Source organism: Callithrix jacchus, chromosome 6, assembly GCF_049354715.1.
Source record: "Callithrix jacchus isolate 240 chromosome 6, calJac240_pri, whole genome shotgun sequence".
Lineage (NCBI taxonomy): Eukaryota > Metazoa > Chordata > Mammalia > Primates > Cebidae > Callithrix > Callithrix jacchus.
Window position 1 is genome coordinate 103557077 of NC_133507.1, and position 71776 is coordinate 103628852.

General features: G+C 45.5%; 1 protein-coding gene across 1 annotated transcript; it reads left to right on the plus strand.

Annotated features, from left to right (window-relative positions):
* Positions 1-15178: 15178 nt before the first annotated feature.
* MARCO (macrophage receptor with collagenous structure) lies at positions 15179-54965 on the plus strand. The gene is made up of 17 exons (XM_078329125.1): positions 15179-15382; positions 28831-28932; positions 29783-30007; positions 31115-31150; positions 34878-34985; positions 35065-35109; positions 38044-38088; positions 38393-38500; positions 41862-41960; positions 42068-42103; positions 42537-42635; positions 42728-42790; positions 51017-51061; positions 52131-52229; positions 52778-52822; positions 53465-53641; positions 54701-54965. Exons 1-17 carry the CDS (start codon positions 15286-15288, stop codon positions 54832-54834), a joined length of 1563 nt encoding a protein of 520 aa, XP_078185251.1. The 5' UTR covers positions 15179-15285; the 3' UTR covers positions 54835-54965.
* Positions 54966-71776: the final 16811 nt, after the last annotated feature.

The following is a 71776-nucleotide window of genomic DNA, read 5'->3' on the forward strand; positions in this document are numbered from 1 at the left end:
TTTATTATGGCACTGTTTACGACAGCAAAGACTCGGAACCAACTCAAATGCCTATCCATGATAGACTAGTTAAAGAAAATGTGGCACATATATACATGGAATACTATGCAGCCATAAAAAGGATGAGTTCATGTCCTTTGCAAGGACATGGATGAAGCTGGAAACCATCATCCTCAGCAAACTGACACAAGAACAGAAGACCAAAAACCACATGTTCTCACTCATAGGTGGGTGTTGAACAATTAGAACATATGGACACAGGGAGGGGAACATCACACACTGATATGGGTGGGAGAGCTAGGGGAGGGATAGCAGGGGGTGTGGGGATTGGGGAGGGATAACATTGGGAGAAATACCTAATGTAGATGATGGGCGAATGGATGCAGTAAACCACCATAGTATGTGTATACCTGTGCAACAATCCTGCACCATCTGCACATGTACCCCAGAACTTAAAGTATGATAAAATAAAAATAACAATAAGGCTAATAATTACAGTAAAATTGAATAAATAAATAAAATGTGGATGGGGTGGAGTTTACCTTTGAATGGCTAGAAATGCCCTTAGGTGTACACAGTTTCCCAGGAGGGGCAGAGAAGTGAGGCAGTACAGCCTCCACCAAAGCCCTTAGCCCTCAGTGTCTCTTCTCTGCTACAATTTTATCAATTGATAGTCTAAGTTTCATATTAAAATATGCAGTTCTTGGGAAGATGAATACCTGGGGTCAGTAGCAGCTGTTGACAACTAAGGACTGGGGTTAAGAACCTTGAAGAATGAATCTCAGCTGCACCTGGCCATAAACTACCTTGGAGCATTCATGGCATAACTTTTTGTGCTGGACAAAAACAAATCACAGGCTCCATACAGCCTTTCTGGATTGCTATTGAGGTTCCATCTTACAGAGTCAACAAGAGAATAAAGGGCCTTTAGCCTGCCCTTTCCTCCCCTTTCCTACCACTTATTTCTAGGGGACATACACAAACCCTGGTGCAGCTGGAATGTTGCATGGGAGTTGCTCCTTGGCACCTGGCTATTTTCCAGTCATCTTTTGACTTTAGTCTGGCTTGAAATGGAGTTGAGAAGATGGTAAGGTGTAGTTCCTGCTCTTGGGGAGCTCACAGTATAGGAAGAAGACTAATAAACACAAGCACTGCAGAGTTACTGCACTATGGATGAATCTCCTTGCAGAATATACCTTGAAAAGGCAGGTAGGGAGTGTGGGGGTCAGCTCCACCTGGCAGTAGGCTTTATGGATAAGGATACCTTTAGATTGAGTGACAGACATTCACCAGGTGAGATGCAGGAATGGGAAAGTGCCTTCAAGCTGAAGTAGCAGCCTTGGTAACCTGTAGTAATTCAGGATGACAGGAAAAATATGGTTGGGTTGAGCAGAGAGTGGTGCTGACAAGCACAGAGGTCCTTATTTGCCAAGCTAAGTAATTTGGACCCTTTTATTCTCCAAAACTCTAAACACCTGCGCCTCCTGAGGGTCTGAATTGCTGATCACATTTTTTTGTTCTCTGTGTTAGTCTGCAGTATGCTCTAAGCAACATAAATGGGTAACTGGCTGATTTAAGCTGAGAAGGAAATTCCGGGAAAACCGTTAGGATCTCACGGAATTACTGGTAAGACTACCAAATGAGGTCCTGGACAAGGTCAGGGAAAAAGGTAACAGGCCGCACTAAAATCATGCCATAGAACCCATCCAGTGAGGACCCATCTGCTGTTGTGGCTGCTTCTGCTGCCTATGCAGGAGGAGTGGGTAGGATCCGAGGCATCATCCAGGTGCTGCCCCTTCAGGAGTGTGCAGCAATCCCTCTTCTCCTTTAAAGGCATCTGGTGGCATGTCTGGTTGGCCACATGCCCATGCCTGTCTGTAAGTGAGGCTAGTAACTCAAGCAATTCAACCCTTTGGCCTCTTTAGTACAATACGGTTTCTGCCCCTCATTAACTCTCCAAAGGTAGGGTACACCCCAAATGTTGAAACGATGCTCAAATGCAGGTTAGTCATAATGAAACAAGCAGAAAAATGCCTTATCCAGGGCCTTTAGCACATTCTTGACTTGACACCAAGTCATGAGCTGCCTCTGAGTCCTTTCTTCAGGGATCATTGAGAGGGAGACCCTCTATTCATAACCATGAGTGGCGCTACTCACCACTCTCCTCCCTCTCAAAGCCCTCTCAGTGCTCTCTGGATCACCACAAGATCGTAGATGGATCATTCTTCATCATACATCTCCAGTTCACGTGACTATTTAACCCTCTCCATGTCAGAGCCTCACTGCTAGCAGTGTTCAGAAATGAAAGTCAGAAAGAGAAGAGAAACCTCAGCAATTCTTCCTCACCCAGGTCCTCTTTCACAAGCACCTACTTCCATTTTTTAGGTTCAGATTATTCCATTCATCTTTGAGTCTCACAGGGGGTTATATGACACTGAACAGCTAGTGAATGAACCCTGATTCTTTGAATCAAATTGTCCTTTTGAACCCAGACTTCGTGGAGACAGTGAGCAGGAACAAGCTTGAGGGTGGAGAAAAGGTGAAATATACACTCATCCTCCAGATTTACTGGGTGTAAAGTTCTGCTATTTATCAAGGAATGGTACTAGGCCATTTTGGCCCATCTAACTTACATTTTTTTGTGTGTGGTAAAATGTGCGTAATATAGTATTTATCATTCTAACCATTTAGAATTGTACATATGTTTTAGCTCTCTCTTGCTCCTGCTCTGGCCTGGTGATGTGCCTCCTCCCGCTTTGTCTTCTACCATGAGTAAAATCTCCCTGAGGCCTCCCCAGAAACTGAACACATTTTGGCATCATGCTTGTACAGTCTGCTGAACCTGGAAAATTTGAAATTGGCCAGGAATGACACATCTGATGGTTCCTGTGCAAAGAATATGTTCTGGACCTGAAGAGAAAGAGTGTTCCTGGGTTAATAATAATTAGGATTAGATGGAGATACAAGACCAATGTGGAATACAACAGTGGACAGCAAAGAGTTTCAGCACGGAGGGATTTTATATTAATGGGAGAAGAGATATATAAAGAAATAAATGGCAAATTTAGATACAGAGACAGACATGCACAGAGGTAAGAGAGTGCAAAGACATGCAGGGAGAAGATGACCATGTGACTGGAGTGATGCCTCTGTAAGCCAAGGACTGCCGGACTGCCAGTAAATCACCAGAAGCTGGAAGAGTCAAGGAAAGATTCTCTTTCAGAGCCTTCAAAGGGAACATGACCCTGCCAATACCGTGATTTTTGATTTCTAGCCTCCAGAGCTGTGAAAGAATACATTTGTGTTGTTTTAAGCAACAACAACCAAAAAAAAAAAGTTTTGGCATGCTGTGTTTTCATTTTCATTCATCTTTAAATATTTTCCAATTTCCCTTGTGATGTTTTTCTTTGACCCACTGGTTAAGAGTGTGCTGTTTATTTTCACATGTTAGTGAATTTTCCAATTTTCCAATTTTTCTTCTGTTATTGATTTTTGACTTCATCTTGTTATGGTTAGAGAAGATACTTTGTATGTTACCAATCTTTTAAAATCTATTGAGACTTGTTTTGTGGCCTAATGGGTGTATCCTGGAGAAGATTACTTGTGCCCTTGAGAGAATGTGTATTCTATTGTTAAATGGAGTTTCTGTATGTGTCTGTTGGGTCTAGTTGGGTTACTGTATCTTTCAAGTCCCCGGTTTCCTTACTTATCTTCTGTCTGACTAATCTATTAATTATTGAAAATACGGTGTCAAAGTATCAATTTTTCTTCAATTCTATCGGTTTTGGCTTCATATATTTTGAGAGTCTTTTATTAGGTTGATTTCAGTTGCTATAACAAAATACCTGAGAATGGTGATTTATAAACAATAGAAATTAATTTTTTTTTACAGTTCTGGAGCCTGAGAAGCCCAAGATCAAGGTGCCAGCAAGTTCGGTTTTATGGCAAGGGCTGGTCTCTGTTTCTAAGACGGCACTTTGTTGCTGCATTCTCTTGAGGGGAGGATTGCTGTGTCCTCACATGGTAGATGGTGGAAGGGCAAGCAAGTAGAACACTGCATGAAGAGAACACTTTTTCATGTGAACCTTAATCACATTTGCAAGGGGAAGAGCCCTCATTACCTAATCACATTATCCATTAAGTTTCAACACCTGAATTTTGAAGGGGACGCATTCAAACCATAGCAGTCTGTAAATCTTTATAATTGTTATATCTTCTTTCTGGATTGAGTCTTTTATTAACATATAATGTTCTTTTCTGTTCCTTGTGATCTTTTAGGGTTAAAGTCTATTTTTTTCTGATATTAGTAGAGCCACATCACCTCTCTTTTTAGTTACCATATGCATGGAATATTTTTTTCCATCCTTTCACTTTCAACCTACTTGTATCTTTGAACATAAAGTGAATCTCATGTAGATAGCATATAGTTGGATCATGGTGGGTTTTTTAAAAAAATGTTCATTTTTCTATCTTTTGATTGGATAATTTAATTCATTTATATTTAAAGTAATTACTTATAAAAAGGTCTTACTTCTGCCATTTTGCTATTTGTTTTCCATATGCCTGTAGTTTTACATTCCTCATTTTCTCCATTACTGCCTTTGTTGTGTTTAGTTGATGTTTTTTGTAGTGAAAATTTTGATTCCTGTGATGATTAGTTTTGAATGTCAACTTGACTGAATTAAGGAATATCTAGAGAACTGGTAAATTATTATAAAGCCATTTCCAGAGGATATTGGTGTGCAAGTTGGTGGAATGAGGGAAAAAGATTCTCCTCAATGTGGGCAGGCATGATTCAAATGGCTTGGGGCCTGGATGGAACAAAAAGGCAGAAAAAGGGAGAATTCTAGCTCTCTGTCCTCTGGGCTATAATACTGCTCTTTTCCTGCCTTTGGACATCATACTTCTAGGCTTTCTGGCCTTAGGACTCTAGGACTTACACCAGCAGCCCTTTGAGTTCTCAGAGCTTTGCCCTAAGACCAAGAGTTACACCATCAGCTTTCCTGGTTCTAAGGCTTTCAGATTTGGACTGGGCCACTCTACTGGCATAACAAGGGAGCACTATAGGACTTCCTAGCCTCTATAATTGCATGAGCCAATTCCCCTTATAAATCTCATCTCATGTGTATCTCATGTTGGTTATGCTGCTGTGGAGAACTCTGATGAATACGATTCCCTTGTCATTTTCTTTGGAGAGGCCCCATTCAAACCATAGCTGCCTATAAATCTTTAAATTTGCTATATCTTCTTGTTGTATTGAACCTCTTATAAATGTATAATGCTCTCTGCTTCTTGTAATCTTTTTGGGTCTAAAATCTATTTTTACTTTAAAACACATTTTCTTTTTAATGAATTCAGTCAACATTTTCTATTGTGCAAATTCAATAGATATTTTCTTTATTCTCACTTCAGGGATTACATGGAATATATTAAAGCTATAACAGTCTAATTTGAATTTATACCAACTTAACTTCAGTAACATATTAAAACTTTGTTTTTATAGTGCCCAGTCTTCCCTTTCTGTTATTACTGTCACAGATTAAGTTTTTATACATTGTGTGTCCAACAACATAGATTAGTAATTCATTTTTATGCATTTGCCTTTCAATTATAGAGAAAATTAAAAATAGAGTTATGTACCAAAATTACAATAATATTAACTTTTATAATATCCCTGTATTTACCTTTACTATAGATTCTTATTTTATTCATGTGGTTTCCAGTTACTGTCTAGTTTTCTTTCATTTCACCCTCAAGGGACTCCCTTAAGCATTTCTTGCAGGGAAGGTCTAGTGGTAACAAACTCAGCTTTTGTTTATCTGAGAACATCGTAATTTCACTCTTATTTTTGAAGGATAGTTTTGCTGAATATTGAATTCACAATTGACAGGTTTTGTTTTCTTTCCGCACTTTGAATATATCAACCCACTGACTTCTGGCCTTCTAGATTTCTGATGAGAAATCAGCTGAAATCCTTTTCTTAGAGATGGGTTTTGTTATGTTGTCTAAGCTATACTTGAACTCTTGGAATCAAGTCATTCTCCTGCTTCAGCCTCCTGAATAGCTGGGACTACAGATGAACACCACCATGCCTGACTTGCTGAAATCTCACTGGGAACCCTTCTGTGTAATTAGTCACTTCTCTCTTGCTGCTTTTAAGATTTTCTCTTTGTCTTTTGATTATAATGTGCATCACTGTGGGTCTCTTTGAGTCTACCCTACTTCTTTGTTTATCAAGCTTTTTGGATTTGTGAATTCATATCTTTCAACAAATTTGAGGCATTATCAGGCATTAACTCTTCAAATATTATTTCTGCCCTTTCTTCTCTTTTCTCCTTCTGAGATTACCACAATATGTAAGTTGTTCTGTTTGATGATGCCCCACAGATCCCTTAGGCTCTTTTCAATTTTTCTTATTTTTTTTCTTTCTGTTACTCAGAGTCAGTAATCTCAATAGTTGTATCTTCAAATTTGCTGGTTCTCTCTTCAGCTTCATCAAACCCTCTTTTGAATCCCTCTAGGGTATTCTTTTTTTCATTTCAGTAATTATATTTTTCAGCTTCAGAATTTCTTTTTGATCCCCTTTTATACTTTCTACCTCTTCACTCATATTCTCATTTTATCCAAGCATTGTTTTCCTGTCTTTGTCCATGTCTTCCTTAGTTTTTATGAGCATCTTTAAGACAGTCATTTTAACAACTTTGTCTAGTAAGTCCAATACGTGGGCTTCTTGAAATATGTTTTCTGTGCATTTATTTTGTTCCTTTAAATGGGTCATACTTTCTTGTTTCTTTGTATGTCTTGTGATTTTGTTGTTGTTGAGAGATGGACATTTGAATCTTAGAACATGGCAACTCTGGAAATTGGGTTTTCTTCCTTCCTCAAAATTTGTGTTGTTTTTGTTTTTGCTTTTTGGTGGGATGTTTCAGTCTTGAGAATAAGCTTAAAATAAAAACTTAAGGTCTTTTAGGTCTTTTCTAAGCATGCCTGTTTCCCTGGGACTGTAAATGGCCTTATAGCTTCCTTCACATGCATGTTTTTGATGTCCAAAACAACAGGTACTGCTTTTTTTTAAGTCTCCTAGAAGCTGTTCAGGTTTTGGTGTCCAAAACAACAAGCACTGCTTTTTTAAGTCTCCCAGAAGCTGTTCAGTTGATGGGGGTTAAAACAATGACAAACAGTGTCTATGCCTGCCTACCCCAACAGAGATGAGAAGCAGCAATCTATAGTCAGAACACAGAATGCTAGTATTTGTAGGAGAAGGTCCTTATGGCCCACCCTAGCTTCAGTGAGTCATATGAGAAACATTGGTTGCTATCCCTTACAGCTGCCTACTGCCTGCTGCCAGCTGGGGACTTGAGATGGATAGTCATCACTGTGTTGATGGCTGAAATCAATAAAAATTAGTTAAAATTTGCCAGCCAAACTGTTTTCTGGAAGATGCAAACATTAAAATAAACTCCAGAGTTCCAAAATAGTCAATTCAGACTGTTTCTAACAGTATAATTGTTGCCTAGATGGAGAGACATATTCCTGCTGCTTTCTACTCCACCATTTTCCCTGCCATCACTCCTAACATATATTAAAAGGATCCCTCTGGTTGCTATACTGGATATGGGCTGTGTAATGGCAAGGACAAAAGTATGCACATCAATTAGAAAGTTATTGAAGTAATCCAGGTGGGAGATCATGTTACTTATACCATAGTGGTATCAGGGAGTTGGTGAGAAATTTCAGATTGTAAATATATTTGGAAGGTAAAACCAATGGATTTCCCAACAGTTTGAATGTTGTGAGAAAGAGAGAGTGAGAAAGACAAAGGAGATCAAGTTTGACTTCAAAGTTTCTGACTGAAACAACTGGAAAGACGAAATTCCCATTAACTAAGATGGAGGAAAATTCAGGAGTTTTGTTTTGGCAGATAGTTTGAAATGCCTATGCAACACATATGTAGAAGTTAAAAACTGAAGTTCAAGAGAGAAGCTTGATCCAGAGGTAGAAATTTGAAAATCATGGAATTTAAAACCATGAGACTAGATAACATCACCAAGAAAGTGTGTATGAATGGAAGAGATGACAAAGGCTAGAACCCTGGGGCACTGCAACAGTAAGAGGTGAAGAAAAGAGAGGGGATCAGCAGAATGAACCAAGAGTGACCAGTGAGAGAGGAAAACTATCAAGAAACTCTTATGTCTTTTTTTTCTTTTTTTTTTTTGAGACAGAGTTTCATTCTGTTGCCCAGGCTGGAGAGCAATGGCATGATCTCATTTCATTACAAACTCCACCTCCTGGGTTTAAGCGATTCTCCTGCCTTGGCCTCCCGAGTAACTGGGATTACAGGCATGTGCCACACGCCAGGCTAATTTTACATTTTTAGTAGAGACAGGGTTTCTCCGTGTTGGTCAGACTGGTCTCAAACGCCTCACCTCAGGTGATCCACCCACCTCAGCCTCCCAAAGTGTTGGTATTACAGGCGTGAGCCATCGTGCCAGGCCTGAAAATGTTATGTCTTAAAAGAAAAAGCAGAAATTATTTCATGGAGGAGAGAGTGAGCAACCCTAAGAAATGCTCTGACAAGTGAAATGAAAACTTGAATTTGACCATAGGATGTCACCATGAGGAGTTCGTTGGTGATACTAACATGAGTAGTTTGGTTGAGTGGTGGGAATGAAAGCTCCCCTGAAGTTGATCTAAAAGAGCTTGGGAGAAGAGAAATTGAAGACAGTGGGTGCAGACAATTCTTTTGAGAAAGTTTACTTGAATAGAGAGCAAGAAATTGAGTAGTAAGTTGTAGGAAAGTATGTCAAGAGTAGGTGTTTCAGAATGTGAGAAATAGTATGTACGTTCAGCAGTTGGAAATACTTCAGTAGAGACTGTAAAATCAATGTTGTAGAGAAGATTGAAGGAAGAATTGCCGCTGAGAAAATGCCCGTGAATAGGTGAGAGGGTATGGGATGAGTGCACAGGTTGAAGGACTGGCTCTTGACAGGAACTTAGAAAGTTCATCTGCATCAAAGAAAGACAGGCAGAAGCCTAAGTGCAGATACTGGTGATGGTGGAAGTGCAGAGAATTTTCCTTCTGGTTGTTCGAATTTCCTCAGGGAAAGTGAAGTGAGAGTGAAGACAAAATTAAAGAGAAGACAGGTGTGAAAGTGTTATTTGGGAGAGTGAGTTGAATAAAGACTATTGTACTATTGCCAGACAAGATTAAGATTTACTTGTAGTTCACATCACAAAATTAAAGCAAGACCATCAACATGGCCACATCGTTTTCTCCAGTTACATTCAGCTGCACAGAGGGTTGGATCTAACCAGGGCTGTGTATTTTGTCAAGTAAGGACAATGAAGTGAAAAAAGGATAAGGGAGTTAAGGATGTGTGCAAGGGGGTGAGTAACCGTAAATGTAAGCTGATTAAGGAAGAGAGGACATGAAGTTGATGATGGGAAGTGGCAGAGTAGCAGAATAACAGATAAGAAGTCTTTGAGTTAAAAGATTGTTGGAGTTAGTGCTAAAGAAATGAGCTGGAAAGATAGGGCGCATGGCCAGAAAGAGGAAGGAATGAACAATTAGGAAGGAGTTACAGTTACTAAAAATGACAATATAGGGCACGACCCTGTGAGCACATGACTAAGGGAGGGTGATTAGCAAGCTTATTGGAAAGGGTAAGGTTCTGTTTTCTTTTCTTACTAGCATAGAGCTTTGAACATAGTAGGCACTCATTATACATCAATTGCATGAATGAATGAGGAATGACGACCAACTCCCCAGCAGCTCTAATCAAATGCCTGGCTTCTCTATTCCATCCATTTGCTCTCAATCCAGGACTGGTCAGGCAAAGTGGTTTTAGGTCAACGTGAATTAGCACGGGTGACCCTTGATACGACTGTGAAACCTGTGAAGTGTTTATTAGTAGCTCTTGCTTTTCTTTCCATGCATTTTTAGCACTCTCCTGTGCAGAGCTTCTAGGGCCTGTGTGCTCCGACTCTCTCCTGTGCCTCCATCTTTTCCAGTCCCCCAAACCTGCTCTGGAAAAGAATGATACTGCTCATTGACACTCCAGTGTATGTCTCTGCTTCCCCCTACAGGCAATGTTAGGTTTACATCTCATTTCTAATTGAGGGAATATAAGGTTTGGTTCCCTGTGAAAACATTGCAGGTGTCAGGAAGGCAGGACATGGTGTCTCTGCCCTTTATGGTCCCTGAATTGGGAGTGCTGAGTCAGTGGAAGAGTCTCATAAAAGACCAGTTTGCTTCTCTTTTCTTCCCTCTGTTCTCAGAGCAGAGTTTGAAGTCTAGATTTGGCAATACCAGTGTTCCCGGAACCAAGCCGGGTCTGGCTGTGTTTTCTCAGGGCCCAATAATGAGAAGCAGACAAACTAGGCAAGAAGGGAATGTATTGCTGTAACCAGAGACCGGGAGAAGGCCAGAGATAATTCCATCAGACCAACCCAAAGTGTTAGCATTTTCTTTGTGCTTATATAGGTTGGGTTTATGTACCTACATGCTGTATAGTATTCACCTATGTTAATTGGTAACTAATTTTGTTTTGACTACAATGTCAGAGACAAACAATGCTTGCTAAGTCCAATTGAAAGGGCCCTAGCGCCTTCAACGCCTGTCTACTGTGGTACCAAAGTGATTACTTCTGTGTTATCTCCTTTACAACCTGGTCTGGAGAGCTGCCTTAGGCTCTCCAAGGAATCTATTCAAACAGCTGCCTCTGTTACCTTGACTTGTCTCAGATTTTGTCGACCCAAGACAGGTGCTGGCACTAGGAATGTAAGACAGTCTCTATTATTTTGGCTTGCTCTAGGTTAGGGAGAAGCCCATGCAAGGCTCCTCCTGACTATGTTTCATTTCTAGCTTTGACGTCTGGGCACTGATTTCCCTAGGTTTAACTATTTGCTCAATGTTAAGGCAGCTCTGCGGAAATTTGTCTGTGTAACTGGGGTTCTATGCAGGCCTTTGTGTGTGACTGTCACGCCCACCTGTGTGATTGTCAGGGAGAATTGGCCTGCCACACCAATGTGTGTAAGGATCCTCATCAGGCAAGAGAGGGTGTGGGTGGCCAGGCCACAACTGTCACTGGGAGGCTGGCACTGTCACCCTGTCATTCCAATGGCTCTCAAAAGACAAACATCTGTGAGTTGGGTCAAGGTCCAACAAGAATGATTCTTTCACCTTTGTCATTTAAATTCTGTTTTAATTAACTTTGTTGAGTTTTGATTTACATACCATAAAACGCACATACTTCAAATGTTGTAACTAACACTTCAATCAAGATACAGAATACTTTCAACTCCCTAGAAGTTTTCTTTGTGTTCCACTGTGGTAGAGTCTCGCTTACTGTCACCCTAGAACCCAATGGCTCTGTTTTCTGACACTTTGAACGAGTTTTGCCTGTATAAATGGAATCATACTATATGTCCTATTTGAAGGCTAGCATCTTTTGCTCAGCATAATGGATTCTGAGACTCATAGATAAATGAGTCTCATAGATTCCATTGCATAGATAGGCCCCAATTCATTCACCGGCTGGTGGTCATTTGTTTTGTTGATTTTCTCTAATTTTTAAATAATCAACAGTTCTTGAGCTTCATTAAGTACGAGGAGCTTAGGTAGGCCTGGGCACTTAGAACTGGCAGGAAAAATGAAGTCAATAGATAGAACTTTCAAATGTTTCTCTTTTATACATTCTCTTCAGTCCAGGCTCTCCATCCCTTCTGCTGGTGGTGCAGGCAGGTGACTGAGAAGATGTGTGAAGGGACTTCAGAGAGGCCCCCAAGGCTCAAATCACCTGTCTGCTGTGGATTGGTTGGTTGGTTCTGTCCACATGGGCTTGTGCCCGTGATTTTTATATCATGGATTAATGTGGTTGTCTCAGTTTTAAGCTGGAGTTGGGGTGCTCAAGGGTTCTTCCTGGTGATCTGCCAAATTAGTTCCCACTGACTGAACTAATTTGGAACCCACTAGTTGATAGGAAATCAGGCTCCATGGAGACCATTAAGAGCAGCCACACTTGCCCCACCACTCCTGTGTGATAAAGCATTGGAGCCGCTTGGCCGTCACTTCAGAGAATATCAGGACTTGATGTAACTACGTTGGGCTTTGAGGCCTCTCCAAATGCACATTTAAATACTCCAATCCAATTATATGCAGGCTGATAGACAAATGAAGCCAGACCCTGCATTTCTTGGACAACGTGGTCTCCAAAGGCGATCAACCACTTCACCCAGGAAGAAACAGCTGGCTCTGCGTTCCCGGAGATAAGAGTGTCTGAGTAACACTTCAGAAGAGACTGTACCATGTTTTCTAAATTGTGTGTTTGTATCTTATAGAAGATTTAAACGATTTTTAAGGGATTCACTGACAATGCAGGAGTTTCATATTACATGCTCTCTCGATAGAAGGCGTTAGTCTGCATATGGCCCTTTTGTTACAAACGTAATTACTTGTTTATTATTTTATTTGATCCACACTCCCATTCTACGGGCAAACAGGGCACTCTGGGTGTCCCGTTTTGTAATAGGGATGCTGAAACACAGAGCTAATGAGAGAGCCAGGACTAGGGTGAGCAAATGAGGAGCGTCATTGTATGTGCAAGGTGGGATTCTGTCTTCCTTTAAAATGCTGACATTTTGTTCATCACAGAACTTTTGCATTTACTTTGATTTTTTTAAAATGTTGCACTAAAATGTTATTTATCTTGATTATCTAATCTTTTGCACTCGAGGCTAGTGACTTCTACAGGGTGAACGGATTAGCTTGAATCATATAATGTATCCATTTATTACATGTGAAAAATGGATGAATATCAGTCATTTCATATGATTCAACCTAATGGATCCTCCTAGGATGGAGTTGCGAGGCCACGCTGCACATGAATGCCTCATTATACTGCTCAGTGGCCCTAAGCCCAGTGCACATTAGAGCTCCTTCTGAATTTTTATTAAAACAAGAGCCTCAGGCTTGGGATGGTAAACTGGGATGTGTGTTTTCAAAGTTCCTCTGCTGCAACCTCTGGATTGGAACCCCTGGATTAAAGCAGAATTAAATCAGGCTATAGAGGCAGAGAGTCTGGATTCAAATTCTGATATAGCTCTTTGTAACCACACAATTTGAGGCAAGTTGCAGGTTATGAGTGTTGAGCAATGTGTATAAATGTCAAGCACAGTGCCTGGCAGCAAATCCTGGATACAAATTAATGCTTGTACAAACCGTTACTTAGTGCGGAGGTTCAGAGAAGCAAGTTGACCAAGGTCACACAGCAAGTTAATGAAAGAGTTGAATTTGGAACCCAAGTCTCTCTGTCCCCACAGTCAGAGGTGAAGTGACTATGCTTGACATCCACTAAGTGCTTCCTCTAAGAACAGGGATCCTCAATAATTAGCTCCTGATATTTTCTAATAAGTCCCCTGCCCACACCCATGAGAATCAAAGCTGATCTGACCAGGCAGAGGCAGAGGCAGAGCAGGGAGCGCTGCTAGGCTAAGTGAAAAGGTTAATTTGCCTGGGGGATTGACCTCCAGTGGGGAAATCCCCTGTCTCCTTAATTATCTGGCCCTATCTACCTCCCAAACTCCGGCTTGAGCCATCACTTCCTCATTTCCAATCCTCCCCTTTAAATTTTTCTGTGCTGGCTTCTGTTCTTTGTCCTCTGGCACAGCGGCTTCCTGAATGTTGAAATTGTGGGCACCACAGGGGACCTCTGCTTTTCAGGCCACTGCTAGGAACTCACTTTCCTGAGTTTCATCCCCTTTCACTTTCTGCCATACCACAGACCAAAGAAAGTGACTTATCCTAGCTCAGCTTCACCTCCTGCCACCTGTCTTCCACACCTCTTACATTTCAAATAGGCCAAAAGTCTATGGCTCCCCTGTCCCGGGCTGTCCCACCTCTGAGATGCTGCACCTGCCCTTCCTCCCTGGAGGGCCCTTTCCTCATGTTGATCTGGGTCAATCCCCCATTATCCCTTTAAGCATAGCTCTGGTATCTCTTGATTCAGATGATAAAGCTTTTTGTCATATTTCTGCCCTGTCTCCCCTGCCTCCGGGCACTTCCGTCTTCTTAGGAACATCAACCTTTGTTGTACTTCACAGCAGTTTTTCTGGAATCTAGTTGTAGCTGCATCTGTCTTGCATGGTAGATTGTGAATATCTTCAAGGAAAAGAAAAGCCATTTCTTCATCTCCTTGGCACCCAGCAGGCTCACAATGTCTCTAGTGATAACAATAACCACATGACCTAGTGTTTATTACCTAACACTTCCATCCTAGCCACCTTACATTATTTAATTCATTTAAGGCTCACAAAATTAATATCTTCCTTATTTTTACAAAGAGCATAGTGGAGTGCTCACAGCTCAAGTGATTTGCCCACAGCCAGATAGCTCCTGTGTGGAAGAGGTGGAATTTGAAGCCAGCTCTTAGTGTCTGGGCCTTAACCACCATGCTATACAGCATTCCTGGTAGTCGTGCCTGACAGGAAGGAGAGAGGGAAGTGGTTTCTTTTCTTAAGGGGCTCAGGTCTCACTGGGTCCAGGACAAGGACACCTGTACACCTGTACACATGTGTGCTTGTGTGTACACACAAACACAGAAAACACGGGAAAACTACAAGGAAAAATACTAAGAGCTAAAATGTGTGGTTCAGAGCAGTGCTTCTCAAACTTTAATGTATATATAAATCACCTGGGGATCTAGTTAAGCTGTAGATTTGGAGACGATCTGATGGGATGAGACCAGAGACTTACTGCTAGAACAAGTGAACTTGCATTTCTAACAAGTTCTCAGGTGACACTGATACTACTGGTCCATGGACCACACTTTGAGCAGCAAGGATGAACTCTAAAGGCTGAGGTAGGTCAGAGGAGGGAGATTTCACTGTGGGCTGGAGAGGTCCAGGACAGTTAGCTGACTGTGGGCCCATGGCAGGGATTGGTTGGCACTCTCTGGAGCCACCCAGCTTTTGGGTCTCAGGGACCTGGGAGTGAGGGGGTGATTTCAGAGGCCTGTAACTTGTGCCCCAAAGCTTCCTCAATCCCCCTTAACAAGCAGCGGCACTATACAGGAGATCCACATGTGATTAGCACATTTTTGAGAAATGCCCAATCCTGACCATGTCAGGAAACATTCTGAAAATTCAGAAATCAAAACCAGAGGGAAGTGCTGTGAGGTTTACAACAAGCTATAGTGGTTCGATGGGAAGGATCTTCCTCCGAGTGGTTCCTCTTGAGGGGAGCATTTCTGCTGGCTCCAGGACTTTGGCCATCTATAAAGGTTGGCAATGAGAAATAAGGAAATTCTCAAGGAGAACAAATTCTTGAGCGGGATCCAACAAGCAGCTTTTGACCAAATGGCAATGGAGACCTTTGATATCAATGGTAAAGTACTATTCCCCAATAATGGAATTGCCAGAAATCTAGTCTTTCTGCTAGCAAGATACAAAAATAGACAAGTCAATAGAGAGTCTAGGTTTGCCCTATTGCTGCATTTTGCACCTAACCCTCACTAGTACGTGTCTGGAGTGCTTCAATTTGGAATTCCTGTAATGCTAATAATAGATGCTGTATCTTTAGCATATAGTCAGGATTTTTCTAGCTTCACTGTTGTTTTAATTATATTTAAATATTTTTCCCTAGATAAATGCCAATGCTTATTAAATGTCTCCTTTTTTATGAGTGTCTTATTCTGACACACAGATTGGGTGATAAAATGAAAACTCAAAACGGGGGCACTGAAAGGGGATCACAAAACTGAAGCACCACAGTTTTCAAAACACAGCTTCTTTAAAATTCTTTAAGGGGATTTCTGTTTTAACTGAAGTGCTGGTCAAGAAACATATTCTGTATTTTGTGTTGGCTGAAATATGTTCATAGTTTCATAATTAGTTTGTCTTGGATTAAATTCAGGTCTGTAATATTCAGTCAATCCTGTTTTTATTTTCTCAGTCAGCATTCCACAGGTGACATATTTTTAAAATCTTCTAGAATTTGTAATATTTGAAGTCATGGGTGGGCTTGCATTCCACAAAGGATCTCTGATTTCCTAGTCTATGATATTCTCTTGGGATCATCTTTTAAGATGATCACTCATTCCTGCTCCCAGGCTTTCCTGGAAGTTGTCTATGCAGGAACGGTGATGGCTCTGTCTCCTGGCCAGTGTCCTTCTCATCCCACACCTGTCTGTCCAGGTCCCTGCATGGAATTTTTAGGGATACAAAGGTGAAGCATCTGGGGCTCTGCCTCTAGTAATTTACAGTATAATAGCAGAGAAAGGCATGAGTGCTACGGACTATAATAATCATTGGCTATTTAGAAGTTCTCAGAATGCAGTATTCTGGAAACATAACTGTTTAAAGACTGGAAGAGGATGTTCAAGCAAAGTCAGCTGATCAAACATACTCGGCACCTATTACCAGCAGAGCACTGCACTCAGCACTGAGGAAACAGGCTTGAATAAATGTGGCATCTGGCCTCTGGCCTCTGGCAGGAGGGAACAGTGTGAGCCGCCCATTCACTGACCATTTCCATGTTGTGACTGAGATTTCCACACGAGGGATGGATCTAACTTGGTGTGGGGCCCTGGAGGGCAAAGCTGACACCTCTTTAAACGATAAAGAGGGTCTGTTACAGAAAGAAGTTGGTGCCTAGGACAGGGGTGGGTGCCACATGTTTGTATTGTATTCACAAGAAATATTCAGAGAAATAGAAATAACTCTATGCTGGTTCACCAAAACTGGGAGGGAAAGACCAGTGGGTATTGAGGCTGGAACCAAAAACTTTGACTTCATCCTGAGGTCAGTGGGGAAGCAGGAAGGGGCTGATGCGGGGCAGAAAGGCACTAATGTGCATGTAAGGTTGCTCTTGGTCCTACATAGGGATGGCTGGAGAGAGAAGCTGAAGGCAGAAAGGAACTTGGCAACAGGAGGTGACGAGCAGTGGATGGAAGGCAGGAAAAGAGGGAATGCTCTGGAGAAACACTAGAAATCAGATCAATTTGACTGCAGTGGCAGGACAGGGCTGGGGAGGAAGACACAAGAGTTAAGGATGAACCTGAAACTTCTGACCTGAGTTGTGTGTGTCATCAACTAAAAATGTAACCAAGCCAGTGCAGGACTGCTTGAGCCCAGGAGTTTGAGACCTATCTCCACCAACAAATAATAAAACATTTGAAAGTATCTTACCAAAAAAATAAAACTACTTTAATTTGGATGAAACATTTTCTTAAATGCATTTACAACATCCTGCCTTTTAATACAAAGATCGTGAATCACAAAACTTTCTAGAAGAGTGCCATTATGCAGGATAATCACTGTGAGGCTTTGTAGCAGTGACCCCTCAGGGCTGGCTCCCGGCATCTTACTTATTTTTTGTCTGCTGAAGGTTTATTTATTTAGGCAATATCTATTTTCTTTGAAAATACATTATCTTAAACTTCCTACATATGGTTCACCAAAAACGGCACTGGAAAACATTTGCGATTCATTTTCCGCCCTTATATTTCTCTATTGTTGTTAGTATTGAAATATAAAATGCTGTTTTTCCCTGATGATAAAATATTAAACTAGTTTTTTTTATTACCCAAGGATACTGGACTAGGAAAGTTTTAACCACATACTGAAGAAAATTTGATAAGGGAGTCTGAGAAACTTTTGGAATATAATCTTTATTTTTTCTAAAATCAATCTAGAAAAATGATGGGGAATGTAAATTTCACGGGACACCCTCTACAAGCACAGTGCACCTTGCTCCCTCTTTCCTGCCGTCACCTCCAGCCTGCCTCATTAGAGCAAGCCTCTTTCATTCCATTATCTGCATTAGAATTAAGGTATTCTTTCTTTTCTTTCTTATTCTAGCTTTTTAGAAGTGTAATTAATAATACAAACTGTATATATTTATTATGCACACGTGATGATTTGATGTATGTATCCACTGACCAATGACCACCACAAAGACTGCTTCAGTTTCCTGAAGGGATTTGACAAAGGGTTGGCTTCTGTGGCCCTCAGGGAGCCACAGAATCCCGGGTCTCTCCTCAGAGCCATACAACTGTTTTGCACCATCGACCACCTCAGCAATGGAACATTTGGGCTTAAACAAGAGAATTTACCTGTTGATAATATCTTTCTGGGTTGTGTCTGCTTCTACCTTTTTGAAAATTACCAACCTGTGTCTGGCTTTAGGCTTCCTGTCTGGTTTCTCAAGAAGGACTTCTGTCACCACACAGCCAAGCACATGTTAGGCTGTGCAATGTGCTCTGTTGGGACCTCTTTTTTTCTTTTTCGTTTTTGAGATAAAATCTTACTCTATCACCCGGGCTAGGGTGCAGTGGTACAATCTCAGCCCACTGCAACCTCCATCTCCCAGGTTCAAGTGATTCTCCTGCCTCAGACTCCCTAGTAGCTGGGATTACAGATGTCCGCTACCATGCCCAGCTAACTTTTATATTTTTAGTAGAGATGGGGTTTCACCATGTTAGCCAAGCTGGTGTTCAACTCCTGACCTCAAATGACCCACCCACCTCAGCCTCTCAAAGTGTTGGAATTACAAGCATGAGTCATAGCACCTGTCAGGACCTCTTACCCCAACTTCTCAACTACTTCAGGCTTCCTGCCTTCCTTCATGATGGTCTTTCCACTAACTTCATTCTTCTCTTCTTGAGAGAGAATATCGAAACAAAATACACATAGAAAAGTTAAGGTTGTTTGTTTTAATTAACACTAACCATTGTCTCTCAGTAGTGAGTCTAACCCTCCCTTTCTTCCTGCCCTTAAGATACTCTAGAGTGACCTTTAACAAACGGAAACCCTCAAGTCTGTTGAGGCTCAGTCTTGCTGACGTGACTGCTATTATTGCATGTCATTGTCATGACTTTGCTCTTCATCATACCAATATTTCTCAACATCTTTTAAACATCTGGCTTTACCATAGCGTTTTGTCTTAACTTTTTGTTGTGAAATAGTTATAGACTCAGAGAAAGTTACAAAAAATGTTCAGAGAAGCCTTTCTAACCCTTGACTCACTCTCCCTCAGTGGTAACGTCTTACATTGCATTAGTACAATAGCACAACCAGGAAATGGATATTGGTGCAGTCCACAGAGCTTATTCATTAGTTTTACATGCACTCATCTGTCTGTATGAATATAGTTCTACCAATTCTATGCTAAATAAACCCACATATTTCTCCCTCCCCCACCGGCAATCATCAACCCCTGGCAGCCACTCATCAGCTTCCCATCTCTATAATTTTTCCATTTTTGGAATATTATATAAGGAAATTACACAATATGTGACTTCTTTAAGATTGATTTTTTTTTTCACGTAGTGTAATTCCTTTGAAAGCCATCGAAGTTGTGTCTGTCCATAGCTGGCTCTTCTTGCTAAGTAGCATTCCATAATATGAATGTATCACCGATTGTTTAACCATTCAGCCAAAGAAGAACATTCAGGTTGTTTCCAGTTTGGGGGCTATTACAAATAAAGTTGCCATGACCACTTCTGTAAATGCTTTTATGCGAGTTTAAGTTCTCATTTCTCCAGAGTAAACGCCCAAGAGTGCAACTGCTGGATTCTAAATGTATGCTTGGTTTTACAAGAAGCAGTCACTATATTCTCCAATGTGACTACACCGTTTTACATTGCCAGCAGCAGTGTTCGACTGATGAAGTATTCTCTAACCTTGCCAGCATTTGATATTATCACTTTTTTAATGTAGACATTCTCATAGGTATATAGTGATATTTCATTGTAGATTTAATTTACATTTTCCTAATGGCTAATGATGGTGCTATGTTCTCATGTGCTTAGTTACCATTTGTATAACCTCTTCAGTGAAATGTCTCTTTGTGTCTTTTGCCCATGTTTAATTGGATCTTTTTTTTTTTTTACCGTTTGGTTTCAAGAATTCTTTATATATTCTATATATAAGTTCTTTAGCAGATATGCAATTTGCAAATATCTTCTCCCAGTCTGTAACTTGTGTTATGTTCCTATCAACGTCTTTTACAGACCAAAATATTTTGGTTCTGATAAGGTCTAACCTAACAATTTCTCCATCTGTGGATTGTGCTTTTGGTGTGAAGTCTAAAAACCCTTTACCTAGAGCCCTTGGTGCTAAAGATCTTCTCCTATGTCTTATTCTAAAATGTTTATAGTCTTACATTTTACAGTTAAGTTCATACTCTATTTCATTTTTATTTTTATATTTTAGAGACAGGGTCCCCCTATGTTGCCCAGGCTGGAGTGTGCAGTGGCTATTCACAGTGCGGTCATAGCGCATTATAGCCTCAAACTCATGGGCTCATGTGATCCTCCTATTTCGGCCTCCCAAGTAGCTGGGACTACAGGCTCACGCTACCATGCCCAGCCTGTGATCCATTTTGAATTGATTTTTGCATATGGTATAAGGTTTAGGCCACGGTTTTCTTTCGTTTCATTTTGTTGACCATGGATATATAGCCATTCCAGTACCATTTGTTGAAAGGCTTTCCTTTCCCTATTGAATTGTTTTAACATCTTTGTCAAAAACAACTTGGGCAAATTTGTGTGCATCTCATTCTGCCTTCTTTATTCTATTCCATTGATCTATATGACTATCCCTCCACCAATACCCCAGTGTTTTGATTACTATAGTTATATTGCAAGCCTTAATATCAGGTAGACTTAGTCCTCAAATTTTAGTCTTCTATTCAAAATTGGTTTAGCTATTCTGGGGCTTTTGCCTTTCCATATAAATTAAAGTGTCAGCTTGCCTATACTTACAAAAAAAATCTTGTTGAAATTTTAATAGAAATTGTGTTACAGCTATACATAAATGTAGAGAGAATTGACATCTTTATTATATGCAGACTTACAAACTAGGCATGTTTCTCCATTTACTTAGCTCTTTGATTCTTTTAATTAAAATCTTTTTAAAAATTTAGCATACAGATCTTGTACACATGTCGTTAGATTTATATCTAAATATTTCATTTTCTTTGGTGTGATTGTCAATTCTATTATGCTCTTAATTTAGTTTCTATTTATTGTTAGTATATAGAAATGTCGTTGATTTTTATGTGTTTACATTGTATCTCACAACTTTGTGAATGTATTTATTCATTCTAAAAGTGTTTTGGAGGCAGTGGGAATCATGATGGATGGGAAGCATGACTAGTTTTCAGTTCTGGACAGAGCAGCATGCAGAGGCTTACATTGTGAATTTTAGCTCCATATCGAGAACAAACCAGCAATCCTGAGAGGATCCACAGACCCTCTGGAAGAAGCGAACCACTCCGGTAGGACCCAGTAGACACCCCAAATACTGTGAGTGTCCTAGCCATGGAAGTGGGAAAGGGAGACCCTTGTCTCCAGAACACACACCCACACTGGAGAAGCTGAAGGTCTGTTTGCAGGAGAAGTTTCCGACTTTACCTGGAGCTGAGTAAAGCTAGAGAGCTGAGCTAAGTGAAATACAGGGGTAGGAGCAGCAACAGAAAAGCCCTGGAAGCTTGCTGGCTCCCCAAGCAACCCCTTCCTGCCTAACACCACAGGGATCCACAGGTGGGTGGACAGAGGAGCAGGGGGTAAAACTCCACAGGGAGAAGGAGTTCTCTAGCATCCTGGAAACAACTCAGGGGAGGGTGTGAATTCAGCTTGCAGACTTCACAGTCAGAGGAAGAATGAAAGCTCTTTTCTTTCTCAGCTGGAAGGCAGAAAGCCTCAGGAAACTTTTCAAGCCTGTCTCACCCTCTGTCAGGAAACAGACTTGGAGCTGTTGGGGGTGGGGGGCACGATGGGGACAGGCCTTTGGTTTGTGTAGGAGCCAATGGTCCTTCCCTACTGCCCCGGTAGCAGAAGACAAAGGACACAAGATCTTGGGAGTTCTAGGGCCCTGCCCACCACCAGTTTCCCACCACGCTACTATGGCTGATGTTGTCTGGAAAAGCACCACCTCCTAGCAGGCCAACCAGCACAAAAATAGAGCATTCAACCACCAAATCTAAGGATCCTCACGGAGTCCACTGCACCCTCCACACCACCTCCACTGGAACAGACACTGGGATCCAGGGCTGAGAGGCCTAGAGACATTTCACATCACAGGACTTTATACAGACAACCCCCAGTACCAGCCCAGAGCTGAGTAGACTTGCTGAGTAGCTAGACCCAGAAGAGAGACAAAAATTACTGCAGTTCAAGCCACATCCACAGGAAAAGGGAGAGAATATTACATCAAGGGAACACCCATGGGATAAACATTCTAAACAACAATCTTCAGCCCTAGGCTTCTGTCAGCCCTTGGGTAGCCTTGACAGAACCTACCCAAATGAGAAGAAATCAGAATCCTGGTAATATGACAAAACAAGGTTCAGCAACACCCCACCCCCCGAAATCACACTAGTTCATGAGCAATGGATCCAAGCCAAGAAGAAATCCCTGATTTCCATGAAAAAGAATTCAGGACGTTAGTTAGTAAGCTAATCAGGGAAGGACCAGAGAAAGGTGAAGCCCAATGCAAGGAAATCCAAAAAATAATACATGAGTGAAAAGAGAAACATTCAGGGAAATAGATAGCTTAAAGAAAAAACAATCAAAAATTCAGGAAACTTTGGACACACTTTTAGAAATGTGAAATGCTCTGGAAAGTCTTAGCAATAGAATTGAACAAGTAGAAGAAAGAAGCTCAGAGCTCAAAGACAAGGTCTTTGAATTAACTCAATTCAACAAAGACAAAGAAAAAATAATAAGAAAATATGAACAAACCCTCCAAAAAGTCTGAGATTATGTTAAACAACCAAACTTAAGAATAATCAGTGTTCCTGAGGAAGAAGACAATTCTAAAAGCTTGGAAGACATACTTGGGGGAATAAGCAAGGAAAGCTTCCCCAGCCTTGCTACAGACATAGACATGGAAGTACAAGAAGCACAAAGAACACCTGGGAAATTCATCACAGAAAGATCTCCTAGACACCTTGTCATTAGGTTATCCAAAGTTAAGATGAAGGAAAGAGTCTTAAGAGCTGTGAGACAGAAACACCAGGTAACCTATAAAGTAAAACCTATCAGATTAACAGCAGATGTCTCAGCAGAAACCCTACAAGCTAGGAGGGATTGGGGCCCTATCTTCTGCCTCTTCAAACAAAACAAAATCAGCCAAGAATTTTGTATTCAGCAAAACTAAGCATTCTATGTGAAGGAAAGACACAGTCGTTCTCAAACAAATGCTGAGACAATTCACCGTTACCAAGCCACCACTATACCAAGCTAAAAGGAGCTCTAAATCTTGAAACAAATCCTGGAAATACAACAAAACAGAACCTTTTTAAAGCATAAATCACACAGGACCTATAAAACAAAAATACAAGTTAAAAAGCAAAAGCGAAAACAAAAAAAACAAAGTACACAGATAACAGAGAGTATGATGAGTGCAAGGATACCTCACATTTCAATACTAACATTGAATGTAAATGGCCTAAATGTTCCACTTAAAAGATACAGAACTGCAGAATGACTATTTTTGGTTTTTATGTTAGAGTCATTCTGACCTCATAAAATGAGTTAGAAAGTGTTTCTCTCTGTTCTATAAGAGATTGTGTAAAATTGGTGCTAATTCTTTTTTAAATGTTTATTAGGATATGCTAGTTAAACTATCTGGGCCTGAATATTTCTTTTCTTGGAGGTTTTAAATTAAAATTTAGATTTATTTAATGATTATAGATATTCAGATTATCTATTTCATCTTGGCTGAGTTTTGGTAGTTTGTGGCTTTTCAGAAACTGGCCCATTTCCTTTAAATTGTGAGCATAAAGTTAATAATAGTATTTTCTTATTTTCTTTTTAATGGCTCTAGGACCTGAAGTGATAGCACTTGTTACGTTTCTGATATTGCCTATCTGTGTCTTCTCTCATTTTTGCTTTTGTCAGTCTTGCTGGAGGTTTGTCAATTCTATTGATTTTGTTCAAAGAGCCCTTGTTTGATTGATTTTTCTCTGTCTTCCTATTTTAAATTTTATTTATTTATATTCTTATTTTTATTATTTCCTTTTACTAGGTGATTAGGATTTATTTTGCTCTTTTCTATTTTCTTAAGGAAGAAACTTAGTGTGTTGATTGGAGGCTTTTTGTATTTTTGGTATAAGCAGTTTGTGCTATAAATTTTCTGTTCAGAGCTGCTTTTGTTTCCATCCCATAAATTTTTAAATGTTGTATTTTCATCTCCATTCATATTTATTTTTAATTTTTTTGAGACTTTCTTAATGACCCATGCACCATATAGAAGTATTTTTTTAAATGTTCCAAATGTTTGTAGATTTTTCTGCTGCCTATCCATTGTTGATTTTTATTTTTGTTGCATTATTGGTAAATAGCATATTCTGTATGACCTAATTTTTTCATTTTGTTGAAATTTGCTTTATGACTTAGATATGGTCTATTTTGGTGAATATTCCATGTGTCTTTGAAAATGATGTACATTCTGCTGTTGCTACCTGGAGTATTCTATGTGTTCGTTAGATACTATCAATCAGTCATGGTAGGGTTTAGTTCTTTGCAACTTTGCAGAGTTACTATCAATTTCTGAAAGTGGGCGTTAAAGTCACAATTATAATTATGTATTGTCTATTTCCATTTTCAGTTAAATTAGTTTTTGCTTCATGTATTTTGAAGTTCTATTGTTTGATTTCTTATTTACAGCACATAGTTGGATTATGTTTTTAATATAGTTTGGCAAATTCTCTATGCGTTTTTATGTTTTCAATTTTTAAATTACGGTGTGTCTTGATATGGATTTCTTTGAGTTTACCATGTTTGGGATTTTTACAGTCTCTTTAATCTGTAGGTTTATATCTTCCACGAAATTTGGGAAATTTTTAGCCATTATTTCTTTTGATATTTTTTAAGCCTCACACTTTTTCTAGTACCTCAATGATATGAAGGCTAGGTGTTTTGTTGCTGGCCCACGGGTCTCTGAGGCTCTGTCCATGTTTGGTTTTTGTTTTGTTTTGTTTTTTCCCCAGCTGATTTTCTCTGTTTTTGAGATGAGTAATTTCTGTTGTTATATTATTGAGTTAACTGATTATTTCCCCTGTCACAGGTATTGCACTGTTCAGCCCATTTCCTGAGTCTTTCTTCTTTAATTGGTCATTTTTAGTTCTATAGCTTCCGTTTGGTTCTTTTTTATATGTTGTACTTTTTTGGTGACCTTTTAAAATATTTGCTTCAAGAGTATTAGTAATTGCTTATTAAGACATTTTTATTACAGCAGCTTTAAAATTCTTGTGGAATAGTTTAAACATCGGTGTCATCTCAATGCTGGCATCTCTTGATTGTCACCTCTCATCTGAGTAGTGATTGTCTCTGTTCTCGGCATGACAGGTAATTTTCCATTGTATGATGCATGTTTTGTACAGTATGGTAGGAGATGGGTCCTATTTAAAACTTATATTTTAGTAGACAGTCACAAAGTCATACAGTTGAGGTTTATTATGTAGGTTTTGGCCTACTTGTGTGGGCTGTAGTAAAATGACTACTTAATTTTCAGAGCCTTGTCAATGTTATTCTGGTCCACTTTGTTTACCTGGTGCCATTAGTGTTCTTGCTGGTCCCCTGCTGGTCTTACCTGCAGGGGGGAAAGGCACTTTTCAGTACTGTCTGATGCTACCAGGTTGGAAGTGAGATACATCAGGCCCACAGGGAAGACATCACTTCTCTGGGTCTGCTCACCAGGCTTCCCAGTGCTAGGGTAAAGTGGGGACTCCTGCTCGATGTCCACTAGTGTTATGGCATGGGAGGAGGACACCCTACCAGCACTTTCTGCTACCCCAGGAAGTGGCAGACCTGAAAAGACTAGAATTTGTGTGCAGGGTTTTTTTTCTTCCTTGGGATCTTTTACAGACTTGATACATTATTTTTATTTCTCTCTGGAACCATGTTTTCATTGTGAGCCAGACAATAGAGCTGTCAAATTTTTGAAAACTGCTTTCCTAAAATCCTTGCCCCTATTCACTATGGTTTACTCCAGGAAACCCATTCTTGTTTGCTAGAGGCTGTTTTTAGCCTCACATGTCAAACAGCTCTTCCTCTTTGGTCAAACCTGATCCAGAATACATGTTTTCTTTACAGTTTCTTCTACTGTCTAAGAGATGAAATGAACAGTGTAGAGGCTAAAGACTTCATCAGACCCTCCATTTGTACAGAGTGAGTTAGGTAGACCTACAGGCTTCATGTTCCCAGTTTCTAAAATACTTTGCCTCTATGCCAGGTGGTAGCTCTGAATTTGAACAGCATTCTGGGCCTGGATGGCTACCTGTGAACTATTCTCACAGTATTACCATAACTCATTTTTTTCTCATTGTATCCTTACTCTCATGCCTTCCACCATGCTCTGACCACATGGTTTTAAGATATCTGTATTTTCCATCCTTGCTCCCATCTCTGACCTCTGTAATACCTGCGTCTTTGAAGCACAGTTCGCCTTTCCATTTCCATCATGTTATGTTTTATAAAATTTAGTGCTGTCCAAAAACAGTGCTGTCCATGACACTGTATTTGCCAATTTGCCATCCACCACCTTGTGTTAAATGTGAGGCTCCCCTTGTGTGCCACCCGTCTTCATCATGATGGTTGCATGAATACCTGAGGCCCTGAGTTGGATTCTTAATGTCCTTTCAACAATTCTAAACTCTGCACATGTTCAGCACCCAAACTTCTTCAGCCACTCATTCATTCTTCTGTTCAGTCATCATCTTCACAGCATATTGTGTGCCAGATACCAGCTCAAAAAGCTTCCAGGCCATTTAGGGAGACAGAGACATAAACAGACACAATCCAGGGTGATCAGTGCTATGGCAGAGAGAAACAGAGAGATGTGGGCGAGCCAGGGGAGGGCAGGTTCCACCCAGCCCAGAGGAGCCAGAGAAGTTATCCTGAAGCAGGAAGGGCTCTACTGAACTTCCAAAGGATGAGCAGAAATTAGTCTTGTGAAAGGGAAGGAGGGGAGCCAGTATGCAGGGAGCATACATCACCCCAAGTCAGAAGGATGCAACCATTTTTCATCTGGTCTAGCCACTGGTCAGGATCCTTGTGGAGGTATGACATGAAAATGCAGCCACAGGAGAGCTGGCCAGAGGGGCATCAGGTGCCAGGTTGGGAGCAGTGAGCCATCACTGAAGGGCTGACAGCAGGGAATGACTTGGCCAAGTTGTGGGTTGTGGGGCTCACTCAAGCTGCTGTGTGAGCCTGAATTTTGTGGGGCGGGGCATGGAGGAGAAAGGGCACTCCATGCTAAATTGAGTATAATCAAGTACCACTAGCTAAACAAGCAACCCACCAACAAACCATTTCTTTCTGTGCTGCCAGAGCTACCCCTAGATCATTGCTCATCCGGACAATTCTCAAGCAAGGGTCCCTGCTGTGCAAGGATTGAAAGGAGCATCAGCAGGGTAAACCCAGGAGCTGCAGGGGATGGAAGATCTGGGGTTTAAGTGGATCTGTCGCATTAGTCAGCTGAAAACCCACCTGCCCCTATCACAAAAGCAAATACGGTTGGGCACACATTCCCTAGGGCTGCTTAATTATAATCTCTTTCCCTTTCAGATGTGCACCTGGGGTCCATTTCAACTGGATCTTTCCTAGGGGCAGTGGTCAGTGCAGGCTAGTAAGGCAAGCTCAGGTCTTGGAGTTAGACAAACCTGGGGTCACGTGCCTACCATGTCACCTGTCACCTTAACTATTTAAGCCCAGCTCTCTCCTCTGTAAAGGAGTGAGACCATGCCTACCTTGCAGGATTGCTGCAATGGCTAGAGATGATGTTGGTAAATACCTGATATGGAATAGGTGCTCGTTTAACATGAGCATAGGAAACTGCAGGGCCTTCTGCAGTGTGTGGTCCTCCCTTTAATACACATAAACAAGCCAGAGTAACAGCTGACGAGAGACTAGAGTCAGGACTTCCAGGCAAGAATGACTACATCCTCTTTTGTAATGTCGCAAACTGAAAATAGCTCATCAAAAGGGAAATGTTAGCCTGAACTGTGGCTTTTGTCTCTAAGGAATATTGGGCAGCTAATCTCTCTCTGCAAAGAAAACTAGAAAATCTTTCACTGTGAAAAGCAATATGTGGTATTTCATGTACTATGATATCGTTTATAAGATTAAAAGAAACAAAGTCTGTCTCAGACTATATGGGTTTGTAGAATTTCTGGGCAGGAGGGATGGAGGAAGACCACACCCTGGAGTGCTACTAGAGCTTATCTCATTGGGCTATGACCTTTGGGGGTTGAGGGATGATTATTACCCTTGTCATGCCCTGTACATTATTTGATAAAATATATCAACCATGTTTTACTTTCATAATTTAAAAATCTAAAGAAAAAAAGACTTAGACATGAATTCTGGATCTGCTTCTTATAACCTACTAAGTTATTCAATTTCTCCAAGCCTCACTACTTGTTTGCTAAATGCGGACAATGCTCCTTCTCCCAGAGTTTTGAAATTTAAACACATTAATTCATAATTCATTCCACAAACACAGATTGAGAACCCAGCAGGGCCAGGCATCATGCTGGGGCTTCAATGGTGAACAAGGTTAATCTAACACCTCTTCCAGCAAATGATATGTGGCACAGATTTTTGTTTGCCCAGCCACACAGATAAGTGACCAACAGTGGGAATTTTTGCTTTGTGGCAAGAAGGAGGATCAGGGGGATGATTTGGGGGTCATGAGCTTTTGATGTCTTTCCCAGCTGACCTCACAGGATGCCCCCTGCTCACACGGAGTAGGGCCCGGAGGAGGCGGTGACTCCCTGTGCTGTGCTCTCTGCAGCAGCAACCTTCTGCCTGGCTTGTGTTTCAGATCCAAAGTCCAAAAGGAGAAAAGGGGTGAACTTCTGTCTGGCTGTGGTGGTCATCTACCTCATCCTGCTCACCGTGGGTGCCGGGCTGCTGGTGGTCCAAGGTAAAGCAGGCTTGGTCATGTGTAGTCCCTCCTGTGGGGGAGGGGGTGACCCAGCAGGGCCCCTCTTATGAAGGGCTCAGGGTGAGTGGAGAGCGTTGGGCCACTGCTTCCATCTACTGGGAGAGAGTCTCAGCCCCTGGCAGCCACAGTGACGGGAGGAAGGAAGAGGCAGTGTATGTTGTGTGTATGTGTGCATGAGAGAGGGAGAGAGAGACCCCGAGAATGCACTAGTGAGCCTGTGTGTGTCTAAGCAGTGAAAGACGCAATAATTTCACACAGGGTATGCCACACGCATCTGACATCAGAGTCCCAGTCTCTGAGTGGGAAGGGCTTTGCTGATCCAAGTGTCCATCTGATCATGGTTTGACTTTTGAAGTATTCCCAGTCTTAAGGTTAAAGTCATGAAGTAATTCCATGAGCAGACCCTGAAGTTACTCAAGAACACTGAATGCACAGTTGTCATAAACACATCATGTATGTATTAAGATCACACACGAATGCAGCTTGCACATATTTAGGTCAGACCAGCATGTAAGTTGTCACGCATCCATGCCCAGAGCATGCAGGAAGGTCTTAACTGCCTGAAGGTTGGAGATTGATTGCGGATGCAGTACCCACAGCTTTAGGCCATGCAGAAATGTTTTGTGGATGTGCCATGTCATGCTTGAGTGTGGAGTGCACATGGTCAAGATGCAGAAAAGGCTCTGGGCTCACACTAGGTCCTGACAGCATACGGACTTTGTGTGTACGAATTCAGGGCCCCTAGAAGTTATGTACACATGACACAAGGATGTCAGAGATCTGCTTAAATGCCTCAGTCCCTAAAAGAAGGCTGTGGGGTGGGGTCTAGTTCTGAATCTGCAGGAGCGGCTCTGGGCCCTAGAGATGCATTTTTCCAATGACACTCTGAGCGTTGAGGACAGCCCATCCTTCTCCTTGCTGCAGTCAACACACCCTGGAGAACACCTGGCTCAGCGTGCATCAAGTCTGGAAGTTTTGCAGGCCCAGCTCACCTGGGTCCGTGTCAGCCACGAGCACTTGCTGCAGTGGGTAGACAACTTCACTCAGAACCCAGGTTTGGCCTCCTCCCCTCTGGGTTGGGACTTCTCAACAGAGGTCTGGGAGACAGCAGGATCAGGAACCAGGAAACTGAGGGCCCTGTCCAAGCAAAGTGTGACCTCCAAGAGCCAGGGACTTAGAGCAACCACCTTAATGCCAAGTCTGAACCCAAAATCCCCAGATGGATCCAGAATGTCTAAGAGGGAGGGTAAGACACAGAGCCTGGGGCGGTTCCCTGGACCACTCCCCCACAGCTGACTTACACTGATGTGAGGTTGGGAAGAGAGCAACCGAAGGCACCAAAGTAGTCCAGACAATGTGGGGCCTTTGGAGGGAGGAGAATAGCAGGACCTGCTGGGGAAACACGGTGGCTTGGGTGGTAGGGTTGCAGGCAGGAGAAAACTGAGCCAAAGGTGAAAACCCCAGGGTGCTCTTTCCCTCGGTGCTCTTAGGGCCTTGCAGCTGCACTGTCTCCTCTCTCAGGGTGCCCCAAAATGGGAAGAGCTTCGCCCTCAGACAGTTTGGGCAAAACCGGCTGCTAGGTGTGGCCCAACTATTGTAGGGTTTACCCTGTGACACAGAGCTCCACACCCAGTGGGGTTCCTTGCCCTGGGCCCTGTGTGAGCTAAGGCTTGGGAGGGTGATCCCATGATTGAGTCATGTGACCAAGGGGTACCCCCAGCACAGGACCCAGGAGGCAAATGCTGGGAGCAAAGATGAAGGCTGAGTGGGGGTGTAAGGAGGTTCAATAGTTGTGGGCAGATAGATGGAGTCCAGGCTCAGACACTCAGACACCGTGGGAGTGTCACTTCCTTCCTTGAAAAGTGAAGAAGTTCATTTTGACCAACACCAGGGGGTTCTACCTCCTCCTTTCCCCACCTCCAAGGCTCCCGGGGATCTACAGGTCTCAGGGTGCAGTCCACTAGTTAGAGCTCTTTCCAATGACTCTTTCCCAAAAAGCAGCCAGGTGTTTGGTTCCTGTTGTCCAAACCCCCGCAGTCTGATGGGAGCCCCTCACATGGGAGGACTCAGCCTCCGGCTGCAGAGCCTGGGCTCTCTCAGCGGGGGCTAGAGCCAGGAGTGCCTCACAGCTCAGCTGCAGCTCACTCTCCTTCCCTTGCAGGGATGTTCGGAATCAAAGGTGAACGAGGCGTCCCAGGTAGGTTCGTTTCCACTCATACCCACCCTGCTCTTTCCCCAAAACCTCCTCAAAAGGGCCCCTTGGCCTGTGCCATTCTGGGTCTGGACATCTGACCCCAGCTTACCTTCCCCTGTCCCTACAGCCTTCCTTTGTCTTGAGCTGGGTCTCCTCTCTGTTCCCTGACCTCAATTGGACTCCCAGACCCTGGGCTCTCAACCCCCTCCTTACTTGACGTGGCTTCCTCTCCCCACCCCTCCCACCCAAATCTAGCTACCTTCCCAGGCCAGGCCAGGCGGCATCCCAGCTGCCAGGGCAGCCTTCTCCCCTGGTCTCCCATAAGCACTCCCTCCAGGTGACTCTTACCTGCCACATACACAGCACTTTCCACCAGAGGTGCTGGGCTCCTTTCCATGGTGTCTGAATTCTCTCTTCTGTAGGAAAGTAATGATGGGAGGCAGGTGTCACAGAGGCGCGGGCTGTGCGGTCAGGCCAACCTGAGTTATAATCCTGGGTCTGGGGCTCACTGGCTGTGTGACTCTGGGTCAGTTGCTTAAGTTTTCTGGAACCTCAGCCACTTACCTGTGTAGAAAGCAGTGGAGATAATCTGACTTGCCTCACGGAGTTGCTGTAGGACTCAAGTGAGATGCTACGCAAAAAATGCCTGACAATGGCGTGTGCTTTCTGAGAACAAGGCTGTGGCTTGTTTGCCTTTTTTTCCCTCCTCAACCCACACGTGTGTTGTGTTGCACACACGCTTCACTCACACCCCTGTTCTATTTCTTCAGCTTACTGGTTGAAATTTCCCCCTGAGGATAAATATATATGCCATTCTTGGGACAGAATCCTTTGGTCTCGTAATCTTTCAAGGATGGCCCAGATCACACCATTGGCCAGGGAGGGTTTTGAGGCAGCCTTGCAAAGTGATGGAAGCAGAGACTTGGGAGTGATGGACCTACAGAAACCCTGGATCTGCCCCTACAAACTGGGTGGCACTGAGCAAATCACGTAACATTTCTGAGCTCTGTGTCCTCCCCTATAAGATGGGGATACTGGTAGGACCTCCTGGGATTGGTGTCAGGATAAAACAATAAATGCAAACCTCTTAGTCCAGTGTCCAGCAGAGAGTAGGTACTCGATGATGTTCTTTTCATTATTATTATAACAATTATCTCTGTTATTATAGTTATTATTCTGTTTGTTCTTGAGAAGGCTAAATGCTAATGCTAGGAGAGCCTTCAGCCTGATGAAGGAGGGGCAGTTGCAACAATTTCCATTGCTTTTGCTGACAGAATCAAGCCTCTTCTCATCCACCCTAGGCACAGTGCTGCCCACCTCATCCCAGAGCACAGAACACAGTCTCCCTCTGGGCTCTCTCTCTCTGTATGAATATGGATATATGTACATAGAGAAGCTCTCCAACTCTCTCTCCATGTCTCTCTCTCTGTATGATTATAGATGTATGTACATAGAGAAGATCTCTAACTCTCTCTCCATGTCTCTCTCAGTCTCTCTCTGTCTGTAACTTCTGTCTGTCTCTCTCTCATCCCACTCTTTCTTCTTGTGCCCAGAAACCAGAGGCCAGAAACTTCTTCCAGTGGCTGGGGCTACAGAAGTCTCGGCTCCTCCTCAGGGACCACCTGTGTCTCCAGTTTCCCTGCCCTTTCCCACCCAGGGGGCCTGTGTTCTCTTCCCTTCCCCATGGCTTGCTTTGCCTGATCAGGGCTCCCCAGAGGCTACTTTGCTGAAAAGCCCCCAGAGACAAATAGGTGGGCAGGGGAGGAGAGCTGGGTGTGGAACCCAGAACTCATGGTCTCGTTGGAGGCAGCCCGCCTGTGGAACTGCCCTCCCATGCAGGCTGCTTGGAACACAGTCAGGGGGACTGCTCTTCAGTCAAGCTTCAGGGAAGGGGATTGCAAAACCCACCTGTCTCTCTGTTTCTTTCCCCTATCCACCCTGGACTTCTTTCCTTCCTCCCAAGAAGCATTTATTGAACGTTCCATAAGGATGAGAAACCTCCATAGGCACTGGGGATGCAGACATGAAGAAGACAGACAAGGCCATGTTCTCATGGCCTTCCTGTTTAGCAGGCAACCAATTTAGAGCCTGACATGGTCACAGCCCTGGTCACTGCTCTGAAAGGATGGGGTAGTTCCCTGGGTAAGAAGGCAGAGAGCTGGCTTGAGCTGCCTGCCGGCCAGGCAGAGAGAGCCACATGTGCAAAAGCCACGTGGGTCAGGAGGGAGCTTGGTGAGTCAAAGACCACAGAGAAAGAAGGTTCATGTGTTTGAAGCACAAGAACAAGGGAGTGGTGAGGGGAGATGAGGCTGCGGAGGGGTGAGGATGAGGCAGGCCCTGAGGGCACCCCCAGTTAAGCACAAGGCACTTTGCTTTATGCTATGTCGACTCCTCACACTAACCCCAAGCAGTTCTTGCTATTAACCTCATTTCACAGATAGGAAACAGAGGCTCAGAGGCACATCGACTTGCTCAAGATGATGCAGGCAGGTTTGGAGAAGCTGAATTAGGGTCCTGAGCCTGAACCCTATCCCTATCCCTGCCCCAGTGGACCAGGCCAAGACAGTGGAGCCAGAACAGCTTGCACTGCTCTGCCTGAGAAGGGGTGGCAGCGATTCTGGCACTAATGGGCACAGGATCCTAAGAGCTTACCCTGAAAAGCCCTTCCAGCCTGGGAGTAGTGGGCACTTTCCCCCAAAAGTGCCAGGAGCAGAAACCTCCAGCTTTCATCGCCCAGGAGGAGGGAGAGCCCTGCAGGGGAGGGGGCTTATCTAGCATCATGGGGTCTCTGAGGTTCTTGTCCCTTCCCTTTGGCCAACAGTATAGTAAGAGTCCCTTTCACTGGGTTTCTTCCATGCGCCATGGCCTCTGTAGTCCTCCCGAAGACCCTGTGGGGTGGATGTGCTATTCTTATGTGCAGCGCAGGAAACCAGGGCTAGGCCAAGTGAAGATCCTTATCCACGTCACGCCACTTATCAGTGGAAGCTGATGTCAAACCCTGAAACAATTCTTTTTCCAGAGACTCATCGTGCTGAGGTGAGAGGTTCTAGTCCCCAGTTGGAACCTCATCCTTCCAGTGTTGTGTATGTAAAATGATGGGACATGTGGATCCCACACATTGGACTGGGATTCTACTTTGAAATAGAAAGCACATCACAGGCTTCACACTCTAAATGTGAGACCTCAGGCAAGGCCTGGGCATCTCAGAACATCACTGCCCTCCTCGGTGATGGGGATGAGCCCTGTATCCCTGCTCTGGTTGTGAGATACCAGTGAAACTCCATCTCCAAAGTGGTCCTTGGAAATGGTAGAGAATCATGTGAGTCATAGAAATTATAGGCTCCATTTATCCAGAGCTTGCCTTGTGTGTTTTCCATGATGGTTCCCACGTGGTAACCTCAGGACATCCCTGTGTAACTAGTGCACTAACCCCATCTTACTGATGAGGAAACAGGCTCAAAATGATGATGTAACTTGCACAAGGTCACCCAGCCACAGGGGCAGTGCTAACACTGCATCCAGGTCTGTCTGACTCAGTGTCTCTCTTTTGCTTTGAAGGCCATGGGCTTCTTGGGGGAGGAGCTCTGTCTTCTTTCCTTCTTTCCACATAGCTGGCTCATCCCCATGCTCAGTGAACGTGTGTTGAATAAATCACCATGTGAGTGATTGCATGGCATTGTTGCCCCACCCTGTTGGCTGATTCACTGGTGTCTCTGCTTCTCTTCCTTAGGTCTTCAAGGTCTCAAGGGGGACATGGGCATGCCTGGTGCCCCGGGCCTGCCAGGGCGACCTGCTGAGAAGGGAGCCAAGGGGGCTGCAGGACACAATGGAGCCACAGGTACTGGTCTTTGGCTCCTGACCTTAATTGTTTTCCTCCTCCTTCGTTGGCTTCACTCTGAATTCCCTTTCTCTTTCAGGCCCCCGGGGACCCCAAGGGCCACCAGGAGTCAAGGGAGAGGCCGGTGAGTAGGTGCTGGGTGTGTGCCCAGGAATACACAGCAGACTTCTCAGAGTGACTGCTGCAGGCAGGGTCCCTCCAGAGTCTGGACCCCTGAGGAGTCTGTGCAGGAATGGGGGCCTGCCTGGTGGGAGACCCCAAAGGGGCTGAGAGGCTGGGAAGCACCCTTTCTGGTGGCGAGGGTAGAGTTGGGCAGCAGCCCTCAGGGGCAGGTCCAGCTAGATGGCCTTCAGCCTGGGTGGGGCTGGCAGGTATGACTCCTACCTGCTCTTCTGTGTGAGAATGTAAGTCTGCCAGTGCCACTGGGGAAAGTCGGGCTCCTTGGTCCAGCAGTGACTCTGGTGTCAGGCACTTGCGCCTCCACCTCGGACTAGCTCTGTGCCCTTCGGAACATTTCCTGATATTCCCAAAGAAACTGAGCCTCAGTTTCTCTTTCTGTGATTCAGGATGAGAGGGCTGCAGAGGGCCGCTGGGGGTATTAGAGACAATGACCCAGAGCCTGTGATCATTGCTAATACTAAAAGCATTAGTTTCCATTTCTTTTAGACTGTTGCCTAACTCTGCCCAGCCATCTTATTAATGCCTTTTGTGTTTTCCATGATGGTTCCCACGTGGTAACCTCACGGTTATATTAATATAAATGGGCTCACAGGGCCCAGTCAGAGAGTGAGGGACTCAGAGCTGTTCCTCCCCAGGGACAAACCCAAACACTGGTCTTCCATTTCACTCTGCTCCTAACCACCCTTGATTTAATCCCTCCAACTTGCAAATTCCCCGAGGGGTTGAGGCTGCTGAAACGTAAAGATGCAGTGACACTAAGACCTTTACTAGACAAAGCACAGATGAGAGGATTTATGAGGCAGTGGGGAGTAAACAAACCCAGTCTCTAAGCCTCCAGGCCACTGAGGCAGAAAGAAAACACCACCAGTTACAAGAAACTTGTTAGGAGGGAGAATCCTCCCGAAACTGATTTGGGGAAGGAATTTAATAGAAGGGATCCCAAAGAGCCTATTGATCTGTGTCCAGCAGCGGGTATTCTGAGGAGGGTTTAAGTGGGGAGGATAGGCAGGCCGTGATAAGGAAGGAAAGTTTATGGTGTAGTCAGGGGTGCACATATACATTCACACCGCACACTCACACTCATGTCTGAGGGCACATCTGTGCACATACTCACATTCTCACACTCACACACAAACATAATCACACTCATACACACACAAGCACTCACATATACACATATACTCATGCACACCCATGTCTGAGCACACATCTATGTACATATTTGCATTTTCACTCACACTTACACAAGTACAAGTGCACTTGTGCACATATGCATATGCCCACACACATTCGAATACATTCACATCCCCGTGCACACACACACTCACACCCAGCCTGTGGGGGCTTGAGCAGAGCAGGCTCACTCAGAGGGGAGTGGGTCTTCCTCCCTCCTCTTTTCTCCAAGAGAGGGACTTGGGCTGGGTGCCTGGAACTCACCAGAGTGGAGGCACTGGCTGGCTTGAAGGGACAAGTCTGAAGCCTGAAAAGAGCTCAGTCATTTCCTTCAAGAAGGAATAGAGCAGAGCCTCCCCTTCTCTTTGGGACTCTGACAGGCAGGCACATCACACAGCCCTGACAGAGGACTCAGAGCAGGACTGTGCAATCAGTAGCACTAAAAGCAGGCAACCCCTTCTTCCACCCAAATCCTCTGGAACCCACAAACATGAAACAGATCCACAAAGCAGGCTACAGTGGTTCCATAAGAGTGTGGAGCCCAGAGCCCATATGTGCCTTCTACTTGGGCCCCACTGACATCCTCAGGAAGAGCTTGTGTAATTCAGCAACTCTCTTAGAGCCTCTCCGTATACACCCCCTCCTCTCACTCCTCTCCTGTCCGTCCTTTTATACTTTGCCTCCTGGATTCCTCAGTTTCCCCTCATACTTTTACCGTTCCTCTCCCCAGCAGATCTCTCCTTGCCCCGCCCCTCCTCCAGGAACACCCAGCACCTCCAGTCTGTACTTCACGTGGTAGCCTTGGAAACCTGGGCCATGTGGGTGGGAAGCACCACTTCTCAATTCCATTTTTGTCTTAGAGCACTAATTATGCATCTGCTGAGGACCAGGTAGTCATTACCAGCCCCATTTTATAGATGAGAAAATTGAGGTGCAGAATATTTAAGTGGCTTTTCCAAAGTCATCCAGCCTGTGGAGTGACAGAGCTACAGTTCAAACACACTTGCCTGACTCTAAAGCCTTTCCCGCACTGCCATGCAAGATATAGTCCTAGCTGCCGTTCTGGACCTTTGGAAAGAGAGCTGTCTTAGCCTGTTTTGTGTCACTGTTACAAAATACCTGAGACTGGGTAATTTACACAGAATAGAGGCTTACTTAGTTCATGATTCTGCAGGCTGGGAAGTTCGAGATTGGGCTGCTTCCTCTGACAGCTTCTGGTGAGGGCCTTGTGCTGAGTCAAAACACCGTAGACAAATGGAACTAGCTCTCTTGGTAACTAATCTAGTCCCACAAGAGCAAGAACTCACTGCCTCTTGTCAGATGGGATTAATCTCTTCATAAGCGATCTGCCTCTGTGACCCAAAAACACCTCCTTACTGGGACCTGCTGCATCAAGGACCAGGCTTCCAACACATGAACTTTTGAGGGACACTCTCAAACAATAGCAAAAGCAAACACTGACTGGAACTGCCAGGGACTCTGCTGTTTGTGTTTGTGCAATCCTGTGCGTGCGTGTGTGTGTGTGTGTGTGTGTGTGTGTGTGTGTGTGTGTGTGTGTATGCAAGACAGAGAGACAGAGAGAGAGAGAGAGAGACTGAGATTTCCTCCTGGACACCTTACCCAACTGAGGGGGTCTAGAATGTCAGCTAATTGAAGACATTCTAGACATTCTCAGGCCACTGAGCTCTTTTTTCCTTCTTCACAGGCCTCCAAGGACCCCAGGGTACTCCAGGGAAGCAAGGAGCCACTGGTAACTTGTGCTCGCTCTGCTTGGGACCCATGATGCATTGCCTGAAGCACCAAGGCAGTTGCTCCCCGCATCCTCTCTCCACAGCCCCACATCAGTTCCAGACAGTTACTGCCCTCCCCACAGTCCTATTCTGTTGAGTCCTGTCACCTCATTAAGACCACTCAAGAAATGAGCTAGCACATCCCCGGATTTCCTCTGGGAGTCCCATTCCTTTCTCCCCCAGATGCTTCCTGCTACTTTGCCTCTAGTAGCCTGTCCCCAAAAGGATGGTGAAAGCCCACCTCACCAGCCATTCTCTTTGCAGGCACCCCAGGACCCCAAGGGGAGAAGGGCAGCAAAGGCAATGGGGGTCTCATTGGCCCGAAAGGGGAAACTGGAGCTAAGGGAGACAAAGGAGACCTCGGCCTCCCAGGTGAGGGCCGTACTGGGGGTGTCAGTGCTCGCCAGGAGGACTGAGGGAACTGGGGCCTGACCTCTGTGCCACTGGGTCTATTCAGTGCCCATTGAGGGCAGGGCTGTGCTCTGTCTATGGGAATCTCTGGTGCACCACACACGGTCTCTTCTTTCTAGGTGAGCAAAGAGATGCAACGTGAGAGGGAGAACAATGTCATTCCAGGCATAACTATGGCAAGCCGGGGCACAGGCAGTGCTAGGAGGTCAGAGAAGAAGCTGAAGGGATGAAGAGTGGGGGCCTACACTGAGCCTTGGGAAAGTAAGGCAGACTGACTGGTGTCAAGTGCAAGGGGGTTGACCCCAGGCAGCCAGAATCCCCCATTGATTGTGGATGCTATCTCTAGAACACTGTTCCTCAAGCCATGTGTCATGTATAAGAGCTATTTTGGTGCCTGCTCAAAATGCAGGGAGGGCTCAAGGGTCTGTTTCAAATGCCTGGATGGTTCTAACCTCAAAGGTCTAGGCACCACACTCAGAGAAATACTGGCCTAGAGGCTCTGGACCTGACTGGGCATGCCATACTCTCTGCCTCTCAGCCTCCTGCAGCCATTGGAGAGGCTCTGTGCTGAATGGCAGAGAATGAGGATTCTGGAGCCAGGCGGGCTTGGTTCCCATCCTTGCTCTGGACCTGTTCCTCATGTGACAAGCACAATACTTCACCCTTCTGAGCTTTAATTTTCTCATTTTAGAAAAGAATGGTAATTAAAGTAGACCTATCTTACAAGACCGTAATAAGGGAGAGAGGCCATGTTTTCAAGCTGTCTGCCACATGATAGTCACCAAGTACGTGATAACTAGTAATAGCAGTAGTAGTAGCAGTAGTTGTCTTGTAAGGTAGAAAGGGAAGGACTTCAGTTTCAAGATCAGGCAGACCTGGATTCTGATGTGGCTCACTGACTGTGTGACCTTGGGCAAATGACTTAACCTCCCTTAGCCTCAATTTACTCACCTAGGAAAGGGGGCTAACAATAATGCCAACCTTTCATGAGGATTAATTACTGCAGGAATATAAGACTTATAAGATGTGTACCACTGTACTGGGCACATGGGAATTCCTTACCAAAAACTGGGAAGGCTTGCTCTCAAGAAGACAGCCCTTAGCAGGGATGTGTCATCCATCCTCAAATATTCAAAGGGCATTTGTGGGAAAGAAAATGGTCTTTCCCAGAGTGGTGCCCAGCAGAAGAATAAGGCCCAATGGACTAAGGTTTTAGGAGAACAAATTGTGCTAAGGCAAGGGAGAAAGAATGATTCCGAACTTGGGGCTGACCCACGATGAAATGGGTGGGCGTGGGTCTCAGCGAAAAGACGACTGCTACAAAGGGAGGATGGGCTGCAGAATTCTCCTACCTGGGCTTATGGGGGATACTGGCACCAGGCAGATGGTTGGGTGGTCGACCTCTGAGGATACTTCCAAAGCTGAAACATCACAGTTCTCTCCATAGATGGCAAAGGGAGACCCAGACTTTCTCAAGGTGGTCCCACCAGTCCCAGAGAAGGGGACACAGCCAGGTCTTGGCCCACTGAGTCTGAGTCATGCTGCTTCCCACCCATACTGTCACAAAGGCGAGCATGGAATCCACACCCAGACACAGGCCTGGAAATGCTGTGATCAGCGAGGGAAAAGGCAGCAGTTTCAGTTCTTCAGAAATCAGGGCTCTGGCCCACCCCTCCTCTTCCCAAATTTCCTCTCCCGAAATCATGAGACCTCTCTTACCCATGGCTTGCTCAATGCACTGCTGGTGGCTGGGCTGTGCAAACCAAGGGAGACCTGACCCCAGTAGTGCTGAGATTTTACCTATTCTCTTCCCACTAGTAGATAGATAAGCCACCAATGTGAAGTCCCAGGGGACAAACCTATTTTCCTCACTCTGTTACTTAGCTACAGCTGGAAAGTTCTGAAGTCAGCTGTGCTTCCTTGGCCAGAGCCAGAGTGTGGTCCTCTGACCGATGTGCCACTGCCCTCTTCCCAAAACCATCCCCTTTGCTGGGGAGTGGAAGTTATAGCAATGCAGATGTAGGTCCAGACCATTCTGAAGAAACCTTCTATGGCCCACTTGATGGTCCTGGCCCACAGCAAAGAAGGCACTGACAGATTCCTCCAGGAAAACAGTTCTCAGTGCCTTCTAGCAGGTGCTGTTGGCCCCTTCTCCAGAGTGGACCCTTCTCTGCTTTTTTGCACCTCTAGCTGTTATAGGACAACTTAGCCATAACCAAGTTCCTTAAGATTGCTTTGTCTTCCTCAAGGACCAACCACTCTTGAAGTATTCAGCCATCTCAAGGGGTCTGATTCACGAGCCTCACACCTCGTGAATTCACATCACGCAATGCCAAGACCCAGGACTCTCCCTTCTTCCTATCCTCTTCAGATCTCTCTGTCCCCTTTTCTAAGTCACTGGCGAAGGCTGGTGTCATGCCTGAGTCCTCTCCAGGTTCAGAATTATCAAAATCATAGATAGAGCAATAAATGCCTTTTAACAAAATTGACTCCCAATAAGCCTTTTTGAAAGCCTGAAAGGTTGCATTGTGGTGAGATATGTATTCCTCTTTAGACCCTCTCCCGACTCTACCCACCCCCAGGGGAATGGAGTTGAGCACAGACACTCAGCTGATGGTGGGACTTTGGCAGCTTATTGGTACCCTACATTGCGTGGCTGGCAAGGTCCAGGCAGTCCACCCCACAACCAAAGAAGTCACAGAGCCCTACCCCAGTGAGGAGCCTCTGTCAATTAATATGCACCAGGCACCAGCAAGAGAGGAGGGAGAGACAGAGGACTCAGAAGGGGACAGGCTAGTATGAGCCCTGAATTCTGATGATAAGTGGAAAATTTGAAATCTTGGGTACCAGGAAAGCCCATGTCTGCAGCACTGGCAGGAATATGAGCTGTTGCAATGTTTTTCTCCCTGTTGATGCCTCCAAGTTGCTATTCTCAGCATTTGGAATCTGCTTTTTGGAATACTCAGGTTTCCATTTTTGAAGTGAATTCAAAGAATTGCGAAAATGCAGACACTAAAAGGAGCCAGACAGTGCTGGCTGAGCCTGGGCTACTGTCCCTCCCAAGGGGACCAGGGCCTTCTGTTGAGTGTCAGCCATATCAGGTCACCTCACCAACTTTTCATGAGTTTCTGTCTTGTCTCTGGGGCAAAGCAGTGAGCTCCTTGAGGGCAGTGGTCATATCTTCCACTCATGGGCACCAAGTAGGAGCACAGTATGTTTAGGGTTTGGAATTTCAGTGGAATGGAGGAAAATTGTCAAACGGGGAGAGGGTGGCCTGATTGGAACTCCATTCACACCTGACTGAGCCTTTTTGGTTTTTCAGGAGGCAAAGGTGACAGGGGCATGAAAGGAGATGCAGGGGTCATGGGGCCGCCTGGAGCGCAGGGGAGTAAAGGAGACTCTGGGAAGCCAGGCCCACCAGGTAAGAGGGCACATGGTCACATCCACTGGTCTCTAGGTATTTCCATTTTTTTCTGGCTGGCTGAGTCAAAGGGAAAACAAATTCCTAAAAGTTCTTTTTCATCTTAGGTTTGGCTGGTTTTCCTGGAGCTAAAGGAGATCAAGGTAAGAACTACAGGAATCTGGGCCTCATCCCAGCTACCACTGACCTTGGCAGAGTGAAGTTGGGGACCTGACTCCACCATCTTTTGCTTCATTGTAGTATTCACCCAGAGCACGTGGGGTTTCTTAGAAACCTGGCCCCAGCTAAGAGGAACAGGGCAGCCAGCGGGGGGCAGGCCTCACTGATGTTTCTCTTTAGACTTCACCCCACTTTGCCACCCAGGGGATGGCGTTGGACAGTCACACCCAGAGCTTCTAGTAAGTCCACAAGTCCCAGGCTAACTCATGGCTTCTAAAGAGAGGGGTAAAAGCTGCCAAGGGGACTGTATGGTGTTAAGAGATACACGTCTCACTGCTGAGGACAGAACCTCCGGGGGTTGGGCAGCCAGGCCCTCTGCCAACCACCACAGCCTGGCCGTCACTACTTACTTTTCAGGACAACCTGGAGTGCAGGGTGTTCCAGGCCCTCCTGGTGCAGTGGGACGCCCAGGTGCCAAGGGTGAGCCTGGCAGTGCTGGCTCCCCTGGGCTAACAGGTGAGGTCCTGGGCCCTGTGGCGGGCATGGGAGTGATGTGTGAAGACCCATCTAGTCCAGCCCTTATGCCATCTGTGGTGTCTGTTGTCCAGGACTTCCAGGGAGCCCTGGGAGTCCAGGAGCAGCAGGCCTGAAAGGAAGCAAAGGGGATACAGGTAATGGAAGGTGTGGGTAAGTGAGTGGGTGGGCTTGCTGGGTGGCAGGATGGATGGGGAGAAAAACTGGCTCCTTGTAGGCCCATGGAGGAGGCAGAGGGTCTTCATGCCTTGGCCTCTGAGGTTCCTGGTTATGGGGGGCAGTTGTCCCTACCAGGACCCCTTGACCCCAATGGCCTAGGGCTATTATTTCTCTGCTCAGGTTCATGAAAGGCCTTGAGTGCCATGAGCAAACCTCCATCATCAGGGAGGAGAGCAAAGCACCTTTTCCATACCATTGTCCTGGTCTGCTTCCCAGCTGCATGTTTCTGCTCTCTCCTACTGACCCTTCACTGGGACACCTAGGAGGGGGTCCAGGAGTCTGGATTCAAGCTGGAGGATGTAGAAAACTTCTTGTGCATTTTCCTAGGTGGGGCAGGCTAGAGCACTGACCCACACTAACCAAACTCACAAAGACTAGTTTATACCATAATGCCAGCTACGTCTAGGTTATGTGCCATCATGTCTATTTAGTCTAGGTCGTAACCCTTATACCAACATAGTCTACTTTATAAGGCAGTTTGGTCTATGGCTAAGTAAATTCAGGCACCTGCAGTGTGCTCACAGTCTAGAAAGTCCAGACCACTGTCACAGTGAGTAAGACCAGTTCCTGCCTTCCTGCCCTCGGACATGCAGGGCAGTGCAGTGAACAGAGACACTGTTGCCAGATGGTGTGGGCACATTCTGATTGGGTATTTGTATGGAGAACTGTTGCATACATTGGAAAGCCAGGAGCAGGCAGGAGGGGCTATGGGGAAGGCAGGGTTGTGATATAAAGCTGCATGTATGCCAAGGACATCTGTAGACAGTCTGCCTCCACCCCCTCCTCTGCCTGAGAAGGTCATGCTTGTGTCAGACAACCTGGATGCCCTCACCCCAGTGCTGTGCTAGAGACCCACACTGGGACCTGGTCCTCCACAGTTCTAATCGATTGATTCATTCATTTATCACCACCTCCTGGCAAACTCTGGACTCTGGGCTTGAGCTTTTAGGTTTTTTTTTTGGAAGGTTGTCGGGAGCCATGGCAAGGGCAGCTTCTACAACCTCTGACCTTATAATCTGTCCAGCCCCACAGCAATTGTGGTTTTCATGGATAGTGTGTTGGTATGGGAGAATCCCTGCTACCTGATCCCATGTGGATGCCACCTAAAGGCCATCAGCAAGGTCTCACCATGGGAAAGGCTCCATTGTCAGGCATCCTTGATTTGTTGACTGTCCATTTTGATCTTATAATTCCGTGTTCTCTGGTCCTCAGTCTCAGAGTCTACCTGACTATGAGAACTGATGCTCTCTTGCCCCTGAGCCTTCTGTGTGACTTCATGGAGATGATTACTTTCATCTCTCAGTTGTGGACGGTAGTCACCCTCTACCCCCACCCCCACTGCCAGACTAATGGTTCTCGACTAACCAAGAACATTGGAGGTAAAACATGATTTTACCCACAGGAGCACTGTGCTCACTCCCCAAGCCCCAAGTCTGTGCCTTCCACAGTCTGAGGGTAGGGAACCCTGCCCTGACCTTTGCAACCTGAGAGAATTTGCAGAACAAGACTAGCTCCTGCTAATGAACATCTTCTTGACACCAGTGGGACAAGCACTCTCCACAGTGCAACTTTACAGTCAAACAGCCAGTAAGAGATGTAGCCAGGTTCAAATCTGGGCCTGGACAAGCCAAAACTTGGGGTCCTATTAGTACAGTCTATCATGGGCTTTCTCCCCAGGCCCACCATCAGGGAGTGAGGATGAGTGACACCTCCTCTCTTCAAACCATTTCAGAACACATCGGAGCAGAAGGTAGCAGCTTGTTCCACTCTTAGGAGGAACTGTGAAGCTCTCATGCCCTATCATGGTTCTTAGTTATTTACCTAGGACCCCACATGCATTTTAGCAAAAGACTTTTGGCCCATAGCTTGGGGATCATTTTAATTTTATCATCATTGAGACCTTGTATATCTGTTGAGCACCTTTATGGAGTTCTCCAATAATTAGACCTAGTGGTGAGTACCAGCCAGCAAATTCTAGGGGTTACCTCTTAATTTTGGCTGACCAAGTAAACATGAGGAGTTACATTTCAATTTGGGGCTTGTGATAATTGCCATTTATCTAAAACTGCACAGGTTTCCCACCCAAGTCCAAATGTTTGCCTTGACTAAGTAGCTGACAGCCCAAATGGACATCTCAGAGGGGAATTCCAATAGGGCCATAATCTGGCTATTGTAGCCGAGTCTGTAGATCATCCTGGAGTCATAGGCTAATAAGCTTCTGGAGAGATTAGATTTGACAACTTCTGAAGTGGAAGAAGGGAGGGCAGGTGGAGAATGGGAGCCCAATCTCCCCATCATGAAAGACAGCATACACTTGTAAATGTCAGGATGTCAGTCATCCCCACATCAAAGCCACTATGGTACTTGGCCAATTTTGATATATCAAACCAGTTCCAAACAGACGTATTTCCTATTTTGTAAATAAAATCATTAATCTTTCAAGAGAATATCTAGCCACTTTAAAGGAAAACAGAAAAATTACAGTGCATTGGCCTGACCTAGGTGACAGCTAGGTTTCATTACTGCACATTAGTTATTTCAAAAACATGAGTGGTCCATTTGTTATTATCAGTGCCTCTGGGCCAGGCATTGTGCTTGGGTCTTAATGCCTATGATCACACTGAACTTACCATTCCTACTTTACAACCAAGGAAGGAAAGGCTCAGAGAGAGTAAACCCTTTGCTCACAGTATCACAAGGAGCATGAACTGAATTCAGAAGTGAATCCCAAAGTGGTGCTTTTCCATATTTGGTTTTACGGAAGAACATAGAATGTATGACTTGAGAGAAATCAGTTACCTTCACCCAATCCCCACCCCAGCCACACCTCCCACTCCTCCATAAATGAGTAAATCCTGGCTTGGTCACCAAGCCATTCTACCTCCCCGATAGCCACTGACCACACACTACCCCATTCAGGTGAAATGCTTCCTCTCGTTTGCATCTCTTGAGGGAGAGGAGCCAGCTCATACTGAAGAAGACAAAGAGAAAATGCCTTCCATTCTGCTGGGAAGATAATCTCCACATTTTATTAAGCAAGGTATCAAACCCTGCAGAAGCTTCTCTCAGGGTCACTTTTCTTACCTACTAGAGACAGACCCTGTCCAGTTTCTGTCACTCAGTTTTTCTAGCATTTTCAGTTTCAAAGATTGCAGAAGAATAACCCAATTTTAGCTCTACATCTCTTAGCCATTTTAAAATACAATTTGTTTATAAATAAGGAAGGACTCCACTTTAGCTTGTAATCATGACATTTCTCTTTTTACTGTTTCCACCTCATGAAATGACGTTAGAAGCAGCTAAAACATTTAAACTCCAAAACACCAATGTGATTGAAAATTCTTTATCGCAATGACCTTTATGTCTAAACTATAACAATGTGAATTTTTCATGCCCTTTTATTTTCCTCTTGGGGCAAAACCAAAGTGCAAATAACTCAAAATTCATTTTCTCATCTGTATTTGAAGATGTTTTACTTTAAAGATAAGCCAAAAGGATCATCCATAATAGCAATTAAGCCCTATAGCATGAATATAATTTCTCAGTTAATTCCATTCCTCATATCTAAGTACTGAGGTAGTCCAATAATTTATTAAATTCTAGTAAGTCAAATCACTAAGTTGTCACTTATAAAACTCTTCTCCATTTCTCTCTGTTTCTTCGGGAGCTCTGCAGAAGTCCACACATGCCCCAGTTTTGAATCCCTTATCCTCCATCTCACTTCTTACCACAATTTGTGGTAAGATTTGTCAGTTATTAGCTCAATCCTAAATTTGCCAGGTTGCATCTAGCCTCCAAGTTGTCATGGCATTTAGGAAAGTTTCCCAGCCGGGTGCAGTGGTGCATGCCTGTAATCCCAGCACTTTGGGAGGCCAAGGAGAGTGAATCACAAGGTCAAGAGATCAAGACCATTCTGGCCAACATGGTGAAATCCCTTCTCTACTAAAAATACAAAAATTAGCTGGGTGTGGTGGTGCACGCCTATAATCCCAGCTACTTGGGAGGCTGAGGCAGGAGAATCGCTTGAATCCAGGAGGTGGTGGTTGCAGTGAGCCAAGATCAAGCCACTGCACTCCAGACTGGGAACAGAGTGAGACTCCGACTCAAAAAAAGAAAGATAGAAAGAAAGAAATGAAAAGAAAAAGAAAGTTTCCCCAACCTGGGCAAGACAGCAATGACCCCCTCCCTAGAGAACATTAAAACATTAGCTGAACATGGTGGCACGCACCTGTAGTCTCAGCTACTCAGGAGGCTGAAGGAGGAGGAGGAGAATAATCTGAGCCCAAGAATTTGAGGCTGCAATGAACTATGATTACATTACTGCACTGCAGCCTGAGCAACAGAATGAGACCCTGCTGAGAAAGAGGGGGGGGCGGGGGGAGGGAGGGAGGGAAAGAAACAGAAAGAGAAAAAAGAAAGAAAGAAGGGAGGGAGGGAGAAAGGAAAGGAAAGAAAAAGAAAGGAAGAAAATTTTCTTAATGTGTTGGAAATTTCTACATTTAACTCGGAATCAGAGATCTGAGCCTCAACTTGAACTTACCACTGACCGGCTGGGTGACCACAGGCTCAGCTACCTGACTTTGTTGAACCTCAGTTTCCTTTTCTGTGATGTGGAAGCAATGTAGAAGAACACCAGGTCCCTGACAGTTCCACAGCACTCTGGGTTCGAAACAGGCAGCTTTCCTGGGAACAGGAACAATGGAAGACTTTAGTCAGAACATCAGCTCAACACTAAATAACTGGAAGGCATGTGTTTTCTAACTTAACATACTTTTCTTGGGGGAAAATTATTTCTGTAAAAACACTTTGCAAGTAAATATTTGGAGCCCTCTCAGCTTGATAAGCTTGTGATACTCAGGGAAAGCCAGTTTGCTCATGGTTAAGAAGAAAAATCCAGAATTCATTTGCTCTCCAGTGTAGTTTTACAACATGCAGCTCTAGAACCCATTTTTCAGCCATTTTTTTCCTCCACCATGCAGGAGCTGATCCTATCAGGATGCTTCCTTGATTTATAGTGAAGTAATGACTAGTTCTTCTATTGATTAGTCTATGAACTGCCGCTCAGCCAGCATCCTCTCAGAGTCCAGTGAGGTTTGGAGAGAAATCACACAAACCTCAATTCTAATTTCCAATGTCCATTAGACACATATCAGAAAGCATTTCATCAAGGTCCAGCCTCTGCCATATGAACTGTGGGTTCAGACACGAAAGGGGGCTATGAGTTCCTACAGAGACAAGGAAGGCTGCTCAAAGGAGGTGGGGTGTGAACTGGTCCTTCAAGAATAAGTGAGAGTTGTTTAGGGCTGTGCTACTCAAAATACGGTTCCCGGACTTGCAGCATCAGCATCTCCTGGGAACTTGTTAGTTATGTGGATTCTTGGATTTCCACCCCAGATCTCTGAACCAATGATTCTGGGTGGGACCTAACAAGTTGTTAACTAACAAGACCCACCCAGATAATTCTGATGTATGATCTAGTTTGACTAACCCTCTTTTGGGGGGAAGAAATGGCCCCAGGGAGGCTGGAGATGTCTTGGGAACCAAATGGATGGACCAAGTGAAACTCCAGAGAGGCATGAGCCTAGTACTGGTGGAACAAAGGTGCTTTCAGGGAACTGTGTGAGACTGGGCCCAGATGATATCCCTGACTTCCCCATTCACTCCTATGTGACCTTGGATACCTCATCTAGCATCTCTGAGTGTGTATTTCCTCCCCTGTAAAGGAGGGAAACCACACTGCCTTAGAGGGTGGCTGAAAGATCAAACAATGTAATGTACATAAAGTCCCTGGCACAGTGCCTGGCACAATAGAAGCAGCAGAAAATACTGAGTCCCCTGGAGGTGAGGAGCTAAGAAGGGAGAGTGTGGGAAATGAAGAGGGAGGGTCAGGCTTGGGGCCATGGACCTGGTGAACAGGGGCTTTTCTATGATTCCTGTCTTTAGAGGGTGTTTGCTGTTAGTGTTTTAGAAGGTGGTTGGAGAAGTGCATCTCTTTGGGTGGCCATGATAAACAGGGGGCACAGTATCTTGAGGTCTCTTCTGATTACCTGTATCTGAACAGCATATGTCAAGGTGGGTAGAGAGAAAAATCACATTCTATATATCTATGATGGTGATTAAGTAGGAAACAGCCCATATCCAGACTCGGCCCCTCCTGTCTGCATCCCAGAGGGTGCCATGTTGCAGAAATCTCTACCTTAAGCGCATGTCCCTAGAAGCAAGGTTCAGGGACCCCAAAACACTGTGACTTCCCTGGATATGGACTGTTTCTTACTTCATCACCATCATAGGCATATAGAATGTGATCTTTCTCCCCACCAATCTTGACTATGCTGTTCAAATGCAGGTAAGCAGAAGGGAAACGTATGTGGCTTCTGCTGGGCAACCTTGGCTAAGCCTTTCAGGTCAATAGCAGACATTTACCGGGTGCTGCTGTGCAGCAATCCTGGTGCTCGTGTGTGGGTTCAACCCCAGTGCCTCAGGTGCTCCCCAACTGGAAGGAACACAGGATCCACAGGGTCCTGTGACATCATTTATTCAGCACTGGCCAGGCACGGGGCTCAGCACTTGAAGCACATGATTTCATTTCAGCCTCACTAGTGCTTTAGGAGGCAACAAGGAGCCTCAGAGAAAGAGACGTAGGCTCAGAGCAGGGACACCTGGCTCAAGGTCACAAAGTCAGTATAAGGCAGAAGTGGACTCAAGCCCAGGCTGTCAGACTGTGGAACCACTTTGCTTTACTGCCTTGGGAGAAAGGATATCATGCCTTGGGTGAGGATGGGAAGGCTTCACAGGTGATGACATCTGACATCTTTGCAGAGTTTCCAAGCTAAATGCGAGTTCTCCAGGTGAACGAAAGGGGTGAGGCATTCTATTCAGAGAGACAAGTGTGTGCACAAATGGCCCTGGGGAAGCTGGGGCCTCTCTGCCAGGGGCTGACCTCTAAGGCACCTCCGGCTTTTACAAGAACCTATCCCAGCTTCAGTTCTGTCCCCCTCCCTAAAACGAGGAACAGAAGTAGCTGCCCTTTCAGAATCTTCTAGTGCTTCCCACTTCTCCTGTTGCCCATCACAGTTTATCTTGCTCATTATTCAAAGAAGGGGCCATGAAGAGGCCTGCCAGCCCCTTGCCTCACCCTCCACTGACCAGCACACTGCAGGTGCTTGGGAAATCCAGGAATTGAAGTGAGAGGCAGGGCAGGGCAGGCAGAAACTTCCCCTAGGCAACTGCAGGGACGTTGACCGAGCTCCCTGCTTGGCAGGGGGCACAGATATTTATGACTCACTGTTTGTGTTCCCCTCATAACCCTCTAGTAACTGTTGCTTGACAGTCAGTAATGAGTTTGCATTTCCCCAAGTTTGTGCGGCAGCCTTGAGGAGTCCTATTTCTCTGAAATAGAATGAATATTGGCACTTAAAATCAAGAGGCCATGATCTTGCTAAATGAACAAATTCTTATTTCACAGTGACCCAGCAGGGTGCTGGGGACAGTGGGTCTTCCATGAAAGTTTACTGAAAAAAAAGGATGAATAGATGGAAAGAAGGAAGAAAGGGAGGGAGGGAAGGGGGACCTTTAACATCAACTACAATAGGACAACCATCAATGATTTTGGTTATGATTTTTCCATTTTCTGTATATTAGACACTTTAGCCACGAGTCTTTAGCCACTGGGGGCAACAATGAAATAAACCAACAAATACTTATGGAGCATCTACTATGGGTGAGAACCCCCACAGCTCCTGGTGGCCACTGAGTCCCCTCCGCAGTCTTTTGGCCATGAAGGTAACTTTATTTTTTGAATATCTCCCAATTCTCTTCCAATATAAATGCAACAGCAGGGAATGGGATTGGATTTAGACACAGTCCAGGTTACTGGTGGACAGGGAAGGCCAGTGGTGCATCTGGGGTCTGTCTAACCCAGGCTTTCATCAGTACCTTGCTGTTTCACCCCAGCACACCTGTTCTCATTCATCTGCAGACTGTCTCGTTTTATGATCTGCTGAAGAGGCTTTAAACAATCGTGGAGAACCAATGTATCTTTCCATCTGCATTAATCAGACAAAAGGTAGAAGTTGTCTAAGATTAAAAATGTCTAATATCTAAGTTTTATTATCTCCTCCCTCCTTTTTTTGTTTTGATCTTAGGACTTCAAGGACAGCAAGGAAGTAAAGGAGAATCAGGAGTTCCAGGTAAAGGGCTGGCTGCATTTTTATCTCTCAGAGTGATGACGAAGGTCTGCTTACTCAGAGGGCAGGTCTTGTTGACTTTGAATGTACATCTGTGACCTTCCCCCAAAGTGGAGGTTAAGACTCCAGGGCTCTGTCACTCAAGCCTCAGATTTCTCTGCTGCAAAACCTGGGGAACAACAGGAACTCAGCATCCTGAGGGGTGTAGGGTATGGGGCAAGGGCTGAGGAGGCAAAGGGTAAAAATGTCAAGAGAGCTGAGGGTGGAGGCAGAGGCTCCAGGCTGTGCAGCCGCCATGGAGCTCTGCCCCTTCCACTCCAGTCCACGGCTGCTGCTTCCCACCTTAGCTGTGGCCCCCAAGCCACTCCTCTCTGCCTCCCACCACCTCTTGCTGGGCTTTCTTATTCTTATCCCTCCTCCAGAGCCTGTGCTTCAGCTGGGTACTGAGCTGGCCCAGCTGCCGGGCATTCTAGGCCTCTTAACAGCCCTGCCTGTGTGAGTGCAAAAGCAAGATTTTTCAGACACGTTGCTTGAGCACTTTTTCTTCCTCATAAGGTAGATATTCTATTACGTTTTTTTTTAATTTTTAGAGACAAATGTCTGTGTTGCTGAGGCTGGAGTGCAGTGGTGTCATGATAGCTCACTGCAGTCTTGGCCTCCCAGGCTCAAGTGATCCTCACACCTCAGCCTCCCAAAGCACTGGGATTACAGGAGTGAGCCACTGCACCTGGCCTCTATTACTGTTTTAACTCACTGAAGGAGTCATTGAGGCTTAGAAACATTCTAGCAAATTCTCCCAGCATCGCTGGAACTTCCACATAACTATGTAATTCCAGAAGGACCAGCAACCTATGGAATACCACCACAGCTATTTCAACCTGTCTGTTCTCGACAGCATCCACCTAAGAGTTGAGAGATCAGCGCAGCCCCCAGTGGGACCAAAGACAGACTGAACATTCAGGCAGCCCAGCCGTGGAGGAGGCCTGGCAGCTGAGGATAACTCATTTATTAAACAGCAAAGCCCTTGGGTCTCTCTTGGGAAGGCAGAGCTGACCAGTGTCTCTCCTCCCAGGCCCTGCAGGTGTGAAGGGAGAACGGGGAAGCCGGGGGCTGGCAGGCCCCAAGGGAGCCCCTGGACGAGCTGGCCAGAAGGGAGACAAGGGAGAGAAAGGTAAGCCCTCTGCATCTGATTCCTTGGTTTGTAGGGCTGTGCTTTACAGTCAATTCTGTACCTTAAAGTAGGAAAGGCCCAGTTTTAGGAGTTTTGGGGGTTTACAGAACCCAGGAGGGTAGAGGCTCATTTCTTTAATTGACAAGTCTTGCCCTGGGGTTGCCCTTGGCATGGAGCACACAGCAGTGAGTAAGGTGCAGTTCTAGCATCTGAGGCAGCAATGTGAACGTGCGTTTGAAGCATGCCCCACAACCCAATGCCCCTAGGCGGTTTCCATGAAGGAGATACATGCATCCCACTCCATGACTGGACCAAGCATCCCTCCCCAGTCTAACTTCAACCCCTCTTGCTGTAGCTCAGGCTCATTTCTTCCTGCTCAATCATTGACACCAGCAGGAAGTCTTGTCTCGATAATGCCAGGCCACAGGCGAGACCCAGGGAGAGTCTGACCACCCCACCCCTCTACCTGCTCCCCACTCCTGCAAGTGCAGGCAAAGGGGTCCTGCCTGGGTCTCCCTCAAACCGTGTGGGTTTTCTCCTCATGACAGGATCTCCTGGGGAGCAAGGAGAAAAGGGAGCAAAAGGTGAAAAAGGTAATCACTATTTATATTCTCATTAATGCGTGCTTTCAAGTCAATTCTGTTTGTTGTGTTGTTGGGGGAAGAGACCTTGGTTCTCAAAGAAATTTCTCATTTTGGGGAAAAGTCCCTTGAATGGGTCTAGTCCCTTGAATGAACCTGCCCAGGACACACAGGCACAGAGCAGCAGCCTTCCTCCCCGGCCACTCCCTCCCTCCCTCTCGTTCTTCCTTTCCTTTTCTCTCTCCCTCCCTCTCTTCCTCCTTTTTTCCCTCTTTCCTTCCTCTCCCTCTCTCCTTCCTTTCCACTCCCTCTTTCACTTCCTCTCTCCTTCCATTCTTACCTTCCTTCCTTCTCTTTTCTCAACTTTTCTTTTTTCTCTCCACAACACATGACAAGACGTGGTATATGCGATTTACAAAGCAGCCACCGGAGCACCTGCACCCTGGCCTTGCGCCTGCAGGCCCAGGTGCATGGAGGCTGCATGCCAGGTTGGGTTGGTGCTATAAAGTGGGATGTTCCAGGCTCTGGTGATATCCAAGCAGGGGCTTTTCTTTTCCTTAACTATAGAACCTTTAAAATGAAAAGAAAGAGCCTGCATTTATCCAAGCCCCAAGGGGCCTTCCTCTCCTCTCCCATGTGTGTTTCTTCACCCAGGTGACATCCCACTGCCCGTTAGGATTGTCGGCAGTCGTAACCGAGGCCGGGCTGAAGTTTACTATGGTGGTAGCTGGGGGACCATTTGTGATGATGGCTGGGACGATTATGACGCCATTGTCTTCTGCCGCATGTTGGGTTTCTCCAGAGGAAGGGCTGTGTATCAAGTGGGAGCTGGTGAGTGATTCACGCGTCAGGAATCTCTTCCCAGAGGTGTGGATGTGGCTTTCTCTCGCTGGTGGGGTGTTGACAAGTGACTCAGTGTGGTTTGCCTTGAAAGAAAAGTGTTAGTCCAAGCAACCAAAAAGCTCTACAGCACAGAGCTCCAGGTGTGCACCCTTCCAGTTTGGCAACCCCAGCAGAAAGATGAGCTGTCTTTACCAGAGCTGACAGTGAAGGCTGGCCTGGCTTTGGTCAATGTCCATCGAGCCCTGGAGTCAGAATGCCACACAGCTGAGGGTGTTTGCCAGGGGTGGCTCTCCAAAGAACAGCTAAGTTGCTGGGACTGGAAGAACAGAGAGAAGATGCAGGGCGGGCAAACACAGACATTCACTCCAACTGTCTGCAAACCAGCAACCTGGATTGACCAGCAGTCTTGGTTATGATCATCTTTAAAGAGAAGATGGAAAGGGAAGAGAAAACATATCAGAGCAGGGGCTTACTAAAATTTGGGGGAATTGTCTTTGGATGCTGGTGACTCAGGCCATGTCTTTCAGTCGAAAGTCTGAACCTTGAGCGAAGGAGTTAAGTCCCCAGGCAGAGCCCTTTTCTCTGGCCATGGGAGCTGGCCCAGTAGGACACAAGTCTGGTTTCCCTTGCTCACAACCCCAAATGCTCCTTTTCCTTACCCCAATCCAAATCCCTGCTTTGGAGCAGGGCGATGGCATGATTACAGAGGCATGTGAGGAAGGTGGATGCAACAGGAGTGACTTAGCAGAGAAGAGACTAAAGGCTTGGACAACTCCCTAGGAAGAGATTTCAAATAGTGTGGGGGTTAAGTATTAAATATTGGCATGAGACTTTAGTCGAAAGGTAGAGAATAGAATGGAGGCAGAGTCATTATAAAAACCCAGGCTAAGCCAGCCATCAAGCACACTGGGCCTGAATGGGCTTGAATGACTGTGGGAGCATTCGGCAGTCTACCCCAGACGGAAGCTCCCGGGCACACACATGGCTGCTTTGCTTTGACTCTAATCCCACCCTTCTTGCTCTCTCTCTTGCTTTCTCTCTATCAAGGCACTGGGCAGATCTGGCTGGATAATGTCCAGTGTCAGGGCACAGAGAGGACCTTGTGGAACTGCAACAAGAATAGCTGGGGCTTTCACAACTGTCGTCACAGTAAGGACGCAGGCGTGGAGTGCAGCGCCTGACCAGGAAGCCCTTTCACTGCTCTGCTCCTGAGGTGTCCTTGGGCTCACACGTGGGAAAGCAGAGGATCTCTGAGGAGTTACCTGGGGAAACTGAGCAGCCTCTGGAGAAGGGCCATCAATAAAGCTCAACAGTTCTGGCTGTGGCTGAGTGTCACTGTGTTCATACCTCTCATCCCCATTAATGTGCCCACTCAATGCACATTTCACTAAATTCCCTCAGGTCCATAGCCAAGGGAAAGTGGGGGTGGAGGTGGTGATGCAAAAGGTGAAGGTCACGTAAGGTTAACCTTAGTCTTGACCATCTCTTCAGTCATTCAGACATAACATCTTTCACGGTGAGCTCTCCCTCCCCATTTTTGTCATCCCCTGACTGTGACCTGGTAACATTCTAGCACACACATGAACTCTCTTCATGCCCTATACTGTGTGCTCCACCCTGACTCCACCTGCCCCACAGGTCCCTGCTCTCTCTCAGCTCCCTGCCTGCTGGGATAAGCCCACTCTCCATGTTGCAAACCACATTGTAAGCCTGAAATCAATCTTAGAGTCTCACTGATCTTTCCTTCCATACATGAGTGGGATTTACAGATTAAGAGAAAGGATGGAAATATTTATCTGGAGTGAGAGTAATCAAAAAGTTTTTTTGAAGAAAGCACAATTTGAACTGGTCCTTAAAGGGTGGGGAAGATGTGACCCGACCCCCCCTCTTGGCATGCAATGACTCTGTGGCTTCAGAACCTTTTAGCATAGAAGACTTTGTTTTCCTGAGCCTCTCCTGTGTCCTCTCTTGTGGCAACAACTGACCAACCATCTCAAGAACACAAAACACTTGGTGTCAGGTTTTAACTGAGGTCTGAGGGAATTAGTGGGTGAGTGGCAGGAAGCTGGAAGAACACTGCAGAAATCGTAGGGAGTTTCAACAAGGCTTTATTCTCTCTCTGGGCACAGGTGAGCTGTGGGCACAAGCCGTATATACAGCCTCAGCAGGGTAGTTATACTTTTACAGACAACAGTGGCTGCCAGCCAAGCATGAGCACACATGAGTGGTTACATCACATGCCTCACATAATGTGGTTCCATAACGTTTGGAGTTGTGCAACTGCACTCCAAACCCACTGAGTCATGCTGCGCTGACAGGCTGCCTTAGCCTATTCCTGACTAAATCATAGACAATTTCCTTTACATTAGGGCATCACATAATGTAAATAATATTATTCCCATTTTATAAATGAGCAAACTCAGCCTCAGAGTGGGAAAGCAATGTGGTATGCTGGCTGCACTCTGTTCCCCTTATATTCATAGCACTAGCAATGTGACCGCAGGTCCTTTACCCAGAAGCAAGGTCTGCTTCCCATACCTTGACTCTGGGCTGGCCTCGATACTTGCTTTGGCCAACAAAGTGGCAGAAGTGCTGGGAAGCAGTTTAATGCCTGGGCCTCAAGGGACCTTGCACTCACTTGCTCTCCCTTGGAATCCAAACTGTGTTATGAAAACAAGACTGACAGTTATGGGGCAGGGGCACTGAGCATGTGGAGGGGGCCCTGTTGCCCCAGCTGAGGCCATTGTTCATCAGCCAGCTCACAGGCAACCACAGCTGCATTAGTGAGCCTAGCTGAGCTGGTCAAGTCCAGCCCACAGCAGAAGAACTGTCTGCCCAACTAATCCACAAACTCTTGAGAAATCACAAATGGCTGTGGCTTACCACCACTAGATTTGGGGGTGGCTTGTTATGCAGCAACAGAGGACAGATACCTAAGAAGGACAGAACTGGGAATCAAACCCAGGTCTGTCCGGCACCAATAAGATTGAGAGAAAGGAGGGTTGCTGCTGCTGGCTCCTCTGCCAGGTGACTCCTCCCATAACTCTCAGGCTGTGCTAAACTGAAGAAATTTCTCTTTCAGATCCACAGCGGCTGCCACACACACATACCTGCGGTGTGTCAGGACACTGGTTTTGTGGCTGATAATAGGGCTGAAGAGGAAATGGGTAAAATCAGCACTATGGTGCCATCTGGGGCTGCTGAATGTGGGGCATGGCCTCCACATGATTTTGTGGCAGGAGACCTGGCTGCGCTGTTCACTTGAAATGTCTTCTCCCCGCTACTCTCCGGTCTTGGTTGCAGCCTGCAGCTCTGGGCAGACTGGCTGGGAAGGACAGAGATAGCAGGACTCTCAAAAAAAAACCCTGTGCATAAGTCCTCCTGCCGCTCCCCTGCCCAGCAGGGAACCCCACAGGGCACTTCCCAGCAGCCAATCATAGAGGTGTGGCTGAGAACAAAAGTTCTGGAGTCTGACAGCCCAGGTTAGGGTCCTGGTACTGCTGTGCATTGGCTCTGGCACCTGCACAAGAAAGCCGTCCAGCCTCTCCGGGCCCAGTTTCCTTCCCTGTAAAGCAAATAGTAATAGTTCCTTCCTCGTAGAGTTCTTGTGAGGATTCATTGAAATAATAAGCAAAAAGACAGCATTTAAAGCGGTATCTGGCACACAGTAGGCACTCAGCCTTCGTTGCAGTCACCCTTCAAGACTCTTCCCAGCTCACCATCCCCCAACACTGGCCCCACTGAGCCCTCTGCACACTGGATCTTCTCAGGCCCTCCCATCAGCACCAGGCTTGGGAGGTGTAGGATGGTGAGTCTGTGGCTCGTCCAGAAGCTAATAGAGGTAGAGCTAGGTGTGCAAGAGACATACTAGGGGTAGCACCTGTGAAAAGGAAAAGGTGGAGGAAGCAGGATGGGCAGGACTGCGATGCTAACACATCCTTGAATTGGCCAAATTTACGGGGAGACCCAGAGCAAGGATGATCTCTCAGAGGGGCCCTGGGGGACAGGAGTAGCAGGCCCTAGTGCCTTTCCCTGCCCTGCTCAGTCCCTGGTGGGGGCTACCCCAATGCACAGCCTTGGCCTGGGAATGGAAGGGAGTCCTGAAGGTGTTGCTGCAGGGCTGGAGGCTCCCACACTCTCTGCTGCAGATCGCAGGTTCTCTCCAGAGGCCAGAGATTCAGAAGCACTAGAGAGATTCAGAGAATCCCTGGCTGCTAAAAAGAGGGTGGGATTTGGGATTCGTTTCATATCCCGGCACTAATGCCCAGCTGTGTGGCCTCTCTGAGTTCCTATTTCTCATCTGTAAGGTGGGAATAATGACCATGAAAATACTGCCATCTGTAGTGACTGCCATGCATTTGGCACATAGTGGGACTGCATAACCGTAGCTTTATTAGAATAGCTTCTGATTCCAAGCCTCATTCTTATCAGGTCTCCACCCACAATATCTTCCCTTCCTCCTTCCACCACTCTAGAATTCTCCCCACCCTTTAAGGTCTACTTCAAATTATGCTTCCTTTAGAAAACCTTTTTGATTGCTCTCAGTTCAGATAAATATTTCCTTTCCTCTTTATCCATACAGCCCACCCATGTAAAGAATGAAAGTTCAGTGAGAATCTAAGACTTACTTACAATGTGATTTGGAACATGCTTGATGCTAGATGCCTCATATTTTTGTACTGAATACCCATGATCGTTTTTATTCCCCTCAGCAACGTGAAGTATTCTATTGTTATCTCCATTTCACAAATGTGAAAACTGAGGCCAAGAGAAAGAAAATTATTTTCCTTTGGTCTTTAAAACTCATCTCCTGGTCTTACAGTTTTAAATGTATTTTTGCTTACACCGTGCTAGATTCAAGAGGCATTCAGAAAACATGCATTGTTGCAAAATGAATCAAACAGTACATAGGAATCTTTATTATTAAAATTGTACACAAATGGCACTCACCTGATGGGGTTGTTCTAAGTCTGTGGCATTAAGCAGATGATTAAGCCGACTTCAAGGAATTTGTTCAAACACTCTTCAGTTCCCCTTTGTGGCAGAGTAATCAGAAGTGAATAAGGCCAAGTCCTAGGAATATAAACCATCAACTCACAAAAAGAGAGACTATAGGCTAGCAAACATATTTTTAAAATGTTTATCCTCACTTACAATAAAAGAAATGCAAAAAAGAGAGAGAACACTTATTTGTGTGCCAAATTGGCAATTTAAAAAAAAGTCCATGATGTTGGTGAGACAGGAAGAAAACAGACCCCAGCACCCACTGTGAATAAAAATAGAGATGGATTTTCAGTGAGGGAAAGGGGCAATATGGCAAGATGTAACCCAAGCTTTTTGGAACAAACAAAAATGCTAATGAAATGTTCACTGTATTGGTCAGCTATTGCTGTGTAACAAATCACACCCAGATGGTAGGTTACAACAATTACTTATGCTCACCCACACATCTGTGGGCCAGCTGGGGATTCGCATTCTAGGCTGGACTCAACTGAGCAACTCTGCCTCAAGCCTCAGGACCAGCCGGTCTTGGCTCCTTGCTGTGGCTCAGGCTCAGGTCTACTCCGACTGTCTTCTCTCTGGAGCTCTTGTGGCAAAAGTAGTGGATACAGAGGCAAGCAGGAAGACGTTGATTTCTCTAAAGGCTTGGGCTCAGAAGTGGCATATTTCACTGGTCAAAGTAAGTCCCATGGGCAAGCCCAAAGTCAGAGCGGAGAAGTTCACTCCACGTAGAGTGGAAGGATGGTAAAGCCACATGGCAAAGGGCGTGGGCAGAAGGGGTGCAGAACAATCTGCCAAGCCACAGAAGTACATGTGAGCTCTTTGGAGTATTGTGAAGAACACTGTGGAGTCACACAAATGTGCCTTTAACTTCCGTAAATTCTGCTACCTGTGTTCAGAAACATGTAAAGAAAGAGGCCATTTAAACAGTAGTCTAAAGTGCTATTTCATATGTGTCTTCTTTATTATATGCTGCACATTATATCTTTACACATATACATTAGTATACATGGTGTGCACACAAATCAATGAATACTGTACTTTATGGATGACTTAAGAGGTTTTCCAAGGTACTTCACTATATTTGACTAGATGTATGAGCTGAGATTTGCTTCTATTCCAGAGAAGAATGAGAAATAGCCCATGGCCAACAGTAGAGGTTTGGTTAAATAATGATAGTCATTCATTAAATGTAATTACAGACTCATAGCTATTATAAACCATATTACAGAGGAGGCTTAGAACATGGGGAAATATTCATGATATATTGAAGGAAAAACGTTGTAAAACAATATGTACAGGAAGACTGCAATGAAACAAGAACAGTTGCCTCCTTCCTCACCAACTCCACTCCAGATTCAATCCAGCACCAAAGACCTGAGTCACCCTCGATGTTTCGTGGGTCTGTCCTGTTATTCCCCACCCCAACCACTCCATCCCCAGCCCTCCCATGCCCAAGCCACACCATTCGTGGCCTAGAAGATTGCAATAGCCTCCAAACTGGTCTCCCTCCCTTCAACTGTGCTCCCTTCTATCCATTAGACCAAAAGAGCCAGAGGGACCTCAGATCTAGTCACTTCCCTTGTTTAAAACACTTCCAAGACCACTTGCTGTCATTACAAGGAAGTCCCCACTCCCAGCCACAGTGTAAGAGGTCCTCAGTCATCTGGCCTTGATGACCTCTCAGCTTTCAGATCACCACTTTCCTCCTACCCAGAATCTACTCTCCAGCCTGAGGAACTCAGTACTGGGAGCACCTGTGGTCATTCATCTTTCCCTCCATGCTTTTTGTCCTGAGTCTCAAAAACCTGGATTCTGCTTGCCTGATGGTGCTCAGCAAGGTCTGGAACTGCTCACTGCCTCTCTGTGCTCTGAAGCAGGGGCCTTTTCTACCTTGCTACATCCCCATTGTTGAGGATGGTGCATGGCACAGTGTGTGTGTGTGTGTGTGTGTGTGTGTGTGTGTGTAATAAATGAATTGTTTTTAAAAAATGTACATGCTGAGGGGAGATATACAAAGAAATGGAAGAAAACACACCAAAATGTTTCTCTTTGGTAATAGGATCTGATTGATATTAATTTTGTACTTTTCCATGGCTTGGGGGTTGTCTACCATGAGTGTAAGTTTGTAAACAGAAAAAAATATATTGCCAGTTAAAGCAAGCAATGAAATTGCAATATGCATCATCAAAGAACCTAGAAACCTCCTCCTCCTGAGCTTGGACTTTCAGTCTTGGATGCCCTGGGTCTGCTGTGTGTCACTGGTGAGCAGGCCCATTCCAGGACAGGAGGTACAGGGTCCAGAGAACACTGACGCTGGGCAGGCTGAGAAAAGAAATGAAGCTGAAGATGGGGGGAAAGAGAAGGGGTACAGGGAAGAACTTGGCATTTTAGAGCAAACTATAATACATCCTGTTTGTATGCTGATGGGAATGACCCAGTAGAGAGGAAGAAATCAATAATTCAGGAGACAGGGCATAATTTCAGGAGCAGAGTCGTTATGAGGATGAGAGGGCAAAGGATCCAGAGCAATCGGTGGGAATAGGAATAGTTTTTCCAGTACAGCAGTAAGGAAGGCAAAACTATGAATAAAGATGCAGTCACCAGTGGATCTGGTGGTGGGAAGATGAGGGATGAGGGAGTTTTCATCTGAAAATTGCTTCTATTTTCTCAGAGGGCATGAGCCAAGGTCAGCAGCTGAGTGGATGGGGAGTAACAGGTGCTGGCAGGTTGTCAGGGGAGAAGGATCCAACTCTGGAGTGAGGACGGTATGCTGCTGCCTTTCCTGGAAGTGTCAGGGACTGTCAGGAGGCCATTCTTTGAGGGCTCACCCTGTGCCAGGCACATGCTCTCTCATGTAATCTGCAGAGCAATCTGTAAGGTAGATACTACAAGGACCCTTTACAGATGAGGAGCTGTGTGTCCGCAGTTATACAGCTGTCAGGAGGCCAAGGAAGGATTTGAACCCAGGTATGAGTTCAATGACAGAGTGTGTGTTCACTCATCCTGCAAAAGACACCTGTGCAGCACCTTCATTTGCTCCGTCTCCTTTCTACCGAGCTAGGCACCAGCTCTTGCCATGGCCAGCCTCCTGGTTAAGTCTCATTTCCCGAGAATGGAACATTTGGAAGCTCTAATACATCGATGGCTGCTGATAGTTTAATGTCCTAACCCAAGGATTCTTCACTGCTTAATCCTGTGCCGCACCTGTTTTCCTTTGTACCTGTCACAACCGTGTCCCCAAACCTCACCATCTCAGGCTTACGTCTTCCCCACTGCAACTTAGGAGATACTGACACCACGTGCTTGCTATCCGCAAGGTACTGTGCTGAACACTGCTGCTAGGAAGAGCAGAGACCCAGTTCCTGCACCAAGGCCGTTGGCCACAGAAAATCAAAAGGAAGTGTGATTTCAGCACAGCCATGGGCTGGGGTGGCCCAGGAAGGTGAGGCCTCTGATGTGAACTCCCAACAGACCCACGGCCAGATTGAAATTCCTCCCTGCACCAGGCTCCCTAGCTCTATATAGTACAACTTTAATGAACACGGACAAAGCTGCTTTATTTTGTCTCCTCAAAATAACAGTAAAGATAAAACACGAAATGCACCGGTTTGTTCAAATGCATGTCAAAACAGCATTTTACTGGATTGTCTGACTTCAGGGCTTGGGTCAGCTGATGAGAGCTTTTCTCTGCATCTCCACACCTCTTGATGAGGCTTGGGAAGAACGTAGCAGGTGCCCCATGGCACACAGAAGGTGCTTGGTACACACAGGTGCTTGGCCTCCGAGGAACTTAGCAAACCCCGGGCGGATGACTGGCTGTTGCAGGTAGTGGCAGGGCTGGAGACGGAGGAACAGCCTGGGGAAAAGTGAGTTTCAGGTCGCTGGGCTCCACAAACACAACCTGGGCTCCCCCGCCCCTCTGCCCCTTCTGAGTAGACGGCTTGGGGGGCTTCGTCCAGCGGCCGCCGGGCGGGCTGCAGGAAGTCGCCTCTCTCCCGGCACGCGGGGGCGCTGCAGGCCGTGCTCAGCCCTCCAGGAGCCGACCCGTCTCCTCCACGCTCGCTGGCGGCGCTCGGACCCGGAGAGGCTGCGGCTCCCCGCTAAGGCTCCTGCGGCCGGCGCCTCCCGGACCCGGCCCACCCACCTCTGAAGAAATACGCCCCTCTTCAGCTGTAAGGGACCCAGGGTCCGCCAAACTCCCTCCTCGCTCTCTCCTTCCTGACCCCCGAGTAATAAGAAATCCGAGGGTGACTCTGGACAGATGTTATTTAAAAAGCTATGTGCAGGTGGCCAGCGCCCTTAGGACGCAGGGAAACTCCCACATAATACGCGCCGACCGTGAACTGGTACTCTGCAGGTTCTTTATAGGCATTAATTCCCCAGAACAATCCCATGACAGGCCGTAGTGCTCATTTTACTAAGAAGAAAACCAGCGCAGAGAGAGGTTGGGTTTGCCCAGGGCCACACAGCGAACTGGTAAGCAGCGGAACTGGTAGTCCAAACCCAAGGCTGACCCAGAAGGCCATGTCTTCCCCTCTTCCTGCCACCCTCTTCCCATGCCAGCTCCCCAGGGTAAAGAATTCGGGCAGGAGGAGGTGGCTACTCCCCCAGGTTTGCCGGAGGGACTTCGGAAGAGCTTGAGGAGACTCGGAGTTCTGTAGCGGGAAAACATCAAAATAGTCAAGGGGCTCGAGTTCTAGTCCCTGGTCTGCCAAATAGTGGGTTAGGACATCAAGCTAAGTCTTTCCCCTCCAGGTCCCGGTTCTTCCTTTGGACAAGGAAGAGGGGAGGTCATTTAAATACCACTACCATCTCCTACAGTTTGTGCATGGAAGACTCCTGGATGTGGGGCTTCTACTAAGGGCTGGTGAATGAGGAGAGAAGAGAGCCAGGAGGAGGCCTTCACACAACCCATCTTGGGGCTGTGCCATCTGTGAAATGAGGTTGCTGGATACCAAGGCCCAGAGCCCCTGAAGAGTGCCCCCAGCTGCAGGCCTGCCTGGGGGGCAGGGCAACACAGGCCCACACCAGCAGGCATTCGCCCATGGTCTCAGGGGCCACCTGCTGTCTCGTGCCCTCTAGCATTTGATGGACCCCCTGCCCTCTGCTGGAAGCTGCCTCTCACCTCCAGCTCTTTTCCCAAGGAGTGTTTCTGGCTTAATTCTGTTTTAACAAACTTACCTGGGCTCATTCTAAGTGCCAGGCCTGCAGCAGATGCTGGGCATGTGACCTGGGCCAGCCAGACCCTCAAGGCGCTCAGCCCAGCGGAGGGGCAGAGCCATCAACAGACAGCTCGATGATCTAATATGGGGCGCAGGGACAGAGAAGAGGTTGGGAACCTGCCTGGGCTGGTGAAGGACAGGGAGCCTTCCCCTGGGATCTCCACCTGGGTAGAAAAATGAGTACAAGGCAACAAGGGGAGAAGCAGACGCTGCAGGAGGAGGGAGCTGCATGAGCCAGTGTGGGGCTGGACATTCAGGGGACACGACCAGTGAGGAGGCCAGCCCAGGAGCCCAGCCAAGACAGCATGGGGCAGGGACAGGCCAAGGGGCATGGGATGGGAGGGCCTGCAATGCACAGAGCAGAGGGCAGAGTTTTAGCTGATTCCAGATTCCCAGGCAGGATTCCCAGGAGTGGAGTTGTGCTAGTCACCAAAACAGAGAATGTCAGAGACAGGCAGATTAGGGGAGATAAGCTTGGATTTCGTTGTGGGGCCTGAGAAGAGCTGTCAATTGGTGTGAGCAGCAGGGACCCTTTGGAGCTATCTGGGCCTGCCGAGGGGGGCCTTTCCATGGCACCCCAGCCATGTGGGTGTGGGTGTAGAAAGTTCTCAGAGACAACAAAGGTGACTGTGGTGCTGATTGTGGCCCTTGCTGTTGTTGATAAAAGAGGCTGAGATTAAAAATCAGCCTCCCCATGATCCACCCCCCACCTCCTGGCCCCAGTAAGTTGCATTTACAGATACTCCTAGCTTTTCACCCAATGGTGCTTTATATCCTGGATGAATGGACTTGACTCTTGGAGAAGCTGACAGCCCAGGGCCAAATCCCCATCAGACAAAGAGACCAAGGTGTCACTGCTTACATCAATGTTCCCAGAGAGTCCTCTTCACTCCCATCCATAGAGGCTTAGCTTACAGGGCAGAAGCATATGGCAGATCAGAGGCAAAATTACCCTGCAAAGCCTGCAGACCTCTCAGGCCTTCCTGTGGCAAGAAGCCACAGGGCTGCACTTAACAAAATAATTGGCTTGTTCTAGGCCACACTTGGTGAGGAGAGGAAAGAGGTTCAAATTCAGGGGTGTCTAACTCCAAGTCTCAACAAAAGCGTATTGAGCAGCTTCTTTGTGCCTGGCATTGTGCCAGGTACTAGGGATCCAGGGATGAAAGTCTAGATCCAGGCCGCTCAGGACTTCACAGTCTAGTGGACATCAGGCAATTCCAGCAAGGCATGACATATAGTCACAGGATGGTGACATAAATGCCTAGAGGAAGAGCATTTGAGAAGACTTGAAGAAGGGGGAGGAAGGGCACGCTGTGCTCTTTTACCATATTTTCTGGTGAAATCATATGAATTTTTCTTTTTATTGAGCATCTACTATCTACCAGGTCCCTGAGATGAAGCATCTCTAATCTGTGCCACCACTTAGACGGCACTTTATAAAGAGAGAAACCACCCTCTGAAAGAATAATTGGCTTGTTCTAGGCCACACTTGGTGAGGAGAGGAAAGAGGTTCAAATCCAGGGGTGTCTAACTCCAAGTCTCAAACCCTTCACTCCACAGTGTCATGCACTCCAGCCCCCTGTAGGCTCTGCTCTACAGGATCCTCTATGGTAAAGCAGAGAAATGGAAGAATACATTACCAAGGCTTGAGCCAAGGCCTAGGAAATGTAGAAAATCAGAATGCTTGCCTGGGAGGATTTTTTTTTTTTTTTTTTGAGATGGAGTTTCGCTGTTGTTACCCAGACTGGAGTGCAATGGCACAATCTCAGCTCACCGCAACCTCCGCCTTCTGGGTTCAAGCAATTCTCCTGCCTCAGTCTCCCAAGTAGCTGGGACTACAGGCGCGCACCACCATGCCCAGCTAATTTTTGTATTTTTAGTAGAGACGGGGTTTGACCTTGTTGACCAGGATGGTCTCGATCTCTTGACCTCGTGATCCACCTGCCTCGGCCTCCCAAGCTGGGATTATAGGCGTGAGCCACCACGCCCAGCCACCTGGGAGGATTTTTAAACATCATGACACTAGGCACGGTGGCTCACGCCTGTAATTCCAGCATTTTGGGAGGCCGAGATGGGTGGATCACCTGAGGTCAGGAGTTAGAGGCTAGCTTGGCCAACATGGTAAAACCCTGTCTCTACTAAAAATACAAAGATTAGCCAGACATGGTGGCATGCACCTGTAATCCCAGCTACTTGAGACGCTGAGTCAGGGGAAACGCTTGAATTTAGGAGGTGGAGGTTGCAGTGAGCTATTACACCACTGTACTCCAGCCTGGGCAGCAAAGTGAGACTCGGTCTCAAAATAAATAAATAACGTCATGACTTGAGTTGAAGTCCTTCATTTAGAGACAATGGAGGCCTACAGTGGCAATAAGATTGGCCCCAGGACACAGCTGGGTGGCTGCTGATCTAGATCAGAACTCAGATCTCCTTCTTGGCTCCCAATTCAGGTCTTCTTTCGCTCAAGGAGCTGTGCCACTCTCCTTGGAACACACACACACACACACACACACACACACACACACACACACAGAGTTGCCCAAATCAGTGGATGATTCTGTCTTTGGGCAGCACAATACTTTGATGTTCTGAGATCACAGTGAAATGGAAATTACTCAGAACAAATTTCTGCTACGGGAGTGTCTTGGGCGAGATGATGGGGGCTAGGGGTAGTCGGGGAACATCTCAGACCCTTTGTAGGAGATCTTCCTACTGGCACCAGTAAACAAGATGCAGTGACAGAATGACTTCACAATATAGAGAAACGATGAGGTCAGAGGGGTTGTCAGAGAGACTCCCTGTCCTGGCACCTGTTCACTGAGCAATTCATTGACATTTCTCCCATGTGGGCCAGCTACTCAATTGTTGCCTTAGTGTGTAATTTTATTTAAAATGTATGATAAAATAGTAATATATTTAGCTGATAAAGTTCAAACCGTTTTAAAAAATTTTTTTGTTTCACTTTTAATTTTTTTAATTAATTTTTATTTTTACTTTGAGTTCCAGGGTACATGTGCAGGAGGTACAGGTCTGTCGCACAGGTAGATGTGTACCATGGCAGTTTGCTGCGCTTATCAACCCTTCACTTAGGTATTCAGCCCAGAATGCATTAGCTATTTCTCCCAGTGCTCTCCCCCCTCACCCCACCTCCTGACAGGCCCCAGTGTGTGTTGCTCCCCTCTCAAAACAGTTCTTGAGAACATAAAATCATAGCACCAGCCTTAGCCTTCCTTTCTACACCCACCCCCACTCATTTCTCTTCCCAGATGTACTTTAAACTCCACAGTCAAAAGTCAGACTCATGGTTTACACCAAAGGGGCACGTCTCTTTTGGTTTTTAACACATTTTTTTTTTTTTAGGAATCTGCTCCTACATTTCTTATCTCACTTGATGGAACAACCATAGTGTGTCAAGCCAGAAATGGTTACTAATTTTACATGTATTCTCCCCTCAAAATAATTTACTATAATCCATATACAGTATATAGGGTTTTTATTAACATACATGGCATGGTGCTGAACACACTGTTCTCTGCCGAGTGGAGTTTATCCTTCCTTATCGCTACGGCATATTCCACAGTAGAGATGCCGCATAACTCATTTGCCTGGTCCTCAGTCCTTAGCTTGTATATAGTCAGGGCTATCACAGACAGTGGTGCCGGGAGCCCCTTCCCAGTGCCTCTTGGGGAATCTCTGCAGAGGCAGCTGTAGCGGAATTGCTGGATTAAATAGTATATGAATTGAAGTGCTGACACATTCCTAAATTGTCTTCCAAAAAGGTTGTGCCCATTGACTCCCACCAGCAATAAGAGGGTGCCTATTTCCCCACACCTTTGACAGCACTGAGTACTAATTTGCATTTTAATATTTGCCAATCTGAGGTGTGACTAACGAAGGTTCATTGTTGTTTTGAATTACATTTCTTTATGAGTTGGAATGAGGATATTTTCCTCCAAGCTTTCATTTTTAAGAACTTCCCGTTCACATCTGCTCATCTAGGATCTTTTTCTCAACATAAATCAAGGAAATTAGTCTTTTGTTTGTCATTTGCATTTCAAATACCTTTATAGTTTATTCTGAAGCTTTTTTTTTCCTTCTCCGTACTAAAGCTTTTAAATTTTTGTGTAGTCAAATTCATCAGTCTTTTCCTTTATGGCTTCGGGGTTAAGCTGTTATTTAAATATTTTATAGCTCATTTCACTTTTCACCCAAATAAAGTGTAAGCTCCTTATAACATTGCCTGCAGATTCTAACACAATGCCTTGTGCTTGACAGGTATGCCTTAAAGTATTTACTGATAAAATAGATAGATGACAGATTAACAGCTTAGATAGATAGATAGATAGATAGACAGATAGATAGATAGATAGATGATAGAGAGACACAGAGAGAGATGATAGATAGATAGATAATAGAGAGACACAGAGAGAGATGATAGATAGATAGATAGATGATAGAGAGATACAGAGAGAGATGACAGATAGATGATAGATAGATAGATAGATAGATAGATAGATAGATAGATGATAGACAGAGATGATAGCTAGCTAGCTAGCTAGCTAGCTAGATAGAGATGATAGAGAGACACAGAGAGAGATGATAGATAGATAGATAGATAGATAGATAGATAGATAGATAGATAGATAGATAGATAGATACAGAGAGAGATGACAGATAGATGATAGATAGATAGATAGATAGACAGATAGATAGATAGATAGGAGTAGATAGATGGATACAGGAAATATTTGACAGTGTTAACACTTGCGTTGCTCATTTAAAAAACTGTTTTTAAAATACCAAATACATTGTGTATTTTTTTGAAACATTCTCTGCCCTTGATTTTCTCAACATCTCTTGGAGTCTCATCCCACTTGTCTCCCTGCCTCTCCCTGAGCCTTCCTCCCTGGCTCATTTTTCAGGGCATGCCCCTTAAAACTTGACACCACCCTCGTCTTTCTTCTCTGTACACGTTTCCTAGCAGGAATGACACCAAGGGGTGGCTGGGAGTGGTTACCACCCAACTTCATCTGCTTCCTCCCTAAGAGCCCTCCAAAGCAGATGAGGAAGAAAGAGGAGAGAGAAGAGGAGAAAAAAAGAAGCAAAGTATATGTTTTCTCATTCTTAAGTAAAGCTTGAATAAACACATATTTCAAAGACCATCTAAGCAAGAGCAGGGAGATATATGCGCGCATGCAGCCTTCAGCCGAGAGCCCCTACAGCAGTACTGCTACTGCGCTGTCTCTCCTGGGTGTCACCTTGCTGCCTGGGCCACGTTGCCCACTGCCACAGCTCTGCCCCCCTCCAGATGCCCCACAAATGCCTTCAACCCGTACAACAGGTTATATTGTAAAAAGCAAGTCTCACCCTGACTGAAACCCCTCATTCCCATTCCTGGTCTCTGTTAACAGTTTCTTGTGTATCATTCCAAATATATTCTATACATTTGAAAGCACTTATGCTTATCTTACCACAAGTGTCGGCTTAGTGCTCATTCTGCTCTGCACAGCATTTTTCACTTAGCAAAGTATCGAGGAGATGACGCCCTATGACCACAGCCTGAATACCATGTTCAGATCATTGGCAGCCTGGTATTCCACCAAAAGGCTGTATTGAAACCAGTTTAACTAGGTGACTATTAAAGGACAGTTAGACTTTTCAAGTTCTTTGAGGTGCTGCCATGGATATCTTTGTGTATCACTATCCCTAGAAGACTGACTCCATGAGGCAGTGTGGCAGGCAGAGTAATGGACTCCCAAGATGTCCACATTCTAGTCCCCAGACCTGTAAACGTGTTACCTTATGTGGCAAAGGCCACATACATTTGGAAATGTGATTCGATTAAAGATTTCAAGGAGGGAAGATGATCCTGGGTTATCTGGATGGGTCCAATAAAAAATCCCAGGATCTGAGGAAGAGGAATGCAGGAGAGTCAAAGTCAGAGCAAGGGTGAGGGGGCCATGAGCCCAGGAGTGCTGGCAGCCTCTAAAGCTGGAAACAGAAGGAACCATTCTTCCCAAGAGCCTCCAGAGTGAACGCAGGCCTGCTGACACCTTCACAGTAGACTGCTGACTTCCAGAACTGTAAATAATACATCTGTGTTAAGTCACTCTGTTCGTGGTAATTTATTACCGCAGCAACAGGGAACTAATACAAAGGTGTGTTTTGCTGCCTGCACATTGCAATCCCAATGTAAGACCAGTGCCTGGCACTTAGTAGGAGCTTACTACAGATTTGTTGAGTGCCTAGAGGTGACTGTATATTACAACTGTAAAATAGCTCCTGCCAGTGGCACTGCCTCTGAAAGGGGTGACACATTTAAATATTTGTAAATATTGCCAGATTCTCATCCAAAGAGGCTGAACTGATTTACATTCCCATTAGCAGTGCATGCCTGTGCCTTCCTCCCCATGCTCTGGCCTGCACTGTATATCATCATCATTATCTGCCAACATAATTGTGAAAAATGGCATCTCATTGTGTTGCTGTGTGTTTTTTAATGACAAGTGCGTCTGAGCTTCTTTTCATGTGCTTACTGATCATTTGTACTTCCCTATTTGTGAACTGCCCAAACGTGTTCATTCCCTCTTTTTAAAAAATGGAGTTATTGTTCTTTTTCACTAATTTGTAAGAGCCCTTCATGTTGCATGGATATGAATATGTAAATATATTCCCTTGGTTTGTCCTTTTGCCTCATTCGTGGTATTTTTTCACCATGGAGAAAATTTTAATTTGACAAAGGCATGAATGAGGTGCTCATTCTAGTTTGGCAGAGAGGAGAGGGGAGATCATTCAGTCGCACCTGACAGGAGCAAAGGCTCCAAGATAAGAAAGAACAAGGAAGATTAATATGACTGGAGCAGTTAGGGGAGAGAAGGATTGATGAGGTGTGTGTTGTCAGGCCGGGAAAGCCGGAGAGCAACAGTGGAGACAGCTAAAAGCTGGATGGGGGATTTGGATCCTCTATTCCGTACAGGCAAGTGAACAGTCTTTATTTTTAAACATTGTAAAAATTCCTTATAAAGTGCAGGTACTGTGTTAGATATTTAAAACACTTTATCCTGGATGGGCACGGTGCCTCATGCCTATAAATGCAGCACTTTGGGAGGCCAAGGCAGATGAATGGCTTGAGGTCAGCAGTTTCAGACCAGCCTGGCCAACATGGTGAAACCCCATCCTTACTAAACATACAAAAATTAGCCCGGCATAGTCATGTGCTCCTGTAATCCCAGTTACTCGGGAGGCCAAGGCAGAAGAATTGCTTGAACCCGAGGAGGCGGAAGTTGCAGTGAGCCAGGGTGACAGAGCAAGACGCCATCTCAACAGATAAAAAATAAAAAATAATAAAATGAAATAAATTTAAAAATAAAATAAACACTTTACCTATTCTGCCTTCACAGTCCTGGGAGGTAGTATCATTATACCTATTTAAAAACTGAAGAAATGAAGGTTCAGAGAGGTTAGGTAACTTGCCTAGGGTCATCCAGCCAGTAAAAAACAAGCATCTCTGTTTGATTTACAAGTCAAGTTTCCATCACTGCGCCCATGACAGTCCTTTGAGGCATAAGTATGCCATTTACAGAGGAGGAAACTGGGTCTCAGAGCAATTAGTTAATTTGTTCAAGATCACACAGCTTGTAGCGGGAGGAATTAGATTTGGACTCAGGCCTGCTGACCCCAAAGCCCTTGCTGTTCTCATTTCCTCCCTTTATCCATTCTCTGAGCACAGAAGTCACCAAAGAGCCTGATTTAACTGATCTGGTGTGACTTTGGGAACATCTGCACTTAATGCCAATGTCTCACCAGGATGGGAACCCCTGCCCTGGCACAGGAAGACAAGGCCCAGGGAGAAATGCCAGACTGTTGAGTTATTCTCTGCAAGTAGTGGCCTTCCTGG

What these genes read in the sequence shown, in the direction of transcription:
- MARCO (XM_078329125.1), top strand. Translation starts at nt 15,286, where the DNA reads ATGAGAAATAAGGAAATTCTCAAGGAGAACAAATTCTTGAGCGGGATC. An exon ending in TGGCTCCCCTGGGCTAACAG is followed by an intron (nt 42,636 to 42,727) that starts GTGAGGTCCTGG and finishes TCTGTTGTCCAG; the next exon opens with GACTTCCAGGGAGCCCTGGG. An exon ending in GGGAGCAAAAGGTGAAAAAG is followed by an intron (nt 52,823 to 53,464) that starts GTAATCACTATT and finishes TTCTTCACCCAG; the next exon opens with GTGACATCCCACTGCCCGTT.